The 60,948-nt window shown below is 35.9% G+C and overlaps 6 protein-coding genes across 6 annotated transcripts; 2 read left to right on the top strand and 4 right to left on the bottom strand.

Moving 5' to 3' along the window:
- Positions 1–417: 417 nt before the first annotated feature.
- On the bottom strand, positions 418–11,171 carry LOC112004694 (ubiquitin carboxyl-terminal hydrolase 14). Its single transcript, XM_065776620.1, has 14 exons — positions 11,028–11,171; positions 10,595–10,931; positions 7,137–7,229; positions 6,587–6,722; positions 6,456–6,512; positions 6,257–6,334; positions 5,771–5,825; positions 5,643–5,681; positions 5,127–5,207; positions 1,497–1,695; positions 1,358–1,415; positions 1,162–1,284; positions 668–756; positions 418–572 (listed from the first exon to the last, which is right to left on the bottom strand). Exons 1-14 carry the CDS (start codon positions 11,154–11,156, stop codon positions 433–435), a joined length of 1,614 nt encoding a protein of 537 aa, XP_065632692.1. The 5' UTR covers positions 11,157–11,171; the 3' UTR covers positions 418–432.
- A 2,418-nt stretch (positions 11,172–13,589) lies between these two features.
- LOC136068851 (ubiquitin carboxyl-terminal hydrolase 14-like) lies at positions 13,590–15,902 on the top strand. Its single transcript, XM_065776619.1, has 4 exons — positions 13,590–13,780; positions 13,925–14,055; positions 14,175–14,307; positions 15,385–15,902. The coding sequence occupies exons 1-4, from the start codon at positions 13,678–13,680 to the stop codon at positions 15,561–15,563; spliced, it is 546 nt and encodes a 181-aa protein (XP_065632691.1). The 5' UTR covers positions 13,590–13,677; the 3' UTR covers positions 15,564–15,902.
- A 5,941-nt stretch (positions 15,903–21,843) lies between these two features.
- Positions 21,844–23,854, top strand: LOC112007160 (uncharacterized). The gene is made up of 4 exons (XM_065776618.1): positions 21,844–22,222; positions 22,309–22,479; positions 22,558–23,042; positions 23,122–23,854. Exons 1-4 carry the CDS (start codon positions 21,940–21,942, stop codon positions 23,632–23,634), a joined length of 1,452 nt encoding a protein of 483 aa, XP_065632690.1. The 5' UTR covers positions 21,844–21,939; the 3' UTR covers positions 23,635–23,854.
- A 975-nt stretch (positions 23,855–24,829) lies between these two features.
- Positions 24,830–29,923, bottom strand: LOC136068841 (uncharacterized). The gene has a single exon (XM_065776592.1). It carries the CDS (start codon positions 29,921–29,923, stop codon positions 24,830–24,832), a length of 5,094 nt encoding a protein of 1,697 aa, XP_065632664.1.
- A 6,978-nt stretch (positions 29,924–36,901) lies between these two features.
- LOC112004685 (uncharacterized) lies at positions 36,902–46,256 on the bottom strand. The gene is made up of 5 exons (XM_024036919.2): positions 45,939–46,256; positions 43,218–44,556; positions 42,409–42,678; positions 41,784–41,936; positions 36,902–37,188 (listed from the first exon to the last, which is right to left on the bottom strand). Exons 1-5 carry the CDS (start codon positions 45,944–45,946, stop codon positions 37,069–37,071), a joined length of 1,890 nt encoding a protein of 629 aa, XP_023892687.1. The 5' UTR covers positions 45,947–46,256; the 3' UTR covers positions 36,902–37,068.
- Positions 46,257–52,061: 5,805 nt separating this feature from the next.
- Positions 52,062–54,050, bottom strand: LOC112004686 (transcription factor MYB41). Its single transcript, XM_024036920.2, has 3 exons — positions 53,769–54,050; positions 53,449–53,578; positions 52,062–53,075 (listed from the first exon to the last, which is right to left on the bottom strand). The coding sequence occupies exons 1-3, from the start codon at positions 53,899–53,901 to the stop codon at positions 52,223–52,225; spliced, it is 1,116 nt and encodes a 371-aa protein (XP_023892688.1). The 5' UTR covers positions 53,902–54,050; the 3' UTR covers positions 52,062–52,222.
- Positions 54,051–60,948: the final 6,898 nt, after the last annotated feature.

The following is a 60,948-nucleotide window of genomic DNA, read 5'->3' as shown; positions in this document are numbered from 1 at the left end:
TAGAGAATAGTAAAGGATACAGTAACATAAATGGGAAAAGATTATTTTTTTGCTAATAATAAAGGGAGAAAATATTATCTTGAAGTAGCAGCATAGAGAAATAAATTACAAAAATACCAAAGCTGTTTTTCTCTCATTTATCAGATTATATTTTGATAGAAGCAGTAAGAATTATGCATCTAGAAAAGAGGGTATGAAACTTTTAATTATCTCTCTCATTGGCAAGTGTTACTTCAAATGATTTGCTCCAGTGTAAAACAATAAAATAAATGCTTGTTTCACAAAAATACATCAATATGTAAAGAGACCATGACATTGTGTGAGTGTGAGTGTGTGTCTGTGTGTGTGTCAGAACAAACATAAGTATGAAGTTGAGAGGATACATATGAACAAATTTAAACATGTAGGTATAATTTAAATAAATAAATAATTTTAGTGACAAAATTTAAAAGAAACTTGGAAATGCCAGAAAGATCTCATACCACCCTCTGGTAATAGCTCCTCCCCAGGTTGAAGACCATTGCTGCGTATGTGACTAATATCTATGATGTCAGGAACATCTATATAGACATCTGAATGGACGGATTGCATTAACAATAATATTAGTTTAGAAAGCTTTAAGAAAACCAAAAAACTTGGGTAAGAAAAGTTGGGAACAGAAAGATACCAAGCTTTTTTGGTACCCAGCCCGCTTCCATGACAAATTTACGCATGTGCAACACCAGGTAATCAGGGAACGAAGTTAGGCCTGTAGTCCTGCAGGATAAAAATGAGGGGAATGAACAGCAATAACCAGATATAAATAAAACTCTGAGCAATCTAATGGCATCAACCAGCTTTTAATACTCAGGATATGATTATTATTAACAACACTTCCTTAACACCATGAAAAATCAAGAGTGGCTACTATTTCCTAAAAAGACCGTGACATAGATAACAAGTCACCTTCCAACTTGCCCATGTGGGCAAGCAAGAAATCCTAGCCCACTTGACTTTTTTTATATAATACACACTTTCTACAGTGAGTAGCAACACTTATGAGCCTCATTCTCCCTCATCTTCTCAAAATTATCTTAAGAAAGGTGAGAGAGAATGGCACCCAAAAATAACATATTTTCAGAATAAGAAAAACTGAAACCGGCAAAAGATAACGAAGCTAACTTGATTGCTGTTGTCTTAGCCTTCAAAGCAGTGCTGTAAAAGTCATGTATCTCCTCTGGAGCTGAAAAGTTTGCAAGGCATGCTTCTAATGGCACCCGTGGACGTACAATTTCATCACTGGATCTGCAGGAACTAGATATTCTAAGCAAGAAGTCTAAAGGGGCAAAAACAGGATGCTGAACACGTGTGAACTTACACTTCCTTCCCTTCAGAAAGTTTTTCTGCTTTGAATTTGTGAAATTCTTCTAGTTCTTCTGAATTCTCAAACAATAAAATCATTAGGATATAATTTTCGGAAAAAATGATCTGAACGAGTAATGATTAAAGGAATTTACGTTTATTAGTTGCCTCATGCAGTGGGATATTTAAAGAAAGAATGTAGTCAAGCCTACTATTGTAAGTAACTTTTCCAGACGAACATAAGATTCGATCTTCAACACCAAACTTGAAACTCTTTGCAGGATCCAATTCAGGTTTGCCCGCATTAGCTCGTTCAACTTGGTCAAGAAAATGTAGGAAGAATTCCAGGGCATCCTAGACATAATGTAACATGTATTCAGATAAAATATTAACTACTACAATAACAATAACATTGTAAGGGGTAAACTAATGTCTCCCAGTAAAGAGAGTTGACCTTGGTTAGGAAAACCACCTGTAACCTAGTACTAAGCCTGAGGCAGGTAGCAGAAGATAGGCAATCAACTAACTAACTAATACTGCCTACATTGGATCATGGATAGGTAATGCACAAGACCACAACAGCTAAAAAATAAGCAGTCACCTAGTTGCCACATTGAAACTTAGCACTCAGACATATTGCACACTGAATGACTGAAAGCAGTATAGCATCATAAAAAAAGGCCAGGTTGCATAATATGCTTAACTCATAAACCTGTTCTTGGACACGTTTCTCCAATTGAGTTTGAGCTCATAAAGAATGCACTATAATCAGATTAGTTTGCAACATCTACTTCGTTTGCCATATGGAATAATTAATAATTCAGACCATCTGAAAATTAGTTAATTGGAGGAATTAAAATCTACTCTTTAACTGTTAAGGCCTAAAATTTCTAAAACTGCCAACTGCAAAGCTCTGAACTACTTGCCTTCAGATTCTTTGAAGGGGGAAAAGTAGTTTCGTATGCACTTTTGATAGCACAACCATAGCGTGGTTAAAGAGAACAGAAAAACAAAACAATTAGTGTTATTTTTTATACTAGGTTGTTAGTATTTTAATTTATGTTTTATTTGCTTATCCTTGAGTCAAGGGTATTTTTTGTAATATTGTAATTGTTGGTTGTGGGCCTTGGGTTTTATTTCATTAACATTATCTTATTTATGGGTATTTTATGTGTTGGCTTTGGTTCAATTCAATTAGGGTTCGGTTTACAAGTTAAAGTAGGAGTTCTAGTTCTATTAGGAAACATTAAGGGCCCGTTTGGTAACAGTGTTTAAGTATTGTTGTTCAGTTTTCAGCATTGTGGTAAATCTAATCTTACAATAAAATCTATTACACTTTACCCAAATTAACGCCCATGTATTTATTGTAATAGTTTTCAGTGTTGTGTAACTTACAATAAAATCTAATCTTCTCATTTCAAAATAAATGGATAATTGTGTGTAACTTACAATAAATAAAATTTAAAAATATAAGGAAATTACACTTTACCCCTAAACTATACTCTCATTTACACTTACCTCGAATGCAAGATCACCCCCCTAAACTAATACCCGTGTAATACTTTGCACCCTACCATCTATTTGGCAATTAAGTTGGACGAAAAATGTCACCTGAGTCGCGTGACTTGTTCTTCCATCCAACTTAACTACCAAATAGATGGTATGGTGCAAACTGTTACAGGGGCATTAGTTTAAGGGGGTAATTATGCATTCTTGTAGTTCAAGGGGGTTAAGTGTAAACGGGGGTTTAGTTTAGGAAGGTAAAGTGTAACTTCCCCTTCTTTTTTTGTGCTACTATTCACAAGTGTGTTCATATAACCCCTGAAAACTATAAAACTCTATTTTCTTTCTTCTTATAAGGTACAACCCCAAATCAAGTACTTCCTCTTACCTATTGCAACCCTAAAACCAAACTTTCTCTATCAAATAGCCATAACAAACTCATCAAACCCTAGCCAATTTTGAACCCTAACCGCACTTTCTCAAAGTTCTAAACCCTAGATCCACAAATTTCCCTAGACCTTAACCCAGCACAAGCACAGAGAGAAATTCTCAAATTTGTCCTACCCTACATCAACTTTACTTTGGCACCATGGCTCAATTCATTTGCCCATGGCAGGTAAAAGAAAGTTAAAGATGCAATACAAGCACTCCATTGCATAACTTAAATTGATCTGTCAGCTTCATAATCCGGCAAGGGTAAGTAGATTTGTATTGTAAAAGATTTTGCAAGGAAACATGAACATACTCGTCTCCCAGGATATCTTAAAACATGTGCCATTTAATGCTTTAAGGACATTCAAGTGTCCGTTTGGTGCGGCTTAAATTCTGTGGCTTATTTAAAGCAGGGTCTGTTTTAATAAGTGAGGTTTGAACAAGCTGGACATATAAGGAGGAAAAAATGTTCCCTCTAAAAAGCTGTACCTAATATGCCAGCTTTAAGCTTAAACCAACGGCCACTTAGGGCACGTTTGGTATACTGTCATGGCGATTACATGGGCATAAGAATCACTATTACAAGTAATACGAGAAGCTGGAATGGAATAAGTATTACTGTTCATTTGTTCGATGATAACATAGGAACAAAAAATGATAAGACAGACTGACAGAGGAATCAAATCATATTTAAATCAAAAAATTTAAAATGCCCTTATTTATAACATTATATTTACATGTTAATTAACATCTTATGATATACAAATTGAACAATTTTATAATAAATATTTATGCCCTTATTCAAAAGCAATAACTCTATAAATAAAATCAGATATAATAAATAAAATATAGCCAAAAGAGTCATGAAACGTAGATATAATCCTCATCATTTTTGCTTATCTCAAAGCAAAGAAAGCGGTCAAAAAAGAAATAGACCATGGATTTATATGCTTTCATGTTATCATCCAAATCATCTCAAAGCTTGGCCTTCAAAACCATATTACATGGATCACACCATCCATGGATCTAAAGGGCAGACACAGATGAGAATGCTTGTAGAGAGAGAGAGAGAGAGAGCCTGAAGATCTAGCCAAAAAAAAATTAGGGGGAAAGACTATTAATTTTGGGTCTAACATGGCAGAAAACAGTGGAGAGAGAGAATCAACACCTTTTTTCCTGGAAAGCAACAACCAGACCAGAGGGGGTTTCTAGGAATTTTAGCTTTAAAAGTTATTTCATTAGTTAAGGAATAGAGAGTATAGTGATTTTAATAAGGAATGGTTACTCCTCATTTTAAAAAATAGTCATTCATAAGGAAAAGTTATTCCTTTTAAAGAAAACACAACCAAACAATTGAATAGCTATTACATTATTGTGTCGAATACAACAAATCAAATGTGCCCTTAATATATTATTATATTATCCATACAAAAGTATCTACTCATCTACTTCCTACTTTACAGCCGCCAAATCACTAATATGGTACCATCCACTCTAACGTCTATACTCAATCTTTCTATGTGTCTAAACTCCAAATGTTTGTTAATGACCATCTTCCACATTACAAGACCATGTGATTAGGAAAAATACAACAAATGGTATGCAAGACAGCACAAATCCAAATTTCATTTGATTGACCTTTCAATTCCTAAATGTCTTTATGCTAATCGACATAATTCTCTTTTGTATGAGCTAGAGCTAGAAAATTATTTTTGGTGTACCAAAAAGTCAAAAAAAAAAAATGTAAGAAAAAGAACTGTTCAAATATATTAAGGATAAAAATAGCAACCTTACATCTCTCCGTCATACTATATTCTTATGCTAATTAAACGAAAAGAAGGAAAATATACCTGTTGTCTCATTGTAGAGAACTCAGGATGGCTGGCGGCAATAACTGCTTTGAACATACGAGGGGGTATCCCTTGCTGTTTCTAATATTTATAGAAGAAGGCAAAAGGAAACAGATATAGTACAGGTCAAAGGACAATCTATAAAAGAAATTAAATAAAATAAAAAAAGTGAAACCATAATATAAAAAATAAGATCAAAAAAAATTAAAAAAAGAATATTAATATATGAATACAAGTCTCATTAAAACAGAAAAAGAGCGGAGAACTAAACAATACGGCACGAAAAAAACAATAAGAAGGTTGAAAAAATAATTAAAATTTTTAAATATGGGCATCAAAGTTTGAGAAAGAACAGACAAACATTGATAAGTTCTTAAAAATTCAAAGCCTGTTTGAAAATTTCAAGGTTAAGGAATTTCATCATACTATCCAACAATAATACCATTGTATAATTTAACCATTTCCAAGCACAAAACAGAGACTTGGGATGCAGGTAAAATGAGCCAGAAAGCTTACAGCTCTTGCAGTTGAGGTAGCATTTGCATTATCATCTTTCTGGATAACAAATAAGAAAATGTAAACCAAAGAGTAGCAGAGCTAGAAACTATAGACTAAAGGAGCTCATTCTGTTAGAGTTAACAAACCTCCAGATCTGGAATAGAGTATTTTCCAGATAGCAAACCATGGGCCAACTTAGTCCTGCCATTGAACAAGAAAGCATTAGAAAATATGCAAATCTGCAACATAAAAGGAGAGGGTTAGAGAAGGGGGAAGAACAGAATAACTGCCCACAGAAGTATAACACAGAAAACAACGTGTAAAACTTAGGTATAGCACCTTATGCAGTACATTAGGTTCTCCAATTGAATTCAATGCAGCTATGTGTTTGAATTTAATTGGAGAAAAGGTACTGTACCTAAAATTTTCCCAAAACATATTTATAGACATGTTTGAATGATAAACACATAAAAAATGAATGTGTTCCATGCACACACAGAAATGGAGACCCAATTATCACCGATTCACCAGGATGACAGCTATAATGACTTATGATTAGCAACATGATGGAAATAAATCAGATAACAGATTGCACAAAAAGAACTAACAACACTGATGAACTAGTTACTTACAACTGCATATTGAGGTCTACAGTTGGATCAGCAGGAGCCATCTCAAAAGCCACTTTCAAACTTTGGTTTCTATGGTATCTGATAACATAATTGCACCAAAAATAAAGAAATAAGTGTAATCAATTTCAGAAATTTTAAAGGGTGATTAATATTCATGCCCCAGGGGGTAAGGGGGTGTAGGAGAAAAAATTATACTCACCGTGAATAGAAGGAATGTGTTGAAAACACAACTTGCATGGTTGCTGCCAAATAGCAGCTGCAAGAATGAAATAAGAAAATATTAAATGAGAAAAAAATTCCCAAGCAGCCCTGAATGAGGATCAACATTACCTGTTACCAAGATTGACAAGTCCAGTATAACCTGGTCCACAAATTGGCTCCACATCCTGTCCACTTTCTTGGATACGGTTCCAATCAAAGTTCGTATTCTGGTCAAGTTCTCTCTCAGCAGTTGTCATTTCAGTCTGAAATAAGAAAGTGAAAATATCAAACTTTAAATTAATGTAATAATACAAAATATACTGGAGGTAAATATCCCAACCCCATTTATAGAAAAATGAGTCAATGACTAAAACCTGCATAGTTGAAGTAAGTCGATTGAAGTCTGGCTATACTATAAATATAAATAATTTAATAAACATATTAAAAGAATCCTCTAGATAATATAAGAGGGATGAGATCCAAGTAAATTTGAATTATCAAAGGCACAAGAAGGAACTAATCTTGTCCTTGCCAACCAAAACCCCAACCCAATTATTACACCGCATTATATTACTGAACACTAAATCTGACACATGTTGAGATCAGAAATGCTGTGTTATTGGATACTAAGCCATAAAAATTTTATTTAAAAAAAAAAAAAAAAAAAAAAAAAAAAACTTCTGTAATGATGAAAAATCAATGCCAAAATGTGCCAGATGCTGTGCTAATAGCGGGTCCAGAACACTTTCATCCTCCGGATAAGAGAAAACATCTGAGCTGCCACAATACGTGTTACACATCATTAGCACCCAATACATTTAAGAATGAATCCTCAGAGAAATACTTGCTATCACATTGACAATTATACTGCCATGGCAGGTTTGCCTGGATCAGTTCAGGTTGTGAAAGAACTTTTCAAAGCCAATCAGAACATTTTTTAACTCATGAATATGCTAGGTTAGTAACATTTAATAGCATATTTTGTGATGTAAAGAACAGAAACCAACTTACATAGAAAAGGTCAACAAACAATGTTCATAAAAATTCAAAAGAATCCCCACATATAAAGAATAACAGCTCAACTGGAAACTAATATTCTTGCAACAATATTATTTAGCATTTCATATTCTTTTGACTCCACTCTGCTTAAAACTCAGACCCAACTCTCAGAGGGTACAGCTTTCGTGAACATCAAGCCACGGAATCAAATCCTTTGATTCTCTAGTAGCTAAACACGCATCAAATAAGGACAATGTCCAATCTGAAATCAACAATGTCTAAATTAATTAAAGCCTGCATCCACTAAAAAGATTATCAATCACCAAAATCTTACCTGGAGCCCTCTAACAAGTCACTAAATCCACTGGAGTCTACATAACAGTGAAGTCTTCAATTACTACTTGGCCACAGATGAACCAAAAAACTACAACAATACCTCATCCAAACAGAAAATCCCTAAACCATCATACTACCTCAACCCGAATATTATGCAGAAGCTCAGAAAGGGAGAATTCCAATTTACTTCAAAGTATTAAGATCAATACAGCATATACAATGCTATAGAACATCAAATCATGTCTTCCCAATAGCTTATGCACCAAAAACCTTCCATCACTCCTGCTCCTACACTAATCAAATATTTGGGCCAAATTAAGGCATCCCTACTCCTATCAAAGTGGTGACTCTTAACTACACCAATTGTAATCCAAAATCTTCCCTACCTTTGCAACTGTATCAAACCCCATTCCCAACCCCCTCTTATGCCCAATCAAACTATTCTTCCAAAAACAATACAGTTGTCTATATATTGCCGCAGAAGTTTGATCTGACATCCCAAACAGATGTAGTCCTTTTTTAACCTAGCACATGTATGCTACATTGAAAATCATCTTTTGCTTCCCTATATTTACACCAGTGCGAACTTAACACTAAATGCAGTTGATGCAATTGCCTAAGGCCCCAAGTATAAAAAAGGCCCCAAACTTTAATTTAATTAAGCCCAAATATTAGCCATTAAATAAAATAATATTTTTTATCAAGTGAAAATTTAAAAATAAAAAAAATAAAAAAAAAAAGAGATAAAAATGCTAATTTCACAAAATTTTTCACAATACTTCTATAACAAATCCTAAGTAGCAGGTTGTTACAGGCTGTTATTGATGGCGAAAAAATAATTTCAGTGATTGGTTCTATTGTGAATGTAGCACTTCTCAAAAAAAAAAAAAATCACATCATTTTTCACAATAGTTGAGTTGGCAAATTTTTATTAGTTCTCACCTAGGTCCACCACTAACACCACTCTTTTACTTACCACTATCATTCTATCACATCAACAGGTGTGAAAAACTTAGTCAAATTTTTTGTGTCTATAAACTTTCTATAAAAAAAAAATAAATAAATAAAAATTCTACATAGTTCATGTTAATTAGTAATAATTTCGCATCTAAAACAAGATAATAGAGTTTAAATAATATTTAAGTATTTTAAGTCATATTTAAATATATAAAAGGATTCAATTTCATTTTTCGCCTTAGGCCCCCAAATGTATCAAGCTGCCCCTGATTTACACCACCACAAAATCCACACAAGCATCTTTAATTATGGAGAAAGATCAAAGTTCCACATCTCCTCAACCTTATTCCCACATAAGCAATCCCAGAGAACTCAGTATATTCGTAATTCCCACATTTCATTCAGTCCCATTCAAAGTCTTCAGAGACTGGACAAAGTCACGCTCTCTGACTCTTGCCTTAATTTCATCAGTTCTATAAGTATATAACCTTCAATATTCTGAAATTGGCACTCTCTTTCTCCCTTTTCTGATAATTTAAATAAAACAGCCATATACATCATATAAAGAAAACATTAAATGACTTTAGAGTGTTTAACCTGTATACAAGTAGCTAATTGTTGTTTCTTGCATTAAATTTCTGCTTCTCAAAGATCAAGTTTTGTGGAAGGGGAAAAACGGAGGGAGGTTGAACAGAAATAAAAGAGGAAGAAAGAAACAAAAGAACTTGCATAAATTTAAATGCAACCAAACCCTTTTGGATGATCAGACATTTATTAGAATATCTACACTTCACAATAAGAAGTAAAGAACAACGTTGATTGATTTAAAAGCATTAGCAAATGGCATTTGACTTGTCAAAAATAAATGAATAATAATAATAATAATAATAATCAAATGGCATTTGCTTAAATATCTCTTTTTTCCCAATAGAATAATTTTTAAGAGCCCATGAAGGAGCATCTATGGTGTTCACATATCATTAGTAATCACAAGTACTTGAGAAGACCATCGGCATTTTGAAAGATGAACGAACTTTTTTTAAGAAAATAGATATAGTTTATTTTTTTTCCAATCAATAGCTTCAAACTAAGTTCTTTTTTTTTTCTTTTTTTCCTTTTTAACTTTTTAGCCAACTAAATTGCCAACCCTGCTGTTCTGAACCTTGATTGGATGAGGTGGTTTTAGGGTGGAGACGAGAGTAAGGGATAAATAATTAGGGTAGGTATTCAATTTGAATCTAGCCCATTTTTTGGTAAGCAAATTTAATCTTTCCAGCCAAAAGACAAAAGAGGAAAAAATAAAACAAATACATATTCAGCATCATGGTCAAAAAAATCATTAATGAGCAATAAACTCATTACAATATTACATTCAAGAAAAGTAATCGTACCCTGATAAAATCAAATTGACAATACCATCTAGCATACTTGACTACCTTTGCCACTAATGATGACCACATGGACAGCACCTCAGAACTAACAACTTACCCAGAACAAAGAATGAATATTTTCTCTGTCCTTAGCCTGAGAGAGAGAGAGAGTGAACCCTTTCACATATGACGTTGAGTGTGTAAATGCAAAATGCATGAGATTGTTAAGATCATAAGTATACAGAATCACATATTATGTTCATTTCGCCATACTGCTATCTGCTGCTCCTATATCAGTTATAACAGTAGTAAAAATGTGACTGAACAAATCTTCTTTTGATAAGTGAGTTTTGGCCCCAAGGGGAAGGGGAAAGGGAGATTCAAACTAGTGACATTTTGCTTCATGAGAGAAAATTACAGAAAGGAAAAAAAAAATTAAAAACCATTCCCATTAATGATGCCGGGGGGACATTACCTGCTGCTTCCAGATCAGCTGTAATGGTCCCAAGCTTTACAGCAAGAGGGTAGTGTGTCTCATTGTAGTGATCAATAGCATGGTTGTTGCCACCAGTTCCATCCCAATTTTTCCTCCCACAAAGGATCATGCCATCAGTAAGATTTAGCCAAAGATTGTCCGTTTTATCACACTTAATACATTTCCACCCAGATGGAGGGACAATAACACCATTGTCAATCTGTTGCAAATTCATTGCATATGCACTTGTTTGTTTCTTATCGGCTATCCAAGCTGCAACTTGCTCTTTCCGCTCAGCACCCTCAGCCATCAAGATAGCATCGACGGCCAACCTGACCTGCAGTATTTTACAGTACTGGTAAATAAATCAAACGCTGTTTAAAATGGAAATCTTTTTACCAAATAATTAGGGGGTTTGGGGAGTAACAGGCACCTTCTCCGGCAACTCCACTGAAGGAAATGGAAGAGTAACATGGTCAGGCAATATAACTATAGTGTAAGTTTCTTCATATTCAAGTTCACTGTTGTCAAATCCCCCATCAATACCTGCAAATAAAATCATATACCATAAATATTAATAAAACATATCTCCACTCTGGCACAGAAAATTATTAGTACTTGTTATAACAAGATTCAGCATTTGTAAGAGAAGAGCCAGATCATCCCTCCATAAGCTACAATAACAAATTTTCAGCTAAAAGGGACCAATAAAAAGTTTCTCTGTGGCTAGCAGAGAGATCAACTGATTATTGAAATTACATTCATTCTAAATTGTTTTCCCCTAATCTCACTAATTTTTCTTTTTCTTTTTCTTTTTTTTGTTTTGAATAGCATACCATGTATCAATGACCATCTTTTTTTTTTTTTTTTTTTTTGATAGGTAATAGAAAGTTTTATTAAAAAAAAGTACACATCTTGTTCACGATGATGATCAAACTGTACTTGAAACAATTACAAACAAATCAAAAAGAAACAAGAGTTGATTGAAGGAAATAAAAAATGGAAACACATTGTGTAAAACCCCAAATATGAGACCACTCAAACAAAGTCCCAATTAGCAAAGACTTCAAAAGATCAATAGATCTCTCAACATCCTCAAAAGTGCGGGTATTTCATTCCCTCCAAATTAGCCACATCAAAGAGGTTGGTACCATATTCCAAGTAGTAGAAGAGTGTACCCCCAAATGATTCTTCCATGCAAAAAGAAGAGAAGCAACCGTCCTTGGCATCACCCACTGAATTCCAAACATCAAAAAGACTTCCCTCCATAAGGCATGAGAGAACTTACAATACAGCAAAAGATGATCCACCATTTCTCCATTGCAACGGCTCAGGCTGCACCTACTAACCAGGGGCAAATTCCTTTTTACAAGGTTATCAATTAAGAGAATACTATCCCGAGCTGTTGTCCATAAAAAGAAAGACACTCTTTTAGGTACCTTGACACTCCAAATACACTTCCAAGGGAAAGGAATGGTAGGAGGGTTAGATAAGGAGTTATAGAAAGAGCCCACATCAAAAACACCATTTGGGGTTAACTTCCAAAGCAATTTATCAACCCCTTCACCCCTTAGCATTTTGGAGTAAATATGCTCAAAAAAAGTAAACACTCTTTCCAACTCCCAATCATGAATAGCATGGTGGAATTGTATATTCCAGCTCCTACAACCACCTTCAGATGCAATAGTAACCAACTCAGAAATTTGGGCTTCTTTATCCATAGCACAAGAGAAAAGATCAGGGTAAAGATCCTTTAAGGTAATGTGCCCACTCCAAAGATCATACCAGAATCAAATACGAAAATCCTCTCCCGCCACATACACCACATGTCCAAAGAAACTCTCTACGCCTTTCCTAATATTCTTCCACATTCCACACCCATGAGACCCTCTACCAACTCTAGTGCGCCAGCTCCCACTAGTCTCTCTATATTTGGTAGCTATAACCTGACGCCATAAATGATTGGTTTCACTCCTGAAATGTCATAACCATTTTCCAAGCAGGTCTTAGCTAAACAACCCAATCCTTTGAATTCCCAAACCACTTGCCTTTACCGGCCAACACACCTTATTCCAAGCAACTAGCGGATATTTGAAAGCTTCCTCAGAACTCCCCCACAGGAAATTTCTCTGGATCCTTTCTAATCTAGCTGCCACAGTTTGAGGAATAGTAAACAAGTATAAGAAACAGGTTGGAAGGCTTGAAAGGGTACTTTTCAGTAAAGTTAATCTTCCCCCTTTTGACAAATATAAATGTTTCCAACCAGATAGCTCTTCTCCATTTTTTCTATCATTTGTCATTCATATCACATTGTCTTAATATATAGAATAGAATACAAACCTAACACCTAATGTTCACGAATTCACTTTGCTCCTTTACTCATTATTGACCAATCCTTGATTTTGAGGGAAATGGACGAGTGCTTGGTGCAGGACAATCAAGGGAAAATAAAAGAAACATGAAAATTAAAAGATAAACCTAAGAATTAGCACTTAGGGTTGCTTGGAATCGGCACCAAGCAAAACTTAGGCATCAACACCTAAGGTGTTTGGAATCAACACCCAACTTTTGGAAAATCCCAAATCTGAATTTCTTCATTAATCAATCATCTATCCCCAATCTGAATTTCTTCATTAATCAATCATCTATTCTAAAATACAAATAAACCAGGAGCTTATATAGAGCTAGATCTTCCAGGAAATAAAGAGATAAAAGATAAGAACTAAGAAAAACTAATCCTAATTGAGCTCAAATACTAATCCATATCTAATCTCAAATCTAATCCCTATCAAAATAAAAGTCTACAATTATCCAATTTCCTATAAGATAATTACAAAAATCTGAAAATATAAAATCTAAAATAATTTTGGTTTTGTTCCTGCATCAGTGTTGTTAGAGATTTGTTTTCCATTTGGGGCTTTTTTTTGGGTGTGCAAACTTGCTTGCACTGAAAATTTGTATTAAGTATTATTCTTGGCTTTTATTTTTAATTAATTATTTATAATGAATTAACAGTTCCTGGGGATGAGGTAGAATCAAATAAGCCCTTGCCAAATGAAGATATTGTTTCCCAGCTTGTCTCAATGGGATTCAACCATCATCATTGTGAGAAAGCTGCAATAAGGACCTCAAATGCTGGCGTGGAAGAGGCAATGAATTGGTTACTTTCACACATGGAAGATCCAGGTATTTCAAATGTCAATCTTAAAAAGGACAGGGAAACATGCACTGTTATTTCACATGATCCAGCTTTGGAGAATTGTGACATCAATTGTTTTAGTCATATTATACTGCAGTAAATGATATTGAAGTGCTTTTTTACTTTTCCAGATATTGATGTTCCAATTTCCCAAGAGGCACTAGGTGCTGACACTTTGTCAAGTGTTGACCAATCAAAAGTTGATACTTTAATTTCATTTGGTTTTCAAGAAGAAATTGCTAGGAAAGCACTGATGGCCTCGGTGAGTATTTTTTGTAGCTTTCTTTCTCTCTCAGAGAAAAGGCTGAGTACATCTGACTACTAGGTTTCAAATACTGAACTTTTGTATCTGATTTTGGGTTGCATCCTAACTTTTTTTAGGGTGGTGACATTGAGAAAGCAACAGATTGGATTTTTAGCAATCCTGAAGCTTCTGTTTCATCTGATATGGATGCTACCACATCAAACACTACACCTACTCGTATCGATGCTGGGCTTCCTGATGGAGGAGGAAGTGAGTTCCTAATACTTCATAAGTTTATTGTTTCTAAAAGTTGTTCCAGCCTAGAAGGCATGGATACTTCAAACTAGTAGCCGTGTCATTATTGGACGTGGAACTGATATGGTTACTCAGCTGGATGCTTTTAGAATTTTTTAACTTTTGTCTTGCACTCTTACTCACTTTCTCTCTATCAAAGTAATTGCTTTTTAATTGGATTTATTACTTAGGCATATTTTATGACTTCTAGCATTTGTCATTTATCTTTTGAATTAAAAATTAACCTTATATGTTCTTAATTATATTTTAATTAAAGTATGCCTTGCATATCTTATCTTAAATTTTCAAGAATTGATTTATCACCGTGTCTATATGGTGTTGTACAAGTATCTTGTTCCTGTATCTGTATTTTCGCTTTCCATTACTGGCTCATTGGACTTTTCTGTGTTACAAGTGCAGCATGTTTTTGTGGTTGCTTTTACTTCCCTGCTATGAGAGAATTTTCTTCTTACTGTAAACTATTGTTGCATTCCTATTAGCTGCTTCCTTTTTCAAAGTTTAATGTGGTACAGGCGTACAGCATAGTGTGAACTCAATCTGAACAAGTAGTGTAGTAGTGCGTTTTTTAATTAAAATAATCAGCTTATTTGGTATATCTTGGTTTCTATCTTGATATATATCTGCTAACCATAGGGTCTAGGCTGATATGTACTACATAATAATGCTTATGATTACTGCTTTTCAATTTGCTTAGATTTAATTGTATTTGCTGCATTTTTGCTCATAGGTTTGGTTTTGATAAATTATTTCAAAACATATCCAAATAAAAGCAACACGTTAGTAGACTTGATTGAAATTACAGCTGTTATTGTGGTTGATCGTCAGTAACCAGACATTTTCCTTGATTGCAGTACAGATTCCAATTAATTATATATCTGTTTGTTATTTGTTAGTGACTGTTAAGACTTATTTTTCCTTTTCCCTTTTTCCTATTTTGGCCTGGCTACTGTTAAAACAATGATTCATAAATATGACTATTCTTGTACTTCTGCAACGTGTATTGATTAAATTGTTGTGACTTGCCTTTTTCAGGATACAGACTGATAGGAATAGTAAGCCACATTGGAACCTCGACTCAATGTGGTCACTATGTCGCTCACATCTTTAAAGATGGTAGATGGGTTATTTTCAATGATGACAAGGTCGGGGCATCCGTTAATCCTCCCAAAGACATGGGATATTTATATTTCTTTGAAAGGCTTAACAGTTAAGAGACACAGGAAGGATAGGAAACACCAAATCAGCATAACATAGGTACCATGTGATATCAATCTTAGCAAACAGCAAACCATGTTCTTGTTTGTAGGTGGCCTAGAGCTGTGTATTTGAGGATATACTGGATTATTTTTTTAAACATTTTGATGTTCCATTTTACTTGTTTCGGCCAAAGAAAATTTGAACTAATGATCTGCATGTTTTGTCAATATATTTGTTGTTGTAGTAGCGTAGAGTACTAGTAATTGATCAAGAATTAGTTCTCTAACATGGGAGTTTGGATGCTATTGGCAGCCATTAGTGCAATTATCAAATTTATTTGGTTTGGCACTTTTAGTTACTTAAGACTGGTTGTTTATAACATTTTCTCAATAAATTCAAAGTGGAAGATTATTATTGGCTGATATGGGTGAACAAAAAAGTAATTTATAGATTTAAATTAGAACCAAAAAAACTTAACTAAAATTTGTTGTGAAAACGTTATGGATGTAACACCTCTCTCTCTCTCTCTCTCTTTATATATATATATATAATATGATTTTTTTAAAGCAAAAAATGTTCCACAACAACTCACTTGAGTGAGATCGGATTGGGATCTTAAATCCGTATTAGGTTTTCCTAACAGAATGAATACTAAGAGGTGCGTGGGGAGGGAAGATCAAAGAGGGTTGGAGAGGCGAGACTGAGATAGAATTGGTGAAGCGGTGTTGGGTAGAGACTAATGACGAGAAAGATTTTCCTAAATTCGTTATCTGAGTTGTCTTATATTACTATTTTGTTTTAATTAGTGATAAACTTATAGTTTTATTGTCCCTCACTTATTTTTGGCTTTGATATTGGTTGTATATGTATGAAGCCATGAAGGTTTCTTATCGTTCAAAAGGGTAATAGACGGGCAGATGTAGTGGGTCTTAAGATTTGTTTGCTACAGGGTAATTTTGCATTACCCAATAGGGATGCTCTTACACGCCATCTTTTTTACCGTCCTTTTACCACCTTGCTAATTGTGATATTTCCCCCCTTTTATTTTTAATTAACATTTTGTTAATTAAAATTTTTCAAAATTTGAAATTTTTTAATGCTTTTAGAGTATTTACATCAACTTCTTCGAATTTTTAGTTAAACTGATCCAAAAAAAACTTTACTTTTTCTAGTTTAGCTATTTTTATATTTTATGTACACACATCAAACTCAATAATTTATTTCTTATTTCATTTAAATATTTATTTTTCTCTCTCTCCTCTTAGCATGTACCAGTATGGAAATATACCACCATTAGAAACCCAACAAAACTCACATTAAAAACCCCATCACAATCACAAAACCCACATAAAAAACTCCATAAGAAAACTAAATAAACCCAAACCCAACCACCATACTACCCCAAGGCACTACCACAACACCACCATAAGAAACCCAACAAAACCCACATAAAAAAACCCCATTGCAATCACAAAAACCCACATAAAAATTCCCATAAAAACCAGATAAACCCAAACCCAACCACCACGGCACCACCTCCACCACAAAACCACCATGACACCACCATTAGAAACCCAACAAAACTCACATAAAAAACCCCACATCAGCTGAGTCTCCATTTGATGCTTGAAGCCTCAACACCGCCACTCTCTGATCTTAGACCACCATTGATATCTATTTTGATATATGGGTTGCTATGAGAGAGAGAGAGAGAAAGAGAGAGAGAGAGAGAGAGGTATATTAATTGGTATTTCGGCCTAATGATAAAAAATAATTATTATGGCGTGGACGCCATTAGTTAATTCTCTTGATTTTATATTAAAAAAAAAATTATATTATTTTAGCAATTGGGCTGAAAATATTGACATAATATTTTTCTTTTGACAAGTAAGAAATGTTTCTATTAAGAAAACTACTTTATAAAGAAGCACAAGTATTGATATAATATTGCCTAAAACATTGAAACTCAATGGTGCTAATGTTTGTTTTCAGCCTTGCCCTAGTAAGAATGGGGTGTTGTGTTTATTTGGGAACTTATTTAACTTTTTGCTGAAAGTGTGATATAGTATATTTGTACTTTGAAAAATTTGAGAACTGGGTTGATTGGAAAGGAAAATTGTACGAAAATCACTTGCCAGACGATGATCGTGTACCTGACATGGGAAAAAGGCAGCTTGTGAATTTTCTTTTGTTTGGTGCTATATCTCTGCCATACTGCTAGCATGTTAATTCCTTCTATGCCTTGAGGAGGTATACTATGCATTAGATGCATGTTTCCTCCCTCTCACATAGAGGTGAACCCCACACATGTGATGTCCACTTCCATGTGAGAGAGAGAAAACATGCATCTGATGCATGATGTATTTTCTCCTATGCTTCCATCAGGTTGAATCCTATTTTCAATGCCATTTTTTGTGTGTGTAAATTTTAGTACGAGAGAGTGGCTAAAAACATGTGGGGTCCACTTTCATGTGAGAGGAAGAAAACATGCATCTGATACATTATGTATTTTCTTCTATGCCCCATTAGGCTGAGTCCTATTTTCAATGCCATTTTTTGTGTGTAAATTTTAGTGCGAGAGAGTGGGTAAATTTTATATATTAGAATTTGGATTTGATTGTATATGGAGAGTATTTTGGGGGTATAGCTATGTAGTCTCTCTTTTCACATAATAATGAAATTCATTAATTAAATTTATGGTAAAATTTTTTATTTATGTGAGAAGATGGTGTATTAAGTCGTACTATAAGGGTACCTAATAAATTCTTTGAACTATGATTCTCTAAAGTTTTAAAAATTTATCAATCCATTATAAAATAAGTGGATTGGATTTTATCTGTTCCTTCGTATTGGTTCGTCAATTCCTTACCCAAATAGTCTTTCAACTTTCATGGTGAAGTATCATTTATGTATTTGAATCACTATAAAAATAATACATTCCATGGAATTAATGGCAGAGCTGAAAACTTATCTTGGGGTCCAAATTAAAATGTATTAATATTTTTTCTTTTTCTTTTTTACGTACTGCATACAATTATATGTTATATGTAGTTGAATAAAAAAAAAATTATAAACATAATTCAAGATTCAAATGAAGTGTGTCATTTAATTGATTTCATTTTCAGCTAGTACAATATTACAAACTCTGTCCTACACACGTGTGATCAAACCCAATATTACTGTAATTGTAAGGAGGTCAGCCAAACCATGGAATGGGATAAAGTAAGGTAATCTAGGTTAAAAAAAATATCTCTCTCAAAAAAAAAAAAAAAAAGGTTAAAAAAAATATTAATCTTAAACGTCCAACTTGGCCACGAAGGTTTTGACTTCCAATGCAACTATACCATTATGCCTATCCTCACAGACCACAGCTAGCACCTTATCAAGTTGTGAGGTGTGACAACAAGCATGGTTCATTTTGTATAATGTTGTGCCACATTTAATAGCATCCTCATCCCCTTTCTAAGCAATGATACTGTAGCATTTCAAACCTTTTATGTATTTGGATTAGTTTTTATTTATTTATTTATTTATTTACTTTTGAAAAAAATTGCTAAAAATAGGTAGAAGTACAATTGTACCAAGAAAAAAAAAATGAGGTTTAAAAAAAAATGAAAAATGTTAATTCGATGATTGAAAACTCTCGGTTTTTTTTTGTTTTTGTTTTTTTTTTTTTTTTTTGTTTGGGGGGGGGGGGGGGGGGGCGAAGGGTGTGGTGAAATCAAATATATATGTTGACAGGAAGTGCATGACATGATCACAATACTGTTGTTCATTAATCAATCTTTTATCCCACGGAAGAAAAAAACAAAGATCGATAAAACATACTATAAATTTGGAATTATTCAGGACAGCATATCCATTTAAAGAATAAAGGGGAAGACCTAAGCAAAGCCATCCTGTCCTCAATTTGCTTGTTACACCTTCTTCAAGCAAATGAAGTGTTGATGATAACAATTTTAAGAACGAACAACTAGAAAATATCGTGCAAAGGGTAGGGGCTTGTGGACAAATGGGTGGGTTTGGGTGAGTTTGGGGTGGACATAATTGAGTTGGGTATATAAAACCCATTTACCTATTAAAATTCATTTAACTAATTGCTTTTAACCCAAACCCAATTATTAAGGGTAAACCCCAACCCACCCAACTACTCAATTATCAAAATTACCAAAGTGCTCCTAAAGTGTAAATGACCAAAGTACTCTAAAATCTTCACAAATGACCAAAATACCCCAAAACCTGAAAATTATCAAAATACCCCCAAAACCCAAATAAATGACCAAAATATCCCCAAAACCTTAAAATAACCAAAATACCCCTCGAAACCCAGAAAATGACCAAAATACCCTCAAAACGTAAAAATGACCAAAATAATCTCGAAACCTACAAAATGACCAAAATACCCCTGAAACCTAAAAATTATCAAAATACTCCCAAACCTATAAAATAACCAAAATACCCCTGAAACAAGAAAATTACCAAAATACTCCAAAAACATAATAAATGACCAAAATACCCCTAAAACCAAAAAAATGACCAAAATACCCTCGAAACTTAAAAATTATCAAAATACTCCAAAATCCATAAAATAACCAAAACACCCCAAAACAAAAAAATTACCAAAATACCCCCGAAACCTAAAAATGACCAAAATACCCCTGAAACATAATAAATGACCAAAATACCCCTGAAACCTAAAAATTACCAAAATAATCTCGAAACCTACAAAATGACCAAAATACCCCTGAAACCCAAAAAATGACCAAAATATCCCAAAAACCCATAAAATGACCCAAATACCCCTGAAACATAAAAAATGACCAAAATATCCCTGAAACCTAAAAAATAACCAAAATACCCTCGAAACCTAAAAATGACCAAAATACCCCATAAACCCAAAAAATGTCATAAATACCTCCTGATAGTGGATAAAATCAGTTTGGTTGAATACTTCGGCTTCGATGGGCTACAACGTTTGCAGAGGCCTGAAAAAAGAAGACAAGAATCAAAGGAATGACCGGGGTGGACCGGTCCAATATCCTCCGATGGTGAAGTTAGTGCCTTCCCTCCTGGAAATCTAACTGTAATGTAAGGATCTCAGAATATCGTCCCTTTACGTAATTCGGACCGGTCCTTATATAGGGTACTTTAGGGCGGTTATTTGGTTCAATAACTTCCCCCAGATTTGTGGGATCCGGATGTAACTTCTTTAACGGTCATAACCGCTGCTAGAAGTTACATACTTGGGAGAAATTGACGGGATAAGCACCGGTTGATGAACCACTTCAAAATCTGCTAAGTATTGTGTGGTCGTCCATGTGCAATGCTTATGGACGACCCTTTGTCATGCTGTTCTTTGGTCGTCCATGAGACTCATCGGTGGACGACCCTTTTGACTTGATTACGGGATAAACTGATTAGTCGACCTCTCAGGGAAGAGAGGTCTGGACGAATAGGAGATGACCTAGTTGTTTGGCAAACTGCATGTCATGGACGACCCAACTGGACGAACAGGAGATGGCTTTTTCGCTATCCCATCAGTTGCCCCCTTGTCCAGGGGTCGTCCAGGGATATTATTGGGATTTTATCCCTTCTGGACAGCCACGTGTCATGGTTTAACTCGTGGAGGAACTAAATCAATTACGTTTTTCCACGCGATTACCACGTGTCGTTCTCTCAGTGGACAGTGTCGCTTCGCTGACCCTACTCCTGGGCCCTATAAATAGGTACATTCTCTTTCTTGCCCCCTCACCTTTCTCAAAAACTTCCTTTCAGCTATCTCGTCCGTGACTCTCGTCTAGCACTCGTCTTAGTCCTCAGGTACTTCCTCTTCCTTTAGGTTTTCGTTTTGATCTTTATTTTAGTTATGTCTTCGTCTAGTAGCATGGAGAGAGAGGTAGACGAATATCAGGACGTCTCGTCTGGAAGTTACGAGAGTGGTGAGGGTAGCACTAGCTTTAGAAGTAGTTCCTCGGACGAGCAGTATTCGTCCGGGGTCCCTGGCGTTTCCCTAGAAGAATTTCAGGAAATGCAACGCAGGATGGCCTCTGGAACTGGGGCTAGCTCGTCCAGAGCACCACCCAGCCCTTCTCAGGACGAGGAGGAGGAAGAAACTATTATATATAGCTGTGCACCTGAGGTAGTGTCCCTCTTAGACGCTCCTAAGTTAAGAACATTAGTAGATAGATACCAAATTCCTATCGAATTTGGACCTCGTCTACCCAGGGAAGGAGAGTGGTGTTGTTCACCTTCTTCTGGTCTGGGGTATACTCGTCTTATCTCCTAGCTGGTCTTAGGTTTCCCCTAAATTCATTTTGTAGAGGTCTCCTTCATAGGCTAGGTATTGGTCCTAACCAGCTTAATCCCAACGGTTGGAGGACGATAGTTGCCATGCAAGTGTTATGGCGTGAGGCATTGGAAGGGGATCGTCCTATAACAGTGGACGAGTTCCTCTACTGTTATAAGCCCTCTGAAATAAAACAATCAGCTGGTTTTTACCAGTTCTCGTCCAGAGGCTCTCAGTATAGCTTAATAAGAGGTCGTAGCTCGTCTGATAGGCTCTGGAAGCAAGAATTTTTTGTCATTTCTGGAAACTGGGCTGGGGACCCAACAGAAGTTAGTAATGCCCCCTTCCCTCCTTTTACCAGCCCCATAGGTCGTCTTCGTCCTGAGGGTATGTTTTCTTTCCATGTTGCTTCTCTTTCTTACACTTTTTCCCAACTATCAATCGTCTAACCACCTTTTCTTTTATTGGTGCAGCTGTTACTCGTCCACGTTTGGACAAGTTTTATTTAGACCGCATTGACCAAGTACGTGCCTTCCCTAGAAGGACTTTTCACGACTTAGTCACTTTCAGTAGTTTAGCTACGTGGGGGCTTGGCCCAGAACCTACCCCTGAAAATTTAAGTCACGAGGAGACCACTCGACGAAGTAAGTATCGTCTGTTCCAGTACTTATTTCTTTTTTTTTTTTTTCTCTTCTTTTTTTAACTGATTTTCCTCGTCATAGGAATAATGACAATGAGAGAGAACAAGGATAAAACTGTAACCAGTGGGGACGAGGGTGCCCACGCGCCTCCTGTCGTCCAGAAGAGTGCCGTCCAGGCTGGGAAGAGAAAGTCCAAAATTTCGAGTGCTGTGGACCTAGAGAACCTCCCCAGTCGTCGAGGTTCTAAAAAACCAAAAACAACTCAGACTTCTCTTCCCAAGGTCCCCAAATTCACTCCTCCGACGGTGAATCTGGACGAGCCTCCTGTCAGTGTGGAGCCCGTCCAGATAGTTCATCCTGTTTCAAGTGATCCTCCTCCCCCTCCATCCAAGACTTCGCGTAAGCCTCATCTGCCAGAGGAACCAAATCGTCCCTCCAACTTGGTGCTGGACGAAAGTTATGCATGGAGGACGTTCAAAGGGCTCGTCACAGACAATGAAGTCAACGAATGTTACAACATGTCTGTGAAGGACTTTGAACGTTCTGGCATCCATGACCTTTTCAAGGTACAAATTTTCAATTCGTCCTTATGTACTTCTTTTCTTCTCTTTTTTTTTTTTCTAACTCTTCTTCGTCCATGGACAGGCTATGTCAAAGTTTTACACAGCGACGTGCCAAGCCAAGGAGCTCGCTGAGGAGACCAGGACGGCAAGAGAGAAGGTTAAAGAGGCTACCAATGAAGTTTTGTTGAAGAAGGGAGAGGTGATTAGGCTAACTGAGGAAATCAACCGTCTACTGGGGGTTGAGACGAGACTGAAGGACGAGGTCGAAGAACTTAAGGTGGATGCAATAGAAAAAGATTCTCGTATTGCATACCTGGAAGGTCAAGCTTCAGAGTTCTCTTCGTCCTTAGAAAAAGCACGTGAGGAAGCCATATCAGCTTTCAAGAAGTCTAGCGAGTATAAGAATCGTCTAGACAGCCACTATGCTGCTGGATATGAGGACTTCCGTGCTGATGCTAAGGACGCCTTCCCTGACTTGAACTTTGACACCTTCAAGATTCCTCAAGCTACAGAAAGCTCCTTGCTCATGACGGGTTCTGAGGATGTGAATGTGGAGGACGACGCCACCAACGAAGTGAACCAGGACGATCAGTAGAATATTCAAAGTTTTATGTTTTTCTAAGGTGCCCTAATGTTTTGGGCTTTTCTTTTCTCTTTTTTTTTTTTTTTTTTTTTAAAATCTATTCAAGTACAATTTCATCGTCCAAGTTTACGGACGAGGTTTTATGAACAATTACTCATTACTTTCAAGGGTTTTTGGACTGTGGTGGTCTACCCTTAGATTTCATGAATAAATGAATGAATGGTTTATTGTTTCTATCGTTTTGAATATGTTTTAAGGATTTATGAACATACCTTATTAGTATCGTCCATACTGTTACTTTGGCTTGGGCTTATGGACGAAGTTCCTTCATCACAAAGCTGGAGTAAAAATGAACCCTTAAAATACATCTCTAATTCGTCTATGAGTATCGTCTTTTGGCTAGTTCAATCAAAACTAGAGGCGATTACTTATTTGTTTTTGACGATAGTATTCTCAGCAAATTCTCGTCCATGCGATGGATTATTTAGCCCTTTGGGCTCGTCCATGGACTGTTTCTTCACACTTAATATTCGTCCATGGTTTGGACGATGATATCTCAATTTCTATCTCGCCTTAAACATGTTCGTCCATGGGTGATGTCTTTTTGTTAGACTTAATTGTTACTCGGATTTAGGACGATCATTCATTCGTCCTAAGAAACTTTCAACTCCTCCCTGGACGGGATTAAGTCGGCAAGACTCGTCTATGGGCCCATGGTGTTTTCACATGCGCATGGTTTGTCCATAGTGTAGACGATTATTCTTAAGGTTTGCCTCGTCTTGCTCTTGGACGGACGTACCTTGTTTATTTTTCTTGCTTTATCCTTCTCTAAAGGAAAGCTTTTAGACGATAAATCCTTGCGTCCAATGATTTTTCTCGTCTTTGGCCTTTCGCCTTCCGTGGATCATTTTGAATCATAGAAAACAAAGGATTTCCATACACTCATGCATATTTAAAACACACCATATGTATATTCAGCAATCCATACTATGTAATCATTCGTCCACAACCATGGCACATGCTTAAGAGCTTGTGCTTTTAGGGAATTTAAAACACATAATACAACATAACTTCGTCCATGAGCAGCATAAAATACTTATACACTTAAAAACACAACTGTAATAAGCAAACACTGGAAAATAATATTAAGCATTACTTTAAGCTTCAAAAGGTCTCGTCCATGCTAAGACTCGTCCATGATCACCCTTCATTGATAGTACCTCCTTAGGTGTTCAACATTCCACGGGTGCTCTAGCCTTCGTCCATCCAGGGCTTCTAAATAGTAGGATCCTTGTCTCTTGGAGTTGATAACTCTGTAAGGTCCTTCCCAGTTTGGTCCCAGCTTCCCATGGGCCGGGTTTTTGGTGGCCAAAGAAACCCTTTTAAGGACAAGATCCCCAACACTGAAGCGCCTGGGTTTCACCATAGCATCATGCCGCTTCGCCATGAGATTCTTGTACCTTGTTGTTCTTTGCTCCGCGTCCATTCTAACCTCGTCTATGAGATCGAGGTTAAGGCAAAGCTGTTCGTTGTTTTCCTCATCCTGATACTTCATCACCCTATGGCTGGCCATATGCACTTCTGCGGGTATGACGGCTTCGCTCCCATAAGCCAATTTAAAAGGAGTCTCTCCGGTGGGAGTTCTTGCCGTCGTCCTGTAAGCCCACAAAACACCTGGTAATTCATCCGGCCATACCCCCTTGGCCCCTTCAAGCCGAGTCTTGATGATTTTCAACAAGGATCGGTTTGCTACTTCTGCTTGTCCGTTGGCCTGCGGGTGGGAGGGTGAGGAATAGTGATTCTTGATTCCAAGCTGTTCACAAAATTCTCTGAAGGGGGTGTTGTCAAACTGTCGTCCATTGTCGGATACTAGCACTCTTGGTACTCCAAATCTGCATACAATGTCCTTCCAGACGAAATTTTTGACATTCTGCTGTGTAATTTTTACTAAGGGTTCAGCTTCCACCCATTTAGTGAAGTAGTCTATCCCCACTACTAAAAACTTCATCTGTCTGGTTCCAGTCGGGAAGGGGCCCAAAATATCCAAACCCCACTGTGCAAAAGGCCAAGGGGCCATCATTGGGGTGAGGTATTCTGAAGGCTGTCTAGGAATATTGCTGAAACGTTGACATTGATCGCATACCTTTACGTATGCCTTAGCATCAGCTTGGATGGTTGGCCAGTAGTACCCTGCACGGATGGCCTTGTGGACGAGTGATCTGGCTCCTGAGTGATTGCCACATGCTCCTTCATGAACTTCCCTCAATACATAGTTTGCTTCATCTGGAGCTAGGCACCTAAGGTATGGTTGTGAAAAGCCTCGTTTGTATAAAATCTCGTCTATAAGGATGTATCTGGCTGATTTAACTCTTAGCTTCCTGGCCTCGTCCTTCCCTTCTGGAAGCCTTCCGTCCTTCAGGTATGAGACTATCGGGGTCATCCAATTTTCTTCACCCTCTATTTGTAACATTTCTGGAAGGTCTATGCTCGGCAGGTACTGTATTTCATCCAACTTGCCCATAGCTTCATTGGCGGAGGCTTCCTTCGCTAGAGTGTCAGCTTCCATGTTCTCTTCCCTCGGGATTTGCACGAAATTAGCTTCTCTGAATTTCTTCATAAGGCGTAACACCTTCTTCAGATATCTCTTCATTCTATCTTCCTTGGCGTCACATGTTCCGTTTACTTGGCTTATAACCAACTGAGAATCTCCCAGGACGAGTACAGAGTCTGCCTCCACAGATTTAGCTAACTCCAACCCTTTAAGAAGGGCTTCATACTCTGCTTCATTGTTAGTTGTTTGATACTGCAAGCGAACCTTGTGATTCAATTTATCTCCTTCTGGTGATTGTAAAACCACTCCTACACCTCCCGCATACAGTGTAGATGATCCATCTACATGGACGACCCATCTTTTATTGCCTTCTTTGTCATCCAAGTCCTCACAACTCGGAGTAAATTCTGCGATGAAATCTGCTAGGGCTTGAGCTTTTATCGCATTCCTCGGTTGGTACCGAATATCAAACTCACCGAGCTCAACTGCCCATTGAATTAGTCGTCCTGCGGCTTCAAGCTTACTCATTGCCTTCTTGAGTGGATGATCCGTCATGACAACGATGACATGACCTTGGAAGTAGTGTCTTAACTTCCTAGAAGCTGTTATTAGTGCGAAGGCTAGCTTCTCTATCAATGGGTACCTTCCTTCTGCCCCTCTCAGTGCCCGGCTAGTGTAATACACAGGCTTTTGCACCTTTTCTTCCTCCCTGACCAACGCTGAACTCACGGCGTGTGGGGACACTGCTAAGTATAAATATAGTTCTTCTTCTGGTACGGACGGACTTAGCAACGGGGCCGTGGCAAGATAATGCTTTAAGTCCTGGAAGGCCTTTTGACATTCGTCCGTCCACTCAAACGCCTTCCTAAGAATCTTAAAAAAGGGCAGACACTTATCAGTGGCTCTTGAGACAAACCTGTTTAGGGCTGCAACTCGTCCTGTTAGAGATTGGACTTCCTTGATGTTCTTCGGTGGCTCCATGTTCAGTATGGCTTGGATCTTGTCTGGATTTGCTTCAATTCCTCTCTCTGAAACCATGAATCCCAAAAACTTCCCTGAAGATACTCCGAAGGCACATTTACTTGGGTTCAGCTTCATCTTGTACCGCCTAAGTGTTTCGAAGGTTTCTTGAAGATCGTCCAAGTGGCCTCCTTCGTCTAAGCTCTTCACAAGCATATCATCCACGTACACCTCTACGTTCCGTCCTATCTGTGGACGAAACATGCGATTCACCAGTCTTTGATAAGTTGCCCCTGCGTTCTTCAGACCGAAGGGCATCACATTGTAGCAAAATAGACCCTGGCTGGTAATGAAGGATGTTTTTTCCTGATCTGCCTCGTCCATCTTTATCTGATTATATCCTGAGAAGGCGTCCATGAAGCTCAACAGTTGATGGCCAGCGGTAGAATCTACCAGTTGATCAATACGAGGCAAGGGATAACTATCCTTAGGACAAGCCTTATTCAAGTCAGTGAAGTCAACACACATCCTCCACTTGCCATTTGCTTTTTTCACCATCACCACATTTGCTAACCAATCCGGATAATAGACTTCCCGGATGAACTGCGCTGTAGTCAGTTTTTGAACCTCTTCCCTGATAGCCTTCTCTCGTTCAGGGGCGAACACCCTCTTCTTTTGACGAATAGGCTTAGAAGAGAGGGACACGTTCAGTCGATGAGTGATTACACCTGGGTCAATACCAGGCATGTCGTCATGGCTCCATGCAAAAACATCGGCATTATTTTTTAGAAACTGGACGAGGTCTTTTTTCGCCTTCTCCTTCAAACTTGTTCCAATTCTAGTGAATTTCTCTGGATCATTTTCTTGTAATAAAACATCTTCCAATACTTCAGTCGGTTCTGCAACAATCTTCCTTTCTTCTATACTCATAGTATGCATTTGCTCGTCCATAGCCAACATGGCTAGGTAACACTCCCTGGCTGCCAATTGATCTCCTTGTACTCGTCCAACTCCGCATTCCGTCGGGAATTTAACTGATAGATGGTATGTGGAAGTTACTGCCTTCCAACTGTTCAAAGTTGGTCTTCCAATGATGGCATTATATGAGGACGAACAATCCACCACAAGGAAATTTACTTCCTTGGTTATCTGCTGTGGGTATGACCCTACCACTACAGGCAAGGTAATGGTACCCACGGGCTGTACTTTCATTCCCCCAAATCCTATCAGTGGCGAGTAAGCAGGACGAAGCTGATCTTGTCCAATCCTCATCTGCTGGAAGGCGGGATAATACAATATATCTGCGGAGCTCCCATTATCCACTAACACCCTCCTGGTTTTGTAATCTGCTATAAGCAGGGTAATAACAATTGCATCGTCGTGTGGATGATGGATCATTTCAGCTTCTTCGTCCGTAAATGTAATGGCTGGTTCGTCTGTTTCCTTCGTCCTTGGAGGTCGTCCAGAGAGTTGGACGTTCTGCACTGCTTTGAGGTACGACTTCTTTGCCTTGGCAGACTGCCCCGTTGACGTCCCACCAATGATAACCCTTATTTCTCCTAATGGTGGTCGTGATGGTTCTTCCATCTTTGCTTTCAATTTTTCATCTTTATGATCTCTTCCGACGAAATGCCTCAACTTTCCTTGCCTGATAAGATTCTCGATCTGCTGTTTTAAGTCATAACACTCATCCGTGTCATGACCATGATCCCTATGGAAGCGACAATATTTATTCTTATTGCGCTTGTTAGGATCTCCCTTCATCTTCTCCGGCCACTTCAAGGAAGGATCATCCTTGATTTGCATAAGCACTTGATCAAGTGGGGCATTCAAGGGTGTGTAATTCTGACTCCTTGCTGATGGGCCTGCCTTTCTGTTATCCCTGTCACGATCCTTCTTATCTTCCGTTCGTCCCTTCTTTGGACGAGGCCCCTGGTCAGGATGACGTGAGGGGTTGACCTCCATTCTTTCAACTCTCTTCCTCTTCTTAGCTATGATGGCGTCTTCTGCATTCATGAAATTTTGGGCTGAATGGACGAGCTCGGCCATGGATTGGGGCTCTTTTTCATACAACTTGTGAATGAACAAGTCTGAGTTAACCCCATTGTAGAATGCTGCCAAAAGTAGCTTATCGTCCACCTCGTCTACCGTCAGAGCTTCCCTGTTGAAGCGTGTGATGAAGGAACGCAGGCTTTCATTCTCTCCTTGCTCTATGGTCAGCAAACTGGACGAGGAACGTTTGTGTCTCTGTCCCCCAATGAAATTATTGACAAATAATTTGCTTAACTCCTCAAAAGAACTTACAGAATTCGGGGGTATTTTGCTGAACCATACACGCGCTGGCCCCTTAAGGGTAGTAGGGAAGGCTCTACACATGATCTCGTCTGGAACTCCTTGGAGATGCATTGTTGTCTTGAAAGTAGCGATATGATCAAAGGGATCACGTGTTCCATCATACGAGTCCAGGGAAGGCATTTTAAACTTAGGCGGCAGGGGATGCCCATTGATGGAAGCAGAAAAAGGGGAGTCTGTTCGGTGGACCAAATCCTCTATAGGATTTGCCCTTCTCATGTTCTCCTTCATCTCATCCATAACCTTTCTCATCTGATCCATTTCCTTCTCCAGATGTGGCACCCTTCGCGAAGTGGTGCCTCTTGATTGAATCTCGGGCTCAGGATTTTCTCCTCGACTCTGAGACTGTCCCTCAACTTGCCCTTCTCGTCGGTGCCTTTCTATCTCCCTAGCCAATTCTTGGTTTTGGCGGGTTAATTCCGCCATCGCGGCCGCCATGGACTGTATGTGTTGGATGGAAGGCGTCTGCGTGGCAGGCGCTGATTGGTGATTTCGCTGGGGATGGCTTGAGGCATCTCTGCTTCCCTGATGGCCTGGGCTTGTAGCCCTCGACCTAGTCCGAACCATTCAACCTTTTTCTCAGAAAGTTAAATTGCAAAACAATTCACGCGAGATTCCCACAGACGGCGCCCAACTGATAGTGGATAAAATCAGTTTGGTTGAATACTTCGGCTTCGATGGGCTACAACGTTTGCAGAGGCCTGAAAAAAGAAGACAAGAATCAAAGGAATGACCGGGGTGGACCGGTCCAATATCCTCCGATGGTGAAGTTAGTGCCTTCCCTCCTGGAAATCTAACTGTAATGTAAGGATCTCAGAATATCGTCCCTTTACGTAATTCGGACCGGTCCTTATATAGGGTACTTTAGGGCGGTTATTTGGTTCAATAACTTCCCCCAGATTTGTGGGATCCGGATGTAACTTCTTTAACGGTCATAACCGCTGCTAGAAGTTACATACTTGGGAGAAATTGACGGGATAAGCACCGGTTGATGAACCACTTCAAAATCTGCTAAGTATTATGTGGTCGTCCATGTGCAATGCTTATGGACGACCCTTTGTCATGCTGTTCTTTGGTCGTCCATGAGACTCATCGGTGGACGACCCTTTTGACTTGATTACGGGATAAACTGATTAGTCGACCTCTTAGGGAAGAGAGGTCTGGACGAATAGGAGATGGCCTAGTTGTTTGGCAAATTGCATGTCATGGACGACCCAACTGGACGAACAGGAGATGGCTTTTTCGCTATCCCATCACCTCCAAAACCTAAAAAATTACCAAAATACCTTTGAAACCTAAAAAATGGCCAAAATAACCTTGAAGCCTAAAAATTGACCAAAATAACCCTGAAAACTAAAAATGACCAAAATACCCCTAAAACCTTAAAAATAGCCGAAATAACCACGAAGCCTAAAAATTGACCAAAATAACCATGAAACCTTTAAAATGGCCAAAATAACCACGAAGCCTAAAAACTAATCAAAATAACCTAGAAACCTAAAAATGACCAAAATTTCCTCTAAACCTAAAAAATGATCGATATACCTTTGAAACCTAAAAATTAACTAAAATACCCCCTGACACCTAAAAAATGATCAAAATACCCTTAAAACCTAAATACGACCAAAATAACCCCTAAACCTAAAAATGACCAAAATATCATCGAAACCTAAAAAATGACCAAAATAGCCTGAAACCTAGAAAATGACAAAAAAGCCCCTTAAACCTATAAGTCGATAAAAATACACCCTAAACCTAAAAAATTACCAAAATCCCCCTAAAACTAAAAAATGACCAAAATACCCCATAAACCTAAAAAATGACTAAGATACCCCAAACCCCTATTTTGGTAATTTTAGAGGCTTCGGGTGTATTTTGTTCATCTTATAGGATTAGTTGTATGTTTGTCATTTTAGATATTTTGAGGGGTATTTTGGTCGTTTTATAGGTTTAGAGGTATGTTGGTCATTTTAGAGGTTTCAAGGTATTTTGATAATTTTAGAGGTTTCAAGTTGTTTGTGGCCATTTTAGAGGTTTTGGGTTTATTTGGGTCATTTCAAAGATTTAGGGGTACTTTCGTCACTTTAAAGGTTTGAGGGTATTTTGGTCATTTTCAGGTTTCAGGGGTATTTTGGTTATTTTTTAGGATTAGGGGGTATTTTGGTCATTTTCAGGTTTCGGGGTTATTTTGGTCATTTTTAGGTTTCTAGGTTATTTTGATCAATTTTTAGGCTTCGGGGTTATTTTGATAATTTTTTAGGTTTCGAGGGTATTTTAGTCATTTTTTTTAAGTTTCGGGGGTATTTTGGTCATTTTTTAGGTTTCAAGGTTATTTTGATTATTTTTTACGCTTCGGGGTTATTTTTGCCATTTTTTAGGTTTTGGAGGTATTTTGGTAATTTTTAGGTTTCGGGGGTATTTTGGTCATTTTTAGGTTTTGAGGGTATTTTTGTTATTTTTTGGGTTTTAAGGGTATTTGGTCAATTTTTGGTTTCGGGGGTATTTTGGTCATTTTTGGGTTTTGAGGGTATTTTAGTCATTTTTTGGGTTTAGGGGGGTATTTTGATCATTTTTTTGGGTTTGGGGGTATTTTGGTCTTTTTTGGGGTTTTGGGGGAATTTTGGTCTTTTTGTTCTCAGGGGTATTTTGGTCAATTTTTTTATTTATTTTTATTTTTATTTTTTTATGTTTCAGGGGTATTTTGGTAATTTTTAGGTTTTGAGATATTTTGGTCATTTTTTTGGGTTTCAAGGGGTATTTTGGTCATTTTGTAGATTTTAGGGTTATTTTGGTCATTTTTAGGTTTAGGTGTTATTTTGGTCATTTTTTAGGTTGATGGGGGTATTTTGGTAATTTTAGTGGTTTTGGGGTTGAGTGATTTGTAGAAATGGTATTTGGATTATAATTGGGTCTAATTGGGTACCCAATTAAAACCCAATAAACATTAATGTTAATTGGGTTTAATTGGGTTAATACCCATTTAACCCAACTAATAATTGGGTGAGTTTGGGTCTCTTTTAAGTAGGTGGGTTTGGATTGATTTTGCCACCCCTACTTGTGGTCAATCGAAGTGCTTCAGAATTGCACATGGGATGTCATAAAATCCTAAATCTAAGATAGGCAAATGGAGTGTCCACAATTTTCTTGTTACACCATCTTCAAGAAAATGGAGTGTTGATAACAATTTTAAGAAAGAAGAATAACCTTTAACAAGTAGAAAATATCGAGCAAATGGTAGGTTCAGTTGGAGCTTTTGGTCAATCAAAGTGCCTCAAAATTGCACATGGGGATGACATAAAATCCTAAATAGACAAGCAGCAATGTCTTTCATAAAATTTGGGAGAAATTACATTTTAACACTTTAAACTATACCTCATATTATATTTTATACCCTAAACTTTTTGAATGCACGTTTTGTACCTTAAACTATGACCTTGTTACATTTTACACCCAAATGTTAAGTTTATTCTTAACTTGGACGAAAATTCAAAATTTAGGGTGTAAAGTATAATTAGGAGTATAGTTTAGGGTGGTAAAATGTATTTTTTCCTTTGCTTTTAAGAAATTGAGAAGAAGGGCAATTAAGTCGTATCACGTGGTGCTATATTTTTTCATCCAAGTTAATAGTAAACTTAATATCAGGGTGCAAAGTGTAACAAAGGTCATAATTTAGAGTACAAAACGTGCTTTCAAAAAATTTAGAGTGCAAAGTGTAATTAAGAGTATAGTTTAGGGTAGTAAAGTGCGATTTTTCCTAAAATTTGAGGTAGGGGATGGTAAGAATATTTTCCTATGGCATGATTGGTAATGGCCACTCTATCATAGGTTTAATTGTCCCAAATTCTTACACTCTCTTGCACGTGTGAGCCTAAACTCTCTCTTAATAAGTAAGGCTTAACACATGAGGTTTTTACATTTTAAATGGAAGGCAGAGTTGAGACAAGAATCGAATTCAGGCTCTTCTGTTTTGATATAATGTTAAATTATCAATTGTTCCAAAGGTTTAAACTAATAGGAAATAGTGAATTTAATCATCTATATATAATATAAAAGCGAAACGTTTGACTTTTCGTTGACCACTCCTCATTGCATCACGTAGCTACATAAATTACAACCACATTTACATTTAAAAACACTGAAACATTGTGCCTTTTCGACCATTGGTGTTCAGTTGTGTCTCTCTTGGGCAATAGTTATAGAATTTTTTTAAAGAAAAAAAAAAAAAAAAAAACCCAACAAATAGGCCAAATCAATTATTTTTTAGCCTCACCTTCGCACATGCTCACCAAAAATTTACTTTATCTTAAAAAAAAAAGACAATTTAACTACAAAATTTATTGTAACCTAAAACTATAACTTTACTCAATATCTTTTTATTAGAGGTGAAATTTGACAAATCCATCATAAGATTACATTTTCTTTTTATATCCTCCATGCTTACAAAATTTCTAGAAAATTAAAAATCAATAGTTATATGATCAATAAATTGTTTAAATTGCAAATTTTTATAGTTTAAAATTATGCATAAAATATAATCTTATAGATCTTAAAGTAAACAATATTGAATTGACATAAAATTTGATATCTGTATTAAGAGTGTAAAGAACATGCAGTTCAATAGTTAGATTTTCAAAATATGCAGTAATGTTAATGATATTGAGTAAAATTGTAACCTTAGGCTAAAAAAAAAAAAAACCCCACACCGTTTTAGTGGTAACCACTTTATCTACCTCTTTGTGTATTGTTAACTTTTCTTCAATTGATTAAAAAAAAAAAAAAAAAAAACTTCTCTTCAATTATTTTCTGTTCTGTTATGCCCCTTTTCCCTACTCAATTCCTTCTTCTACATCATCATTCCGAAATGTCCCCACCACCACCTTTTTTCCATTCCCAACAGTCCGCCAATTATGGCATTTACAAGTTTCTGGTATTAGTTGTGTCTATTCGGCAGGCCACAAACGGCAGATGGGGTTGAGATGGCTTTGTTGGAGATGATATGGCGTTTTCGCTTAGTGGGTAATGGCCAGAATCATTGGGGCATTGGGAGACAATACGGTGTGTTGGGTTTTGCCTTTTATTTTGCTATTCTTTGCTCTTCTTTGCTTAAAAAAAAAAAAAAAAAAACTTTTTTTTTTTTTTTTTTTGCTTTGCTTTTGGATATGGGTCCACATTAGAGAGAGAGAGATTGTTGAGGATGATTACAATTGCTCTGTATTTATTTTGATATTAAGTTTGTCTCATAATTTTAATTATGAATATGCATTGGTTGAGAAAGCACATGGACATGATGGGGAACTGTTTTGGCAGATATATCCTTTATGTTTCTTATATCGCACTAACTATATTGGCAAAAATCAATAATAGTAAGGTGTTAGGTTTCATCAATTTCATCTTGAGTTTGACCTTAAGTAAATGTGGGTATGTGTCATATGCAAAAAGGCATCTCATGGGTTTCTGAGTGCAATTTGTGATATTAAGATGAAATGGTGCAATCTTTCGTCAATTCACAAGTAAAGCCACTTAACAAATTTTAAGCATCTCATGGGTTTTTGAGTGCAATTTGTGATATTAAGATGAAATGGTGCAATCTTCTGTCAATTCACAAGTAAAGCCACTTAACAAATTTTAAGGATTAAAAAATAATGCAGTCCTACAATTTTATTTTATTTTATTTTATTTTATTTTTAAGACCCTTCTATTGAACCTTCAGTTATACCTAAAAAAAAAAAACAAAAAACAAATCTACTCATCATTTTACCTACTTCACATTTTGACCTTATTCAAAATCACTCAAAAATAGAGGTTAGCGGCTCTTATCTGTTTCATTCACTTTGTTCTATGTTGTTTTAGATTTTATTTGATTTTAATTTTAGTAGATTCTGAAATTGACATGCAACATATAGTATATTATTTATATCATCTCCTATTTAAAAGCATTTTATGCATTGTGTTCAAATAAAATGATATTTTCTTCAAAACTCATTATGTAGCTTTCCCCATGCATGCATGGGTTAGCGACTAGTTTAACCAAAATTCAAACAATTAGATTTGGTCACCAGCTCGATCAGAGGACTTGGTAAGTTATTCAGAGCCAGCTGCACCCCATCCACTTAGTTGAAGAGGATAAACCAATCCAGTGATCGAGCAGTTATTAGTTATTCAGAGTGAGTTGCACCCCATCCACTTAGCTGAAGAGGATAAACCAATCTGGTGTATAAGAGGCTCAGGGCTGTTTCCTATTACAGAGATCTGGGAAGCCATCAGAACAAAGCAACCTAAGGTTGAATAGTGGAATTTAGTTAGGTCTCTACAGAAATTCCTTGGCATGCCTTTATTTTGTGGCTGGCCTACAAAAATAGGCTGCCCACCGGAGATATACTACTACAATCGGGTTATAAGGTTGATGCACTGTGTATTTTTTGACAGTAAATTGAAAGCAAGAATTATATTTTCTTTGAGTGTGGTTTCTCTGCCAAAATATGGAAAGTTCTTATGAATAAGTCCTTGATTAATAACCCTGAAATGGAATGGGACAGATTGGTGGCCTGGAGCTTGCAGAATTCGAGAGGAAAGGATATCAGTGATGTGATCTGCAGGCTGGTTTGGGGAGCAGCTATATATAGAATATGGGCAAGAATTTTTGGAGGCAAAATCCTACATGGAGCCTAATAGAGGATGTTTTCTGGCAGATAAGGTCAAGAATTGTAACAAGAGGAAAATTTAAGATCCCCCAAAGAATAGACTGATATGCTTGAACTGAGGATTCCCTCTGTGAGAAATTAAAGCCTGTGTCTTATATTTTGTTTTGGTATTGTTGAACTATTTTGCAGTGTCAAGTGCACAGAGTTGCTAGTAGTTTTGGGAGGTTGTGCTCTGTTAGTTGCTTTTTTGGCTTTTCTTATATGTGTTGCAGATTTGTTCTGCTTTGGGCTGTATTTTGTTCTTTCCGTGAGTTGTAGTTTTGATTGATGTGTATCCTTCTTTTGTGATTTAATGAAAGTGATCTTATTCATTCCACACCAAAAAAAAAAAAAAATGCAAATGGGGAAAACAAGATTAACAACTAATAAAGTGCAACTTTTAATAGTAACCACAACCATAATGAAAAGGTCAATCATCAGAACAATCTACTCATTTCAAGAAATTAAGAGCAGAAGTCATCATAAACATTGAACTCGAAATGAACCTCCATAAACACTCAGCAAAATTCAGGATCATTCATGCATAAAAAACATTAAGTTAAAATTGCAGCTATATCAAAAGGGACAAGAATGTACAGTACCACTATATTTCAATTCCTTTTTTCTCTTCTTCTTTTTTTTTTTTTTTTTTTTTTTTTTCAAAAAATGATTATTCTTTTACAATGAGAGGCATAAGTTACTGCAACAAGTAAAAAGTTATAGTAAAAAATAAAAAGGGTGAAAAAAAGAGAGCAAAACAACAAGCTCCTAGTGATATTACCAAAATTGGGAGATAATCAGTTATCTTCAGGACATCAATCTGTACCTCTTTTTATTTTTTTATTCAATCAGTGCCAAACAAGAAATTAATATAAATATACAAGATAAACAGGTCGGCACCTTTTAGGGGGCCATGAGTCCTTCAATAGTGTAGATGAGAGAGTCCACCCAGTCAACTCGAAATAGTAATGTCTGCAATGTGTGCATCACATCATATTCTGGATCAAGCTTCCGCTGCCACCCCTAAAGGAAGGAGGTAGAAGAGCAACAAAAATTTAAAAATAATTAAAACCAAGTTGTCCTTAAACTGTCTGCAGAAACATATACCATTCAAGGTCACAGCAATAAGGAAACTGGCACGGGGAGGTTAGGGATGTGTCACTGTAAAATTATTGAAGCAAATAAGTGCACAGCGAGGCATCTTAAGTTATGGGGCAACTTTTCCCCTTCTCCTTCCCTTGGAACCACTGCCACCCACATCCCACACCCCACCTCTCCCTGCGTCCGGAGGAAAAAAAAAAAAAAGGATTGTTGGACCATGCCTGCAATAGCCTTCTCCAATTATGCTTAAATGATTCTTTTGCTTGATATCTAATGAACTTGCTGAGCACACAAATATTTAATTATAAAATGCCTGGATCAAATATTGATTACAGTTTGAAAGATTATTCAAAGGGAAACCCCTAAAAGAAAGAAGGGAGAGCTATACAGCTACCATCTAAAGCTCAAAGTATCTACAAAATCCAAGAAATATGAAGCAGTACAGGGCCCTGCAGCTTGATACACTCATAAAGAGAGCCCAAGAATTCAGACTTCATCTAGATTACCAAGCCTTTCCTTCAAAGATACGTGCATTCCTTTCTCTCCATATACTCCACATTAGATGATAGAATGGCCCCCCATATTTTAGGCCGCTACTCTTTTTTTCTTTTCTTTTTTTGGTTTGCCAAAGGTCTTCTTCCAACTAATTGGTAATTCAGACACTGACTTTGGCATTAGCTAACTCACTCACAGTAGACAAAACAAGAATGTCTAGAACTCCGGCTGCCCCCTCAATGAAGAAAGGATGATCTATGGACTCTCTTGTCATATTTGTTCATACAACACCCATCATATTCTTCTTTTTCAAATTATCCATTGTTAGAATTTTACCCTTCACTGTAATCCAAACGAAGAAAGCAACATGAGGTGAAGCTCTAACATGCCAAAGGGTTCTCCAAGGAAGAAATTTATCACCCCCTTCCTCAGCACTTTGTAGTAATTACTTACTCTAAAACCCTAGTTTCTAGAACTAGACCAGACCATCTTATCCTCTTGAACTTGTTGCACCTTAGCTGCATACATCTCCAAAAAAAGAATCCATTTACTCTTAACTACCATTCCTGAACAGCTCGAATAAATGAGGGGTTCCATTGAATAACAACATTTGCGATCTCTATATAATCCTCCATTGTTGACTCTTTGTTTCTTGCAATTTGGAATAGCTCTGAGAGGCTGTTCTTGAAACTATCTAATAAAATATTACTCGTCCCAAAAGTTTAAGCTGCTAGAAAAGAATGAATCTAATCATTTAACTATTATTCTAAAACCTCCCCTCACTTGCGAGCCCATAATAAGTGAAGCCCAACATGTGGAATTGTAACTTTCAAATGGGAGGTAGACTAGAAACAATTTGAACTTAGGACTACCTACTTTGATACCATGACAAATTACCATTTGTCCCCAAAACATAAACTGTTAGGAAATAATGAGTTTAATAATACCGTCCTTTCCACACCAACGATCATACAAAAAGTGAATCCAAGTACCATTTCCCATCTTGAAACTGATAAAATTCTCAAATTTAACCCAGCCTTGGTGTATAAATTTCCATAAGCAAACACCATATGTACCCCTCACACTTTCCATGCACCACACAAAGAGATCCTCTATCTAATCTCTATCACTCCTTGCCAAAGAGCATCCCTCTCCACCACAGAACACCAAAACAATTTATCTAGAAGAGCTTGGTTGAAAATCACAACTTTATAACCCCCCAAAACTTCCAAGCTCTATGGGCTAGCAAGTATAATTTGTTAATGAGATGAAATATAATTCTTCCCCCATTCCACCCCATAGCAAATCCCCTTTGAAATTTTTTCTCCTTCTCCTTGCTATCCCCAACAAGAAGTGGAAAACTAGACATAAATTGAGTGGAAGGTTAGAAAGTGTACTCTTTAATAGGGTGAGTCATCCATCTTTGATAAATGGAATTTCTTCCAACTTGCTAATCTTTTTTCTATCCTCTCATTTATGCCACCCCAAAAAGATTTCGTCATAGAACTGAGTTTTTCTTAAAATGAGCTCCTATAACTAGATCAAACTCAGGAGGGAAAATTTTAAAACTGAGTACTAAAAGTCAAAAGATTAGGAAAAAAAATATCAAAGCTTAAATGTAGGTGTGTGTGTGTGTAACTTGTTTCATGGGTTACAAACACACCCAATGGGTCTTGAACCCATGACCTCACCCTCCCCTTAGAACATTTAAAGTGCCTGTTGGGCTACAGCTCATTAGCTTTCTTATTAAATAAAGAACTAGTGTTTGCCAAAACTAATAGTTAAATGAATAAACCTTTTTCCCCCTATTGGTAAGTGACACATGCAACTGATAGTTGTTGAACCCACAACTTCACGTTCACCTGAATTCTTGGACAAATGCGTAGAAAGAAGGAGGGGGGGGGGGGTTGTGGTGTCTTTGTGCTCTAGCTTACAGGCTATTTACAATAAAACATTATGCACAATCACCACAATTTCAATGAAGATGTTAATAGAAAATTATCCCAAATCAGAATGTGGCACCTGAGAGAACCTATGGACTAAGGGATAGGGAAGGATAGTAGAGTCGGCAAGCTCTCTCTGTTTTTATAGAAACTTAGTTCACCTTAGCCTTTTTGTTGCTAAGAGACAATACAAAGTAACAATAATTGTTCCAGTGACACACCAACTATGCTTTGAAAGTGGATTATAGGAATTATAAAAAAATTAAATGTAGTTGCTGTGTCACTATTCCTCCTAAGCCTTAACCTATTGGGAAAGGAAAAAGAACTATATAACAAAATTGTTGTTATAGAGGATGACATTTTATGTTAGAAATAATAAATAGGTATGAATATAATAAAAGAAATAACAAAGAAGTGACGTAGGACAAATTGGAGAATACGTATTCGTATACTTATGGAGAGTTAAGGTTTAGGAGGATTTGTGGATTTTTGGGTTTAAAAATTAAAACATTTTAGAAGAGTTAGGGTTCAAGAATGAATATGAGTTCACTAAAAATGGGAAAATTTGATTAGGGTTGAAAATAGGGAAACAAGAAACGGAAATAGAATTTATCCATGATTTCTGAAGAGTGTGCATGAATAGTTTGAGTGAGAGGTGCGTGTGAAGAGTACACTAGTGAACAATATCTATGAACAGTACCTGTGAACAATACTGCACAAAAGAAAGAAAAGAGTGAAGAGAAAGCGGCAAAAGAACACTCAGGCCAACATGCCTCAATCAATGTTGGAAAAAACATGGAGCACACTTAAGCGCATAGGTCTCTTGGAGCTTAGACACAAAGGGCAAGCATGCGCCTAATTGAAGAAAAACAAACAGTTTTCAAATATAATATCATACATATATGTGTGTTTGTGTAGCTATATAATAAAAAATAATAACAACTCAAAATTTGCATATTTTACCTAGTAGGTAAGTGCAATTGTATGATGTTTGTAAGTTCAAATTTTACCTAAGTTATTTCAATTCTTAAAATTGTTATATAGTCAATTGAAAATAATTATCAATGGTCAATATCATAATGATCTAGTCATAGTAAGTTTAAACATAATACTTTGTATAATTGTCTTGTGCTTTATTATGATAGTTATGATCAAATGATGTATATGATTCAATCAACATATATCTAAAGTCAAAGACCAAAAAGCAAAAGAATTGTAAATTACTCTTGTTTGTATCTTATGACATATAAATAAGAAATTTGTGTGCATAATACAACACCCTAAGGGTAGTAGTTGTGTGGTACATCATTGATCCATGTCATTTTTTTAAAGAACAAGCAATTAATTTTGATAATCCATATCTCTTTTAGCAAAAAAAAAAAAAAAAGTGTGCCTAGGTGTGCTTTGTGCTTCTTCAAAAAGCTCCAAAAAAGCGTGCTTCATTAAATGATTTTTTGGCCTAGCGAAGTGTTGAGAGCTTGGGGCTTCAAGCTTTGAGCTTAAGAGAGCGCTTTTAACAACACTGCCTCAATACTCAAAACACCCAATATTTTATTGATCATCTCTAAGTTGTTTGAGTATAATAACATACTTATATTAGATCCTAAAACTAGGACCTCTACTTTGACTAGTAAACCAGAGCCTACACATAAAAGCCCTCAAACTACATAAGACTCCAATTATTAATAAAAGAAAACCCAAGGCCCACAACTATGCCCATACCCAACAATTGCAAAATTACTAAATACTCAACACTAGAATAACCAAATAAAATATAAAAACCTAATTAACTACCTTGGAAACCTATTCTTGGGCTTTGCCTTAATTTTAGGCTTCCAAAGAGGATATTGCTTCTCTAACAATGATATGGGTTTTCCTATCAAAAAAAAAAAAACAATGATATGGGTTTGCCAAGATTGTGCCATCATGTAGCCACAGTTGAGTTAATTAATTTTAAGTGATACGAGCAATTGATAGGCAGTTAGGCACGTTGGGTAACAGTAGATCTATCTGCAACTTTCAGAGGGCGAAAAAATGAGAGCGATACATAAGGGGACACAGAAAGAAGACAGAAATTACCTCAAGAACCAAAGTGGTTACCATCACAGCACAAACATTGCCATCGATGTTCACTTTATGACGCCTGACTTGCTCAAGCAATTGCTGCATGCAGTCACCGGGATGAATAAGATGTCCAATGGAGTCCCAATGTTTGAAAGATTTTTCCACTTCCTGTTAAACAAGAGGAATTACTTAAAAATTTGACTGAAATTATAAAAACTTTAAAACTATGCTGCATTAATAGATTATATGAATACAAATTTATGAGATAACTTGAAAACGACAACATGAAAATTTTGATCAATGACATGATAATTTTTTGCAATATTCTTATATTGACTGGATTAGTCTTTCTTTTTTTCTTTTTTTCTTTTTTTAATTTTAATTTTAAAATTTTTTAATGATTGGTAAGTTTCACTCTCACCCAATGGATCTTGAACTACAACCTCACCCTCCACCTAGCAATTAAAAGGGGATGATGCGCCACTTGAACTAGAGCTAATTGGCAACCAGATTAGGCAAATGTATAATTTCTTTCTCTAAAAGCAGTCAAAAACTGCAAATATAAGCTTGCAAATTTTTAATAATAAGAACTACAAGCTACCTCTACACAAAAGCTTTATAGCAGATGCATCAGCATTACCTCAATGAAAGCCCTTGGATTTGGGCAGTTTTGCTGTTTAGATAATCTTAGTGTGCACTCTGCAGCAGTTCGACCATCTCGAAGGGCAACAGCCTTAAAGAATTCCAGTAGATTCACTTGATATTTCTTAGAAAGTTCAGCAGTCATTCCTACATCAAGGAGAATGACATGAGGCTTCGATCTAAAGATCCTCTTATGTTGTGGTTTGCTATGTGCCACTCGGACTAGTATATTTCCCGGATGCATGTCTGCATGAACAAAATTGTCTACCTGGAGTAAAAAACAATTTCTCAGCTAATGTACTCAAGTGTTTCACTCATGGAGAATCTAATTTCATAAAGACTAAATTAATAATTGGAATTTTGAATTATGTATCAAGACAATAATAATATTTCTGGGCAAAGTAATCGATAAAACCCTATTTTACAAGCTTCTTGAGATCTTGTGTTACCCTCAAACCACTTCAGGGTCACACCAAAAGCACTCTACAGCTCTTATGAGCACAGAATTATAGTTATCTTGGTGTCCCATAATCGATATGACACCTGAGTTGAGAGATTTTAGCAACTAATATTTGAGAAATTTGCCTTTACATGGTCAATTTCTTTTGATCATTCACTCTCACAATTATTTGTATCTGTATTTTATCACCCTAGATTCTAGGGTGACTCAAGGAGGAGATATTATTCAACTTTAACTTTCCAGGACAAATGAAGAATACAACACAAATATATTTAGAACTAAAAGTTGCCATAAGAAGACATATGAAAGAAAAGAAGAAAAACAGTTGAAAAGAGAATATAAGATACCAAAAGCATCTTTAAAAGTGTATGGGTTCCGATGTGAGCAAGGGCACTTTTAATTTGATCATTTCCTTTAAGCCCTTCAACATAATGCAGCACACTTTCACCTTGTTCATAAGTTTCAACCAGTACAGATGGGTGCACCAGGGGATATAGAGGCCTTGGGAATGAGACGTCCTTCCATTTTCGGAAATTGTATATAAAACGATTCAAATGAGCTGCTTCCCTTGAAAGATCAACCTGCGACATCATGAACACAGCAAATTGCTGTATGCTTTCATCCAATCTCAACCATTTCAGATTAGGAATGAAAATGGAGATTTTGGCCACAAAATTAATGATCATAAAATCCCTTCTAATTGCTTCTCCAACACCTGGATGTCGAACCTTAACAGCAACAACAACGGGCTTGATCGGCTGACCAGGATATCTATATTTCAGTGTTGCTTGATGAATTTGAGCAACACTTCCAGATGCTACAGGTTCCTCATCAAAATTTTCAAAGATTTCAGGCAGCTTTCGACCAAATGCCCTTTCAACGGTTTTTTTGGTGACTGAAAAACTATGTGATGGTGCATTGCTATGCAGTCTTGCAAGTTCACTGCACAAATCTCGGGGGAAGAGATCTGGTCTTGTTGCAGCCCATTGACCCCATTTTATGAATGCTGGGCCTGCCTTTTCAAGTGTATGATGGACAACATGGAGCCATCTTTTCCGAAACTCAACACCAAGGGAGTCTGCAAAAGGAGCCATAGCTATGCAGGGTGAGAATAAAATTGCTAAATAGATAGCTCTGAGAAACAAGATAAAGCCCTCCAGAACTGAATACACAAACAAGGTTAAATAAACATGTCCATCTTGCGCGTGCGTATACAAAGTATCCCTTGTTGGCAAGTATTCTGCTTCTGCCCATGTTTGTTGTGTCCAAGCAAGCTCCCCAATTATGACAGCAATAACACCAGGGGCAAGAAGATTTGATCGAGTCAAAGCCAGGCTCACCACACAGGCAATCCGATTTATTGGTGGTAAAGCTGGGCTACTGTGGGAACATATTTGAAAAAACCTTTTCCAAGCAATTTGCACATGGGGAGAAATTATCTTATTCACTAAAAGGCCATAGAAGCTTCTGAAACCTCTAAGGTGTAAGAGGCTCTCTTTTGCTTTAAATAATGTAAAAGGAGAAGATCCTCTAAAACAAAATTCAGACTTTGAGAAATTTTTGCATAGGGAGTAATGGGCCCCAAGTGTTTTATGTGCCCCACATCTATTTACTCCTAAGCAGCTAGTCTTCTGATTTGGAAGAAGGGAATGTGCAACCCTTCTAACATTTCCACCAGTCCAAAATCTGCACATTACAATTATGTATTTAGAATTCCATAACACACTAAGCTAATAAACAAATGGTATATAAGACAAGAGCACAAACCTGGAAACTAAAGTGAAAATTTTATATAAATATTAAATTAGTGTTACTATGTAAGTTTTACCAATTTTCAGAGATCTTAATGTTTGAAGATGACCAAAAAAGATTGAGCTATACTCTATTAGTTTCTTAGATACAAGAACGTCATAGTCTTTTGAAACTTTTTGATTAGGATCATTTCCTTTCGAGAGTTAATACATCTAGCTACATTAATGAAAATCCTACCTCACTACTATAGTTCACAAAGAAGCAATCCTTCATTGATAAACAAAATGCTGTGTCAGAATGTAAACACAGGAGTTTACTTCAGAAGATGTAAACAAAATATTCCATAAAACAACATACTAGTATCATTGTTAAAGCTAAATGCCTCATTCAACATGTACAAATTTTTTTTCTTGATCACATTAATCATACCAGCTTCCTTTGGATAATAACACAGCTTACTAATATCACATTCATGTTACTTATCCCATTCAACACCGTGTTCACATCTCTCTGCTTTGGTCAGTTTGGATTGAGGGAGAGTAAAGTAGAGTAGAGTTGGCCGGAAATTAGACAGAAATTAGGCTAATTTCTGGCCAACTCTACTCTACTCTCCTTTGCTCCCCCTCCCTCCCCCCTCAATCCAAACAAGCCATAAGTTTGGATTGAGGGGGTAGGGAGGAGGAGTAGAGTAGAGTTGGCCGGAAATTGCACCAATTTCCGGCCAACTCTATTCTACTACAACAAACGTTTGACAATAAATTAGAGAAAGTACATAGGCAAGCTACTTTTCTACTACAACAAACGTTGGACAATAAATTAAGCTTCAATTATTTTCCCTTATACACTCAATAGCATTGTCTAGTCTCCTTTATGAAGAGAACCAGGGTTCGAATCCCCCTTTCCCACTGTTATAACTATCGAATTATTAAAAAAAACACATGTTCAGTTATTGAGAGCCCCAACCAAATTTATAGTCAAAATTTTCTAAAAAAATATACACTTTTTATAGTCAAGAACCTTGAAGCAAAAAAGAAAAGAAAAGAAAAAAGCATGGTATATGATTGAAAATTTTGATTGGTTTTTAATCAAAAACCTATTTTCCTTGACTACTACTTCTTTACGCTCCGTTTGGTTGCCGCTCAAATCAATGAACTAAATGAAAACTTAAAATGCTGAATTTTCAAATTTTAAAAAAATTCCAAATGCGATATAGATATTTTCATTATTTTATAGTTACTCTCAAGTCTACCAAACAGAACGGTAACAATAAGGTGAATTGAAAAGGAGATCAAGAGAGAGTTGTAGAAGCCACTGACCTGGCCATGGCGATTGGGGTTGGGGTTGGCGATCAGAATCGGTGGTGGAGAGCTCTGAAATACGCAGGTAGCGTAGCACACTCACTGGGACCGGACGGCATTTTTTAGCTGACAACTTCATCGGGCGTCGGAGTGTGACGTTAATCATCCATCGCCGCCGCTATTGGTGGCGATGACCACGGTTTTGTGGTGTGCGTGTTGGTCGTGTGAGAGATTGAGGCTACTATGGGAGTGTTAAGCTTTCGGCCTAAATTGTGGGATCTGGTATAGAACTAATAGAAGTCAGTGATTGTTTCTTTGCCTATAAATTGGGATAGCCTTTTAACTTTTTTTTTTTTTTTTTTTTAAATTTCAGTTGGTCTGTAGGACTCAAAATAAGCTCAACAAAAGGAATGATAGAAATAAAAGAATAGCTAAAATTACACTTTCTTATTTATGGCTGCTCATTTATTTGTTAATGGTATATTTTAGAAAAGTTTTAATATTATTTTTATGAGAAATGTAAAAATTTATAATAAAAAAAAATCAATTTTTTTTATATATATAAAAGGTTTTAAAAAATATTAACTTTTTTTTTCTTATTTTATTAACACCCCAATTTGAAAGAATTGTATTTATTCTGTCCATTTAAATAGGACGTTAAATGAGAAAAAAAATTGAGTGTAATTTTACCATTACCCTCATTGGCTACCAAAAAAGAAAAGCACAGTTTCTGTATAACTTAACTATCAATTTAGATCCCAAGGGGTATTGTTATATAATTTTCTCAAATTGAGGTGCTCGTTGAGCAAATTGATAATTTTTGGGGGATATTGTAAAATGGATAAGAATTTATGATAGAAAAGTGTAGTTGTCCTAATTAAAAAATATGGCATGGTTTGGCCCATCACAATTTAATTTAGTTTACAAACTTTCAATGGCTACGTTTACAACTTAGAAAAATGATTTTAGAAAAAATGAAATTGATTTGTGCATTATTTATAGGATCTTTCACATCAGAACTTTCACCAAATTAGCAAAAACAAAAACTAAATATAATATTAATAACAATAATATATTGAACAGTTGTTTATTTTTATTTTTTTGGGAAGGGCATCTATCCAGTCCCGTCCCCCCCCCCCCCCCCAATTTTCTTATTAAGAGGGTCATCACTCATTAGATTAATGTGTGTAGGGGCTTTTTTTGCTATGTTGGGCCGGGCTGGTCCTTTGTGAATGTAGGCCCAAGTGTTCTGGGTTGCAGGAATCAAGACCGGGCCAACTGGAACTCAACTTGGCTGGTTTGTGCGCGAACTAATGCCTCGTCTGCCAGAAGAGTACTTACCGCAGACTGAGCTGTTTCAGAGAAAAGCTTGCGACAGGCAGATACAATTGACAAAACAAAATCATATGTTCTGGAATGACCAGATAGTTCTTTTTAACAAGAAATGACCAAACTACAATAACATTCAACAACCTTTGACAAATGAACAATAAGGGCAAATAGTAATGAAGATTTAATCCACAGTTTATGTAAATAAATTCAGTTTTTGCCCGCAGGAGTAAGGCCAAAGAGAAAGAACGCCCCTTCTCAACGCGATTAACCTCCGAGGAAAGGAAAACGGGATTCCTGCCGTGGAAGTTAATAGGTTTGAGAGAGGCGGGCCTGAATGGGGACTTCTCAAAATAGCTGTAGAAGAGAGCAGTGATTCGAGAGGGAGAGAAGGGAAGGGGCCTATCGGTGCATGCCACTCTCACTTACTCCGTTTTTTCTCTTTTTCGCTCTTTCTTTCCTAGTCCTTTTTTAGTGATTTTTCACTTTCATCGTTTTTAGTGTTATCTTCCTCTGTTTTTCTAAACAAGTTACAGAGTATTCCTTTTTTAAGTTGCATAGTATTGCTCTCCTGACTCTCTAGCCCCCCTTTTTGCACATGGCAGAGGCGCCCTTTTATAGAGCCTGCCGAGGTCGATTTTTTACTATTCTACCCTCTAACCGTTTTTTGCCTGGTATGGGCGCACTTGCAGACCCTTACTGCTGTCTGCGAGCCCCTCTGCCACAGACTCAGACAACGATTTGTCTGTTAGTGTGCTGCGGCACCTTGTCCTGCCGCGGTGATGTTTCTTTCTCCTATCCCTCATGGCATGCACCCATTGGTCCCCACTCAGCCTTGCCTCTTTTAGGTGATATGCCATCCCAGCAGGACGTACTCCCCAAAAGAGTCTGAGTAGGGACCTCAAAACAGGTCTTCCCCTCTCCCCACCTCCAAACCATGCCCTCTTACCTCTGACCCATGACCCTACCATGCCCTGTATTGGCTGGGTACAGGCTGGTGGTGTCTGGGCCTTGCGCGTGGTTTACGTCTGAAGGTTGCCTGCTGTTCATGCATCTGCCGTGGGCTGAAGACATTGCCTGCGTTTGCCTGCTGTTCGCTTCTGGCTTCCCGCGAGTTGCTGCTCTGATTTCTTATCCCCATAAGGCCTGGGCTTTGCCGTGTGCTGGGCCTTGTGTTCCTTTTCAACCCAATTCTTTTCCCACCGTGTTGTTTGGTCTTTCCTGCCGTGGCAATTTGTTCCTGCTAGGCCTCTTTTCAGGCCTGCCGTTCCTTTCTTTCCCCCAGTGGCTTAATATGGCCACTGGTGTCCTTGCTCGTGGGCTCCAGCGTCCCTCTCTTTTTTTTACTTGGGCTTATCCGGCCCTCTTACTTCTTTTAGACTCCTTTGGTCCATTTACTAATTTTGTATCCCATGGGCATTTACTAACTCAATTGGGCTTCCTCGGCCCAATTTCCTCGTTCTCATCCTTGGGGTTCATGGGCTTGCCATTATCCCCTGCTTTCTTTGTTTACATTGCTTTGGGCCTGCTGCGGCCCATTCTTACTTTTTCATAACATACGTTGCCCATGGGTGTCTTTTCTTACTTTCCGGGCCCATTGGGCCCGCTTGCTTTCTCAAGACCTATTTATTCATGTTATGGGCCCGTGTCCTACCTTTCCTGCTGCTTGGGCCTAACAGTCTTATTTCATGCTTGCCACTTTTATTGCCTGTTTTGCTGGGTTGGGTTTGTCTTTACAGAAATGACCCTCAACAATGTGATATAATTTAAAAAAAAAAAAAAAAATTGGGTGACCAATGTGGCTCCACCACTAGCCCCTATCCATTTCAATAATGCTTGCAGGTAAATTCGAAATGGTAGTTACTTGAAAAATGTTATATCAACAATATTTTCATAACAAATTTTAAGTAGCAGGTTGTTATCCCTTCTTTTTGTATCTTAAAAAAAAAATTATATAGACATAAATTATTTTACAAATTATTAATGTGCTAAATGATTATTAGTTTATAAAAAAGTGATGTTAGTAGTGGACCTAAATAAAATCCAATAAAAATTTGTTTTATCAATAGTTTGTAAAAATTTTATAAAATAATTGTGAAAATATTATAAACATAACACCTCTTTTTTTGAGAAGCCAAGAAGATATGTTCTTTTAAGTCATGTGAGTGAGTTTAATTAACGCTTACAAAACCATTTTAGCTGTAAATATATATTTTTTCTTTAAATGGGAAGCCTGAAAATTTTATTAATTAACAGAAGCAGGCAATACATCTTCAGCTTCAATGGGCTCGATAAAACACGGAGTTTCTACAAGCCACGTTACATAGCCTGATAGACCGTGGGCTTGTTGGGCCAGAGCATGAACAAGTCTGTTTCCTTCTCGCTTGACAAAGGAAAAGTTTACAGATCTAAAAAGCTCTGCATTTGGGCTCGAGTGCCTTTGAACAACATTTAAAATAGATGTTGGTGATGAAGCTGTGCATTTTAGCTGTAATCCACGTTTCGGAATATCCACAGCTTGGATCATCCATACAATTATTAATCACTTGTAATAGTGCTTAGTTCATCATGTTGCATGCATAAGACGTCAAATTCATGAGGGGTGGGTGAGAAATACATATTATATTTGACAAATTAATCAGCATTTATGTTTGTTTATGATTCTTTTTATGGAATTCTAATTTTAGATTTTTTAAATGTCAATTCTAGACTTAGTGATACATTTAATAATTGCAATGATTACTAAGGAAATGACTTTAACCACTTCAAGTCTATATATATATATATATAAAACAATTTTAATCTATAGTATCTGTTCTATGATGATAATTTTTCTCATTAGGTTAAGATATTAAATCATTTTTTGTTTCTATAAATACTTGAAGTCTATCAAATTATCAAAAAAGTCTATAGATACTTGTTTTTCCCAGAAAATTAAAAAAAAAACTATAAATTCTTGAAGAAGTCTTTTTTTTTTTTTTTTAAATGAAGACTTGAAACAAAAATTTCTATGCATACTACACTAATTTAAAATTAAAATTAATTAATAATTATTGATATAGATTAGAGGTGCACATAAAAAATATATGCAAATAATGTATACATGTACTATGGATTAGGACGCATGATAAGTTTTTGGTACCCTTAAAAATAAACTTGTTGTTTTTCTTTATGTGGGGCAGGGTTTGACATTCCAACTTGTGCTAGAGATATAAAGGACATGGCACTGCATGAACCACACCCTAACAAACACGTGACACCTTGATAAAATGGCAATGCTTAAAAATATAGATGTCAATTATTGATTTATATTTTACTATCGGTGTAAATTAATTTTATATTGTAAATTAAACAAATATGACCATGTTGTACATATTTGTAAAAAATATATAATATTATTGGCTTTTTGCAAATGTGTATAAAAGTGTACAATATTATATAAATTTATTTCGTCTACAATATTAAGATTTACGTAAATAAATAGTAATGTAAACTAAGAATTTTCTTAGAACAAAAATCCATTTTTCTATGTTTTTTAGATACACATATAATCAATTTTGACTTGGGCTCTCTCACTTTGGTCAGAATTAGGGAAGCAGCCCTCCCATGTGCAATTTGGAATTTACAGCTCATTCACCTAGGTTATGGGACCTTCTTGATGACCGATGAGTGATGACCCAAACACGATAATTACCTAAATGTTCCTGGACATGTGCCAATTTCTTATAAGCTCTCATAGCTTTGGTTTTAATACACGTAATATTATTTAAAAACTGAAAATATGTGTTTAAAAACATATACTAAATGGGTTCTAATTAATGTTGTCGGATTTCTATAGCCTATCATTATTCGAACAATGATGATAGGCTATAGAAATTTGAATTTAACAAAAAAAAAATCATCCTTAGGACAAGGAGTTTATTAATTTTATTTGACTAGAGAGGATAAAACGTAGACGGAAGTTCAATATTTGTGTCATTTCCTTTTCAATGTTTTATTTTTAATTATTAGTTTACTTCGAATCTTTCCCCTTCTGTACTCGTTGTTGAATTTTCTTGCTTCTTTTTCAATGCTTTAGGTTGCTTTGGTTCACTTTTTCTGTCATATATACCTAGTTAATCAGAACTCAATTTATTCTAATATTTCGAACTTTCTTTGTACTGTTGAATTATTCGAAGGTGGTGAAATTATCCACACCCTACCCTTCTTTTATTTATCTTTATCTTTTTAATTTTTTGTCTAGTTTAATAATTTTGAAAATTCATTTTTATTGGTTAGTTTACATAGGCAGACCTAGATTCTGAACCAACCACCTTACCTTTCAGCCTTAGGTGTCGCTTTACCCTTTGAGTTAGGGTTTGGTGATAATTCGATTCTACTCAAATAATGATGAATGAAGTAACAATGTCATCTACAGGTTCCTACCTATTAAAAAGCAACCAAGATATTCCAAGTTACCTGTGTGAAAACATGTGCAAATCTATGTTCCTATTCATCCTACTCAAACACAGTCCTTAACTTCATGTGCTTTGTACCATAAAATTTATTCATATATAATAAGTCTAAAGGCACAACAAAATTCACAACTAAGATAATAAATTTTTAATAATAAGTAATAAAATAATGTTAAATAAATAGATTTATATGAAAATCAATAATAATTTGTCACCTCAATATACGTGAAATTTGTTGTGAAAATTGGAAAGTGAAAACTTGCTAATAAGGAGGTTGGAAGGAGAGTTGCAACACCAAACATTAAATTATACCATAGAAGAAGCCAATAAATAAAAAATGACGTTTACCAAACTATAATGGCGGAGAAAGAATGCATGATTGATATCGTAGAAGTCACTCAGAAGATACAATAAAAATTCCAAAACAAACGATCTAAACAAGAGACACAGTTTAAAAATCTCTGAAAACTTAAGCTAGCATGTTGCTGCACAGTACAGCTTGAACGTTGCCCTGTAGGCTTACATATGCAGTACTCCACTGGCATTTAAGCTATTTGGCATATCATACAACAAAATATTGCTGCAGTAACTATCCCTTTCGTCTTCAGTACTGCAGTTGGCATAGGTTGTAGTAGACGATGAATTCAAGGGAGTGGGACTCGTTGAAGGTGTCGATATAAGCGTACCAAAACTGAAATTTGGTATGCTCTCATCATTGTTGGACTGTAAAATTTGGTTTTCAAATTGAGGGTCAATAACGGGATCAAAGGAATAATCACTCACAGCAAAATCATTAGGATGCTCTCCATTATTTTGCCACAATTTTGTTGGAGAATTTTGGTAGCTGAAATTGGTAAGATTTGGAGGGAGTTGTTCCATTTTGACTTGTGTGAACTGGGATTCACTTGAAAATGGAGTGCTTATAATGTTTGAAGTTGCACAAGGTTGAATGTCTTGGACAGGGCACTGCAGCTGGTTTGCTTGTGAGGAGGAGTTGATTGTGTTTAGCTGAACTGGTTGGGTGGACTGGAGCTGGTTTTGAACTAAGTTTTGGTCAAGCTGGTTTTGTTGAAGATACTGAGAAGTAATATTTTCTGTATTTCTGCATTGAGAGGAAAAGAGAGCTGTGGCTAGACTTAGCATATTTGGATTTAAGATAGGTCCAATTCCTAGCAAACTGGGGAGATTAAGTTGAGATGAGTTGTAGAGAGATGAGTTCAGAACTGAAGTGAGTTCAAGAAGATCAAGGCGTGGGGTATGAGTCACTGGATCAATTCCCATTCTTAGTAGCCTCTTCCTGATGTGGGTGTTCCAATAGTTCTTGATCTCATTATCTGTTCTTCCTGGCAAGCGAGCAGCAATTGCAGACCACCTGAGGTAAGCACGAACATTAGGTAAAAGCAGAAGATAAACAGAAAAAAACAAACTTTTTTTGCCAATGAAACTTAAAATATTTAGCACTTCTAGACTTTAGTTTTGAGTCAAAGTATTCCAAAACAAGAAGTCCATGAAGTAGGTAGCTAGTTACATTGATAGCATCTCTGTTGTACTTTTCTGGGTTATAATAAGAAAGGGATGAATATAATGAACAAGGAAAAACCGCACTTTTGCACAGTAAAGTTGTTTGAATTTCACTTTTTTTTTTAGGTACTGCTATTTAAAACAGTTTATTTTCAGAAGGCTGGAAAAAAATAAGCCCAACGAGCACAAATAATATGGAAATAAGTATTATTATATGTACTCACTTATTTCCCAAAACACAGTGTAACTGTATTATGGTCTCTTCTTCTTCAAATGAAAACCTTCCTCTCTTGATATCAGGCCTCAAATAGTTTGTCCAGCGAAGCCGGCAACTCTTTCCACACCTTTTCAGACCTAATCAATTCAAGAGTAAAAAAAGAAAAGAAAAAAAGAGAATAAAGAAACAATTAATAAGTCAGTCATGAAAACCGATAGCAAAAAGAAGTTACAATCAGAAAGAAAGAGTCTAATTAACTAAAAATCAAAACAAACTTTTCATGTATGTTAAATTTAATAAAAATGGAGGATCAGTGTATATACACACCTGCATTTTTGGGAAGGATTCTCCATCTACCGTGCCCGTGCTTTTGAATATAATCAATGAGTTTCTGATCTTCCTCAACAGTCCATGGACCTTTCTTTAACCCTTCTTTGTCACAGCAAGGAACCTTTCCCATTGTATCTTCACAGAAAACTTTGATGGATGCTTTAGTACAAGATCAGTGTGTTTGTGTGTATGTTTAAGACAGAGATAGAGAGAGAGAGATAAGGAGAGATTATGAGCTCAATTTAAACGGAAAATAAGTGTATTGCTGTAGGGTATCAGTGATAATGTGTATATAAATAGTTGAGAAAGAAAGTAAGGTTATGAAGTCAATGGGATTCGGTACCGGCTTTTGTACACATTAAGAGACGTGTCTTTTTATGTGGAAAAATTACACACCGTCATATTTTCTTTCTCTGTGTACCGTAGAATGTAAAATCAAATTTTATCTCTCTACTAATCAATGATATGATATCCGAATATAAATAACATTTAAAGCTAAGACTTTTTAATAATGTGATCAATATGGTACTATATTATATATATAAGGCCAATCACATTTCTAAGTTGTAACATATCGTACATACATTGACTGATTGGCCGACCCATATTGTGTGTATTACTGGCAATCAGGCTGATTGGTTGTTGTAGAAATTAAAGGCCTATATGGTATCGTTGTTTAAAAAATAATGTTCAATTTCTAAATAATATTATACATATTTTTTTATTTTTTTATTTATATATATTTTTAAAAAATACAAACAACATTATTAAAAAAATATTATCAAACAGGCCAAGTAAAACCAGTAAAACAGCAGATTTTAGCTGCTCTGTCTGATCTCCTGTACTAATACTACACAGTGTCACACCTCGTAAGATCTATCTGTCTCAATTATTTATTTATTTTTTGATTAATGTCTGAATTTGTACAACAGTGGTTGACAACAGTGACGTAATACAAATTGAAATCGATGAGGTGCCTGTTTAATTTACTGTTGGAATAAGATGGCCACAAACAGTTATTGGACACTGTTTCAAAAAAAAAAAAAAACAGTGATTGGACGCGTATACTGCTTCCGTAGACCTTGTAACAGGGAACTCTGGCGTCTGGCTCTGGCGTCCATGCTACGCATATGCATGGCTCCAAGCCTTTAAGCCGATCGAGTTACGTGCTCCATTTAGAGTCGGCTCGCTTGACCTCTTCTTTTCTTTCTTTATTTATTATTAGTATTATTTTTTAGACATTTCTTTTCCTTATTTGATCTGTAGGGGGCAGCTAGGGATGAAAAAAAATTAATATACTGGTTCTAATTTGATTCAATGACAAGTGCACTTGATGCAATAATTATAAATGACCATTCATGATTGGACCACGTCAGAGGTATGAAATTTTCGTAAAGACTAACAAGGGGCAAAAGTAGAGTTTTGAGCCTCAGGCACCACCTGATCTCTCGATTCACTGTCATACATGCCAACCATCAAGCCGCATATTTTTAAAGTCAATATAGTTCTGGGAAAGAAAAAAAGACCAGAACAGGTGGTGACGAAATCATGAAAGTCATATTTGAGGCCTTTGAAAACATAAATGTTAAAGTTATGAGTAGAAAGAGACTTTGCCAACTACAGTAAGTTCATTAGCAAAGGATTTTACTTTATGTAGGAATTATGTTAGCCTTGTTCAAGACTTTCAAGTTGCATATGGATTTGCATGTTTTGGGAATTGGAAGCAGAGGCAAGCAAGGATTCAATAAATTTTCTAAGAGGTAGTGAGACCAACAACAAAGGGTCGAATATTATAAAGGAGAGAAGAAATTAGGAGGCTCATTAGGAGTTAGTCTTGACGAGTCCAAGAGAAAGCAAGATTTGGAGTCACGATGTTATTAACACATATTATAGAAGGAGGACATGGTTGGAGCCATCGACAAATTCGATAAGCTCTGGACCTCCAAGATAAGGAATAAATAGTGTTTTTTAGTAGATGTAATTTTGTTGTTAAGTGTGATGGATAAAACATAATGAACATTTGATAGAGAAGGAACATAAGCTAATTAGTGGGGAAGGATTAGATGGGTAAATAGTGGGAGAAGATGAAAGAAGATTTTGGAAGTCATGAGGGTTGGGTGACTCTAACACCAATTAAAACATCAAGTGTTTTAGATGAAATTGTTACTTGCGCAGACTGTTTAGCATCGTATGTATTATATTTATATAGTGGAGGATACAAGATAGAATTTGAAACATATTAAAATTACAATGATTTAAATGAAATTAAATACAACTTTTATCATATAGTATATGATATGATATAATTTGGACATGAGTTTATGTAATATATATATTTTTATAAAGAATGTTTTGATAAACATTCTCAAAAAAAAAAAAAAAAATGTTTTGATAAAAAATAATTAAATAATTGATTAATATATAATTTCAAAATTCTCATATAACATACCAAAAGACTTTTAGTTTTACATGACACAATTTCAACTCATTAAGTGATAAGACCAAAAGATTATTCATGTAATTTTTAGTAACACCACTTTTTAAATAGTCACGTGTTGTGCTTAAATAATTTAATACATAATGTGATTTAATAACCTGTTTTGGAGGAAAATTCTCTCCGTATAATCGAATAATATATGATGGGTTAATGTTTTTTTTTTTTTTTTTTTTGGGTGGAAGATGGGTTAATGTATGAAGATGGTTATATATATATTAATAGTAACAGGCAAAAATTAAATAATTAGCCTATCCTTTTGTTTTATACTACCGTCAAAGGGAATCAATCAAATAAGCAGCTTGGCAGTGAACAGCTGCTTTTTTATATCTCAAAGTGCTAAAATCAATGGTTACTACAGAATCCTTTGTTGTCTTTCGTGTCCATTCCAAACCCTAATTTTCAGTGGTCAAACAAAAATAAATATATTCAACTCAACTCGCTAGCTGCCACTACAGCTACAGCAAATTCATTGGCACTTCAAAACCTAACTGAACTAGTGTGTTTTCACTTAAAGATTGATGCTGATTGTGAGGAACAGCCTAACCCAATGTGCACTATAGGGTTTGCTAGTCTATATTTTTGTCTTTCCATCTATACATATCAAAGCGAAAAGAACGGTGGTATGGGTTGTGTGGAAGAAAGAAGCTACACTGCAAGACAGAACTTATAGTCTCAGCTAGCTGTACTATTCATTAGGTTCCCATAAATATGGCACGCTAGCCAGCATGAAGAAACCTTAATTCAACCCATGCATTGGATCTATCATCTATATATAAATGCTTTGTCATTAATTGGCCGGTCATCAGGTATTGGTTGTTCAAAAAGAAAAAAAATAATTCATAGAAAGTGAAAGATCAATTTAATCATTCAAGGAGTAAGAAATACCTAGCATGCAAATCATGATTGGGACAGAAATATTTGACTGGTCTTACACTACTGCTAGTAATGTGGTCTTAGTGCACACAATCACAGTGACCCTTGTTTTCCGAAGTCCCCCAACCACTCAATGCTATACTTTAAATTCTATATTTGTATGAATGGGCACAAAAGATACCTTGACACAACTATTAACCATGTGACTATTAAATACCATCTGACAATCAAAGTCAATTGGGCTTTTGATTCTTGTATTTTGACTATTGTTGTTGGTTGGTCATAAATTTTTATCCATTTACATTGATTTTATAAAGCTCTAGTTGATGCCCTCTTGAACTTGAAAATTAAGGAATAAGAACAGTAACCTTGTAATAATGCTTTAGGAAAGAACTTAATGTCATCTGCAGACTGCAATATAATATGTAATGTCTTTTCCTTCATTTCCTGCATGGTTTCCTAGATCGAAACAGGGTCTGAAAGATTTTTTGATCATCATATCACAAACATGATCTGTTATTTTAGTGTATTAGTTTCTGATGGCTCAAAGCCCGAAGAAGACTGTGAGAACTACTTGATCAAGTGCACAATTCTATCATGTTAGCTAGGTTTTCTTTTATACGATTTAGTGCGTATTGAAGCACCAATCATCTAGGTCCTATGACTTTATCCCATTCTTCTTCACAGGTCCCACTAGTTTTCCTTGTCACTGTTGCGGAGGATTTTTTGCTATTAGTACGTTCTCGTCAACAAAAGTTTGGGAGAAGTTTGAATCATTGCAATGATATAGAATGTGGTATTGTGGTGGTGATGGAGATGACACCTAAATAGGATGTAGATAACACCCAAATAATATCTTGAGTAACTATCTTTGACTCCTGCCATCTCTTATATATTGAAAAATATCAAATGTGGTTCTAGTATGTTCATTTAGTATTAATAAAATGTAAATTAAAAAAAAAATACACAATAATTGTTTCTCAATATATTTTAAATCAATTATTTATCAAAATGGTACTCAATATTTTTTTAAACTCAAAAATAATCTATGATTTATACTATACTAAATTTCATAATAATAAATTTTCCTTATGATGTATAAAATTAAAGACTTTTATTTATTTATTTATAAAAGCACCTTCCATGCTTTGTTGTGAATTTTAGTTTTGATAATAGTGATGATGGAAAAAATAATCTTTTCATGGATGTATTAGAAACTAGCTGGAGGTGTATTCAAGTAAAATTATTTTATAAACATGTTGGTAGGTTGCTAATCTTCTAATTTTTATCAATCATTTGACAGAATTTAGGAGATAATTACGATACTAGAATTTCAAAGAAATAATAATATAAAATATATTAACAAAAAAAATGAGGAAGTATATATATACATAGAGATGGAGCCAGACTTTAGACTTTGAGGGGGGGGGGGGATGGGGGAACATAAGCTAAAAAAATTTCTTGACTTGTAACTAAATGAGATTGTTTTTTTAAAATTAATATTTCCAATAGTTTCTTTTGTTATTTATTTAATTAATTTTCAGTTGTTTCATCAATTTCAAACCTTATAGCTTTACCGATTGAGAATTAAAAAGAATATCTTAACAAAAAGAAGATAAGAAAAGCCCATATATATATATATAGAAAATTCTTAGGCTACTAAAAAAACTTACAAACTCAAGTATTGGGGATTTCGTTTGTTTGTGTGGAGTGGCCGTCGACCAAAGTGATGGGCTTATTTTATTTATTTATTTATTTTTGGTTGGATTCTAAGGGCCAATTTGTAAATTTTTGGGGAGAGGGGGCATGAGTAATTATCTTGAACCAAAATGTTAAAAAAAATTCAGAATTATGATTTTTTTTTTTTTTAATTTGGATGGCATATTCCCCCCCCCCTCTCCCCCAAGTCCATGAACAACTTTGTCCTCTCTCTCTCTCTCTCTCTCTCTCTCTCTCTCTCTCTCTCTCTACACACACACACACACAAAAGCAACCAACTATCTTACACTAGTGTTGGAGAGATAATATATTAGGAAGACTCCAAATGAATCATTAAAACCCTTAACTCTTATTATTTCCCTGCTTGTCCTCTTAAACTTTTACTAATTACAAAATAGTTTTGTTCTAAAGCATTTTAGCTTCACAAAACAACAAAAACGTATAACTTTTTTTAAAATACATATTTTATATATAAAAATATTTTAAAAAATATATTTATAAGAAAGGTAATTAGTTATGTGCTCTGCGACAAATTTTTTTTTTTTTTTCCTTTTGTCTTTTAAGTATAATTGGGTTCTTGGAAAACCAAACCTCAAATATTTATAGAAGTGTATTTTTGTAAATAAAATTTAAGGGAGAAAAGAGGAGGTACTACGGCATGGTTGCCAAAGGCGCCCTTCCTTGACCTAACTTAGGGCTCTCTATTTGCAATCAGTTGAAATATTCCATACCATTTGTTAAGATAAACATGGTGGAGTTAAAAGTTCATATATAAAAAAAATTAATAAGAAGAATAATTATTCAGGTGCAAATATCATATTTCAATAAAATTTTGGCACAATAAATTTACTTAGTGTCCATTTTGGAATAATAAATTTAGCTTTTTGTTAAAATTTTATTGCTCAAAGTGTGCTTAAATGTACTTATATTTTGAAAAAGTGGGATTTTAAAAAACTGTACATAAAAATTAAAAAGTAAAAACTAGTTTATAATCTAGTCTCAAAAAATTTAACTGAATAGCATATTATTCAATTCTGTTCCATTTCATATCATCAAAAAATTATCCTCGAATTTACCTTGGCCTAAATCCCAATCCATTATGCTAAATTTTGGTCATTATGGTCATTTCAATTGGTACATGAACAAAATATTAACTTTTTTTTTCCTTCATCCTTTTTTTTTTTAATTAATTTCCTTACTAGAATATGAAACTGGAATTCGTTTGTTTGTTTGATTTGATATTATTGCTGTGAGAAATTAAAGCAACGTGACTTATTTATTTGATTCTCCTTCTTCTTTTTCTTGATTTGATATTTGAAATTTGATCCTACTCAACTCCACTCGTGATTCATCCTTAATTAATGAGACATTACAAACCTCCTTGTTATGTAGTGGTGATGTTAAGATCAAGGTTTGAAACCCGTACCATTCATTGGACCGTAAAAAAGAGAGGTTCAAGATTTTTGAGGTCGAACCGAGGTTGAACCGGGGTCGAACCGTGATGACATCATAATTAATTTAATAATTATATAAATTATAAATAATTATATTTGGTAAAAAAAAACTTAAAAATAATTTAATTGTTAAGCTCATAAATTGCAGAAAAAATGGAAATATATATATAATACATAGAAGTCTTAAATGATAATACATTGGGGTAAGTGTTCACTGTTCAGTGGTAGAAAAATATTTAAAAAGTAGTGAAAGTTATTGGTGATAAGACCAAAGGAATCAAAATTAACTGGTAACGTGTCTTTCTAAAATTTTCACATGTTCCAAGTAGTTTTTGTCAATTATTTTACACCACACACGTTAACCTTACCTGAGTTAACTTCTCACTTTAATTTTTTTTTTTTTAATTTTCAGCTCTCTTCCCATCAGTTCTATCTCTCTCTCTTCCATCAGTAACCACTTATTTTTAGATATTTCTCAGGTTCTCTCTCAGGTGAGGCATTCAGCTTTGTTTCGCTGACTCAATGAAAATTGGTACTGCTGTTCGCTGCTAGTCATCGTCGTCATCCCCACCAAAGTGAGGCCGAGATGAACAAATCTGAGGTCAATGGGCCGGGTTACTGCAAGCGTTAGATC

This window comes from Quercus suber, unplaced genomic scaffold, assembly GCF_002906115.3.
Source record: "Quercus suber isolate HL8 unplaced genomic scaffold, Cork oak 2.0 scaffold_137, whole genome shotgun sequence".
Classification (NCBI taxonomy): Eukaryota; Viridiplantae; Streptophyta; class Magnoliopsida; order Fagales; family Fagaceae; genus Quercus; species Quercus suber.
Note: the sequence above shows the minus strand (reverse complement) of the source record. Positions and strands in the feature narration are given on the sequence as shown.

Bases quoted from the DNA above. Each gene is read 5' to 3' on its own strand.
- LOC112004694 (XM_065776620.1), bottom strand. From the start codon at position 11,156: ATGATTTTATTTGCAGGTATTGATGGGGGATTTGACAACAGTGAACTT. The intron at 5,826-6,256 runs GTAAGTAACTAG...GTTCAATGGCAG, and splicing joins GTAGACCTCAATATGCAGTT to GACTAAGTTGGCCCATGGTT. The intron at 5,208-5,642 runs GTAAGCTTTCTG...TATAAATATTAG, and splicing joins CTACCTCAACTGCAAGAGCT to AAACAGCAAGGGATACCCCC.
- LOC136068851 (XM_065776619.1), top strand. From the start codon at position 13,678: ATGGGATTCAACCATCATCATTGTGAGAAAGCTGCAATAAGGACCTCA. The intron at 13,781-13,924 runs GTATTTCAAATG...TTACTTTTCCAG, and splicing joins TTCACACATGGAAGATCCAG to ATATTGATGTTCCAATTTCC. The intron at 14,056-14,174 runs GTGAGTATTTTT...AACTTTTTTTAG, and splicing joins GGAAAGCACTGATGGCCTCG to GGTGGTGACATTGAGAAAGC.
- LOC112007160 (XM_065776618.1), top strand. From the start codon at position 21,940: ATGCAAGTGTTATGGCGTGAGGCATTGGAAGGGGATCGTCCTATAACA. The intron at 22,480-22,557 runs GTAAGTATCGTC...TCCTCGTCATAG, and splicing joins CGAGGAGACCACTCGACGAA to GAATAATGACAATGAGAGAG. The intron at 23,043-23,121 runs GTACAAATTTTC...GTCCATGGACAG, and splicing joins GCATCCATGACCTTTTCAAG to GCTATGTCAAAGTTTTACAC.
- LOC136068841 (XM_065776592.1), bottom strand. From the start codon at position 29,923: ATGGCGGCCGCGATGGCGGAATTAACCCGCCAAAACCAAGAATTGGCT.
- LOC112004685 (XM_024036919.2), bottom strand. The intron at 41,937-42,408 runs GTAATGCTGATG...CTTGTTTAACAG, and splicing joins ATCCAAGGGCTTTCATTGAG to GAAGTGGAAAAATCTTTCAA. The intron at 37,189-41,783 runs GTAATTTCTGTC...TCCTTCCTTTAG, and splicing joins TAACCACTTTGGTTCTTGAG to GGGTGGCAGCGGAAGCTTGA.
- LOC112004686 (XM_024036920.2), bottom strand. From the start codon at position 53,901: ATGGGAAAGGTTCCTTGCTGTGACAAAGAAGGGTTAAAGAAAGGTCCA. The intron at 53,579-53,768 runs GTGTGTATATAC...TGAATTGATTAG, and splicing joins AATCCTTCCCAAAAATGCAG to GTCTGAAAAGGTGTGGAAAG. The intron at 53,076-53,448 runs GTGAGTACATAT...TGCTTACCTCAG, and splicing joins CACTGTGTTTTGGGAAATAA to GTGGTCTGCAATTGCTGCTC.